Here is a 72,089-nt window from a genome sequence, read left to right on the forward strand (position 1 = left end):
GGGTTAAGCCTCTGCCTTCGGCTCAGGTCATGATCTCAGGGCCCTGGGATCGAGCCCCGCATCGGGCTCTCTGTTCAGCAGGGAGCCCACTTCCTCCTCTCTCTGTCTGCCTCTCTGCCTGCTTGTGATCTCTGTCTGTCAAATAAATAAATAAATCTTTTTAAAAAAAATAGCTAAATTTCAAAAGGAATTGAGCTTCCTAGCAGGCAAACAGTCAGTTTCATAATCCTTACTGTCAGAAATTGCAAAACTCACCAGGGAATACAGAGGGTTTTCTTAGTGATAAATTTTAAAATTAAGTCAATGTGAGGTTTTATATTAGAGAAGTGAGAGACAGAGACAAGAGGGAAATGTCTTTGGTGATATTACTTTATCAAATGTAGTGGTTTAATGTGGTTGAACTTTGTAGCTTCCAGTATTAAGTCAAGGATATAAATAAGGCTATTACTTTTCAAAGGCTGTTGTAATGTGCTTCTAGTTTGTAGTATTCTAATAGTCTAGTGTGGCCTAAAGATAACATTTGTGAACACGAATTTATTTATTTTTGTTAATGCATATGCTTCAGGCAGTTTTCTAAAACTAAGAGAGAAAAAGAAAAGAAAAAGAAAAAAAAAACTTCTCTGTGTTGTATATTCAAGGAATCTGGAAAGTAAATAGTTTGAGAGCCTATAAGTGCAAAAGTATTTTGAGCTTTTGGTTAAGGTAAATACATAATAATAAAAATAAAATCTATATATATGGTTGGATATTTCTCAAAATGTTTAGAGAAACTGCCTCCCAGTAGTACAAGCCAAAAATTCTGGAACACACACACCACACAATCATTTTTTCCTGCATGGATCTACAAAAGAAAGAGCAAGGTAAATCCTTGGAGACCAAAAAGAGTAAGTGCTGACCTAAACAAGGCTTGCAGTATATAAATTCTCTTTGGTACCTCCTTGCTCAACCATCTTTGCTTTAAAGTCTGCATTAAGGAAACTTTAACAGAAACAGGGGCTAAGCATGGGAAGGTTAGAAAGATATGTTTTACCACCAAAAGCCCAGGAACCCTGCAAGAGAATATGATCAATAGTGAGTAAGGGAGAAAATACAAAAATTATCTCCTGATAATTCTTTTTTTTTTTTAAGATTTTTTTTCTTTTCTTTCTTTCTTTCTTTTTTTTTTTTTTAACTTGAAGAGCCAGAGAGGGAACACAAGCAGAGGGAATGGGAGAGGGAGAAGCAGACTTCCCACTGAGCAGGGAGCCCAATGCAGGGCTCAATTCCAAGACCCTGGAATCATGACCTGAGCTGAAGGCAGCACTTAAGACTGAGCCACCCAGATGCCCCTTTCCTGGTAATTCCTAAAGATAAAACTACTACTCCTATAACATCCTATCTACCTAGGGGGTGGGAAATAGGGGAGATGTTGTTTAAAGATACAAACTTGCAACCAGTAGATAAAGAAGTTCTGGATAGCAAATACACAAGTTCTGGTAATGGTCAAAAATATCGCATTATACATATCAAAGTTTCTAAGAGACCAGAACTTAACTGCTCTTAACACAAAAAAAGATATTATGAGACATGACAAAGATGTTAGCTAATGCTCCTGTAATAATCATATTGTAATATATAAATGTATCAAACTAATGCACTGTCTCCCAAACTTACACAATATTACTATGTCAATTATATCTCAATGAAAAAAAAAAAAAGAAAAAGAAAAAGAAAAAGAAAAAAGCCCAGCAGAAAGTTTAGATTAATGTCATCTTGTTTTGACAGTGTCTATGGATATCTGGCAAAGGCAAATAAAAGCTGTTCTGTAAGCTTATACTATTAAAAAATGCTTTCTAATAACTTTTGCAGGAAAATGTAATCAAGAGTTCATAATTTTTAAAAAATCACAAAATATCAGGAAACATCAGTTATCATTTTCAGATAATCATGATCAGTACGAGCTGGCATGAACACTTAAGGTGGATAAACATGAAGAGGCTGTAAAATATTCAACTTGCCAGAAAGGATACCAGTTCTAAAGTTAATACCCCCCAATTATACAACTTCAAAATCCAAATTGATGAAGCTATAGAAGAAAGTTAGCTAGTCTCCCATCATAGTAGTATATTTTAAACATTTCTATTCATAATTCATATGTCAACAAATAAAAAAGTCAAGATGCATATTTAAGATGTGAATAACATATTGTAAAAATAACATAATAGATATACAGAGGGTACGGTCTATATATTAAAATATTGGAAAAATGACAACAATCAGCAATAAAGTAAATGTTTTATTTATATTTACATAAAATATTATGATGGAGTTCTCATGCTTTGTATAGAACACAAATCAGAAAACAGTATCAAAGGATATGAAAATATAATTTAAACATATTTCTCAATCTTTTATAAATGCCATGGAAAATACAATAGCAATATATAAGAGGCAGATAAAGTAGTATGTAAAGAGAAATGTACCCTTTCTTATGTTAGAAAAGTAGAAAGAATGAAGTAATTGAGCAGAATATCCAAATTTAGAATGCAATAAAAATACAAAAAAATGAGCATAGAAATTAAAAGAAAAAGTGGCAGAGTTGAGAATAAAATTAAACAAAACAGAAAAAAGTTAGACTAGAAAAATAAGAGCCCAGAATTTTCTTCTTAAATAGCTGAGAGAAAAATCATGAATTTAAAAAAAAAAAAAGTCTTGTACTGTTCTGTATATATCTTTAGAACAGTCAAGTGTTATGTTTAAAGTGATATAATATAGTAAACTCACTATTCATAGTGTAATGACTTACACTTTCCAAAATTTAATACAAAATTATAGTTACTTTGGGAGATCCTCAGAACTGAGTCTATATTATATTATACTGGATTCATAATTAAAAATTATGTCATTTACATATGCCATAAGAAACTAAAACTTGAATTTATTCTTAGTAATTTTTAGAATCTATATCAATGTCCTCTGTTTAACTGAAAAATTAAAACCAAACCACTTTGTATTTCTCTTTTCACGCATTTTTGTAACACACCATTGTACATTGTAACACACCAATGTACTTTCCCTATTATAAATGGGGAAAGTAGTAAAAACATTATTAACTCATTACAAGTCTTTATCTGCACACAGGTCATTAAGGAAAATATAGCTTTATGTCTTTGATATTTTATCTTTAATTCCATTTACTTTCTGGCACTTAAGATGCTAGGAGAAGCAGGTATTATGACCATTTCATTCTGCATTCCTCCTGTATTTATATTGAATGCTTTCATACTTTTTATAAAGTCTATTTTTTTTCTAATACTATATTATTTTTAAATGTCCGCCTTATATAAGGACAGTTATATTCCACCTTATCAGTAATATATGAGAAGATGCCATCAAAACAGAGTGAATGATGTGGAGGGAAAACCACCTAGAAGCTAAGTTTTTGGACAATGACAAAGCAATTCCTTTTCAGTAAATTTCATATTTTATAGTTAAAAGTTAATCAATATAAAGAGAGAATTAGGATAATTAGATTATTTATTTTATTTTTATCATTCAGGAAAAATATTACAGTTAACCTAACAAGGTTAACTGTATGAAATATCCAATCACATCAATAATTTTTATAGTATTAAATAAATAAATAATTATGGAGAGGAATCAACTTATAGTGAGCATATGTTTTCTTTCCTATATTAATATAAATTCCTATATAAAAACTAAAAGCTATTTAAAAATAGCTTTTTTCACTTATTCCTTTTTTTCACATACTTCCTTCATTTTCTGAGATTTATTATAACTCCTTAACAAAAAGATGCAGGTTTGCTTAAATCATCATTAAAATCTAGACAGTCTATACTCTCCAAAGAAAGAAAGCATTACAAAAATCTTTTGATTGATTAATTGATTACAAAATCTTTTTCCATCCCCAAAAAACTCAAGAGATGGCAGCCAGGAGACTTCCCCTGGTAAAAATGACTTGAAGAGAGGGGAGTTTTTAAAAGCCAGATAAAAAGCGGGCCTTAGGGCCAGCTACCTGGAGGGCAATCTATGTAAAGCACAGGGCCAAGTACTTGCAACTCTGCACTTCAGTTGGTGTTTTGCTATGACAGTCCTAAAATTGGGGAGGGTTTTTTTGTTTGTTTTTTGTTTTTTGTTTTTTTGAAAAAGAGGAGGATCTTTTTTTTTTTTTTTTAATTAACATTTAATGTATTATTAGCCCCAGGGGTACAGGTCTGTGAATCATCAGCTTACACACTTCACAGCACTCACCATAGCATATACCCTCCCCAATGTCCATAACCCAACTGTCCTCTCCCCCCTCCCTCCTCCTGGCAACCCTCAGTTTGTTTCATGAGATTAAGAGTCTCTTATGGTTTGTCTCCCTCCTGATCCCATCTTGTTTCCTTTTTCCCTTCCTGACCTCCCAAACCCCCATGTTGCCTCTCAAATTCCTCATATCAGGGAGATCATATGATAATTGTCTTTCTCTAATTGACTTATTTTGCTCAGCATAATACCATCTAGTTTCATCCACATCATTGCAAATGGGAAGATTTCATTTCTTTTGATGGCTGCATAGTATTCCTATATATATAGGAATACTATATATATAACAAGTCATATATATATATATATGACTTGTTAATTTAAGCCATTCTGACTGGTGTGAGGTGGTATCTCATTGTGCTTTTGATTTGTATTTCCCTGATGCCGAGTGATGTGGAGCACTTTTTCATGTATCTGTTGACCATCTGGATGTCTTCTTTGCAGAAATGTCGTTCATGTCCTCTCCCTGGTCAATCTATCTAAAATTTCACCTCTCTCACTTTTTTCTGATTCTTCTTTCCTTCTCTTTTTCTGAACACTTATAAATATCTAAGGTGTATTTCACTATCTTATTTTTCTATCTTTCTCAACCTCAAGAATTAAGTGCTGTGAGGGCACATATTTATATTCATTTTGTTAACCATTGTAAAGTAATAAAATAATCAAATTACAGTTAGAATTTTGTCAATGTTAAAACAGTTTTTCACGTTTATTTATGATTACTGCATATGTATTTATGGGTGCATATTAGATTATATTATGTATCCTCTCACAGAAAAGGAAATTCTATCTATGTGGGGTACCTGGGTGGCTCAGTGAGTTAAGCCTTTGACTTTGGTCAGGTCATGATCTCAGGGTCCTGGGATTGAGCCCCACTTCAGGCTCTCTGCTTAGCGGGGAGTCTGCTTCCCCCTCTCTGCCTGCCTCTCTGCCTACTTGTGAACTCTCTCTCTCTCTGTGTCAAATAAATAAAATCTTAAAAAAAAAAAAGAAATTCTATATATGTATTTACATGTGTGTATGTTTATTTATATGAGCCTATACACATATGTATAAAGCAGGAACAAAAATTTATTGCATTTCTACAATGCTAAACACAGAACCATCTATGATTTAATCTATGAACAGTCCAAGTACCAATTCAAGAGAAAGCAAAACCCGTATTAAACTTATCACAGAGCCTCCAAATTTCAAGCTTCTAATCTTTATTCTATCATTTGTTTCTTTTGTGTATCTATTTTGCCTACTAGGTTTTGAAGAAATCCCTAAGTGTTAATTCAAAACTAGTATCACCAGAATGAGGCATGATTTCTTTGAAGATGTATGATTACATTATCTTTAAAAAAAAAAAATTTAACTCCAAACTAATACAATAAAGTTAGAAATGTTATTGAAAAAAATGTAGTCATGTTTTCATCTTATCAGCAAGAATTATGAAAAGGAAAGAAGAAACAGTTGCAAAAGAGAGAATGTAATTACTGGGTTTTTCCCTCCCCATTCTAAAACAGCTTCTGAAAAACATGTGTCATATTTCAGACATCTACTTTATTGAAGACAAAGTTAGTGATGTGATAGTGGTTCATAAGATGCTTGGCAGCACAGAGGTACACGTTATATTGGTAATGATGACAGTCACTGTTGCAGGAAAATGACAGCATATGAAGAACCAGTACATACAGCTTTAAAAAAAAAAAAAAAAGTTATCCTATTTCTAAGATAATGTGTTTCCCAAAGAGCCTGACTCTGATTCTGAAAACACATGGCTAAAACAATTAATCTGATGAGTCAACAAAGATGAATTCTTTATTCCTACTAAAATAAAGCATAGAACTAGAAATTTAGAATCAGATGTTCATTTCATTCAAATACGTTAAATGATTTATAACAGGAAAACAGTTTAAATGATAAGAAACCACATATGTTTTAATATGTGTGTATCTATAAATATATATAAACAGTGTACCTCAGTATGTGCCATATATAAATGACATGTATATACATGTACATATAATATACATATATACATAATAATTAACTTTTTAAATACAACAAAAAATACTCAGTAAAAGACTCTACAAAATGTTACATTAAAAATTTTAAGTGGTTCTTTCCTCTCTCATTTTAAACTTTTAAAATTTATGATGAAAATTCTTTTTTTTTTAAGTTTTTATTTAAATTCCAGTTTGTTAACATACAGAGTAATAGTAGTTTCAGGTGTACAGTATAGTAATTCAGCACTTCCACAGAGTACCCAGTGCTCATCACAAGTGCCTTTCTTAATCCCCATTACCTATTTCACCCATCCCCCATCCACCTCCCTTCTGGTAACCATCAGTTTGTTCTCTGTAGTTAAGAGTCTGTTTCTAGGTTTGCCCATCGCACTCCTTTTTTCCCCTTGCTTGTTTGTTTTGTATCTTAAATTTCTATGAAATCATATAGTATTTGTCTTTCTCTGACTTATTTCACTTAGCACTATAATCTCTAGTTCCATCCACGTCATTACACATGGTAAGTTTCATTCTTTCTGATAGTTGTGTAATATTCCATCAGTACACAGTCACCTGGGCTATTTTCATAAATTGACTATTGTAGATAATGCTGCTATAAATATGGGAAACATGTATGCCTTCCAATTAGAATTTTTGTATTCTTTGCACAAATACCTTATAGTGCAACTGCTGAATCACATGGTAGTTCTACTTTTAATTTTTTCGGGAACTTCCATACTGTTTTCCACAGTGGCTGCACCAGTTTGTAATCCCACCAGCAGTGCAAGAGGGTCCCCCTTTCTCTACATCCCCACCAACACCTATTGTTCTTTGTTTTATTGATTTTAGCCATTCTGATAGGTGAGAAGTGATATTTCATTGTAATTTTAATTTGTATTTCCCTAATGATCAGTGATGCTGAACATCTTTTCAAATATCTATGGATGACCTATATGTTTTCTTTGGAAAAATGTCTATTCACTTCCTCGGCCCATGTTATAATTGGATTATTTACTTTGGAGATGTTCAGTTTTATAAATTCATTATATATTTTGAATAATAATCTTTTATCAGATGCATTATTTGCAAATATCTTCTACCATTCCAAAGGTTGCCTTATAGTTTCATTGACTGTATCCTTTACTGTGCAGAAGCTTTGTATTCTGATGCAGTCCCAATAGTTTGTTTTTGCTTTTGTTTCCCTTGCCTCTGGAACGTATCTGGAAAGAAACTGCTAGGTCAGTGTATGGTCAATGTGAAAGAAGATACTGCCTATGTTCTCCTCTAGGACATTTATGTCTCCAGGTCTCACATTTAGGTCTTTAATCCATTTTGAATTTATTTTTGTCTTTGGTATAAGAAAGTGGTCCGGTTTCATTCTTTAGCATGTTGCTGGCCGTTTTCCCAACATCATTAGTTGAAAAGACTGTCTTTTTCTCCTTCGATATTCTTTCCTGCTTTGTCAAAGATTAATTGACCATATAGCTGTGGGTTCTTTTCTGGGTTTCTATTCTGTTCTATTGATCTCTGTGCCTACTTTTGTGCCACTGCCATACTGTTGTAATTATTATAGTTTTGTAGTATATTTTTATATCTGGGATTATGATACTTCCAGTTTTGCTCTTCTTCCCAGGATTGTTTTGACTATTTGCGGTCTTTTGTGATTTCATGAAAATTTTAGAATTATGTGAATTTTAAATTAAATTTTAAAACTTTAGAAAAATGCTGTTGGTTTTTTGATAGGGATTGCATTACATCTGTTTTTTGCTGTGGTTAGTTAATATGGACATTTTAACAATATTTATTTTTCTAATTTGTCCAAGTTTTCTATTTCTTCCTGTTGTGGTAGCTTATATGCTTCTAGGAATTTAACAATTTCTTCTAGGCTGTCCAATTTGTTGGCATATAGTTTTTCATTATACAGTCTTATAATTATATTTCTGTGGTGTTGGTTATTATTTCTACTCTCTCACTTGTGCTTTTATTTATTTGGGTACTTTCTCTCTCTCTCTCTCTCTCTCTCTCTTTTTTAGTAAGTCTAATTAGATGTTTATCAATTACATTAATTTTTCAAAAAAAAACCAGCTTCTGCTTTAATCAATCTATTCTACTGGGTTTTTGTTTTGTTTTGTTAATTTCTATATCATTTAGTTCTGCTTTAATCTTTAGGTTTTCCTCCCTTCTCCTGGCTTTTTAGACATTGTTATTTTTCTTTTTCTAGTTCCTTTAAGTGTAAGGTTAGGTTGTTTGAGATTTTCTTGCTTCTTTAGTTAAGCCTGTATTGCTGTATACTTCCATTTTAGGACTGCTTTTTGGTATCCCAAAGGTGTTGAAATGTTGTGTTTTCATTTTCATTTGTTTCTGCATATTTTTTAATTTCTTCTTTTATTTCCTGGTTGACTAATTCATTGTTTAGTAGCATGTTGTTTAACCTACATTTATTTGTGGTTTTTCCAAACCATCCAACCTTTTGGGGCATGGTATGATTTCAATCTTTCCGTATTTGTTGAGGACTATTTTGTGACCTAATGTGTGCTCTATTCTTGAGAACGTTACATGTGCCCTTGAAGGAATGTGCATTCTGCTATTTTAGGGTGGAATGTTTTGAATATATCTGTTAAGTCCTCGTCCAGTGTGTCATCCAAAGCCATTCTTCCCTTGTTAATTTTTTATTTAGATTATCTCTCCAGTGATGTGAGTGGGCTGTTGAAGTTTCTTACTATTATTGTGTTATTATCCATTAGTTCTTTATGTTTTTTATTAACTGTTTTATATATTTGGGTGCTTCCAAGTTGAGTGCATAAATATTTACAACTGTTATATCTTCAGTTAGTTTGTCCCCTTTATGATTATATAATTCCTTTCTTTGTCTCTTTTTATACTTTTTGTTTTAAAGTCTAGTTTATGTAAGTATTACTATTCTGGCTACTTTTGGCAATCCATTTGCACAATAAATTTTTTTTAACCCCTCACTTTCAATCTGCAGGTGTCTTTAGGTCATTGACTCTCATATAGGCAGTATATAGATGAGTCTTGGTTTTATCCATCTGACACCATATGTCTCTTAACTGGACCATTTGGTCCATTTACATTCCAGCAATTATTGATAGATGTGCTTTTACTGTCACTTTATTACTTGTTTTGTTGTTTCTGGAGATTTTTCTCTGATCTTTTCTTGTCTTTTTCACTTTTGGTTTCTCCCCTGCACTGGGTTCCCTTTAATATTTCTTGCAGAATTGGCTCAGTGGTCATAAACTCCTTTAGTTTTTGTATAGAAAACTCTATTTCCTTCCATTCTGAATGACAGCTTTGGTAGATAGAGTATTCTTGGCTGCAGATTTTTCCCATTCATCACTTTGACTATTATCACCCTACTTCCTTTGGTTTGCCAAGTTTCTGTTGAGAAATCTTTAGCTAGTCTTATGTTAAGTTATGTTAAGTTAAGGACTTACTTTTAAGATGTTTCCTTTATCACTTTTTACAAATTTACTTAAAATATGTCTTGATGCTAGCCTACTTTTAATGATTTTGATGGCAGTTCTCTGTGGAACCTGGATCTGATGTCTGTATTCTTCCCCAGATTAAGGAAGTTTTCTGCTCTTATTTCCTGAAATAAGTTTTCTGCCTGCTTTTCTCTCTTCTTCTGGGACTCTCAAAATATGAATAGTATTACATTTGAGGGAGTCACTGAGTTCCCTAAATCTATTCTTGTGTTGCATAATTCTTTTCTCACTCTTTTGTTCACCATTATCTTCCATTATTTTGTCTTCTAGTTCACTAATTTGTTACCCCGCTTCTTCCAGCCTGCTTTTCCTTGCATTAGGTCTGTTTCCAATCTCGTTCATTGTATTCATCATCTCTGACAGATTCTTTTTTAACTCTTTCATCTCTGTGGTAAGGGTCTCCCTGATACCTTCTATTCTTTTCACAAGCCCAGTGAGTATCATTATGACTGTTGTTTTAAATTCTCCAGTGGCATTTCACTTATACCTCTTTTGCTTAGATCTCTGGCCATGGCCTTACTTTGTTCTTTCATTCAGGATAAATTCCTCCAACTCGGCATTTTGTCTAAGCTTCTGCCTTATTTTGTACTAGAAAAACCAATTATGTCTCCTGTTTCTGAAAGTAATGGTCTTATGAAGACGAGGTCATATAGTTTCCAAGGTCTGGTACCTCGGGAAGTGTCTCTGGTGTGTGCTCCTTGCACTCTGCTGTTATGTTCTGGCTGCTTTACCCTTCAGGCCAGCTGTCTGCAGAGGCTCTCCTTTCCTACTGTGGGCAGTGGTTGCACCTCGGCCTAAATGTGTTGAGTTTTAACTAGGTGTGCTCTGGTCTGCTTGTGAAATGAGACATGACACCAAATCCACCAGGACTGAGGCACTGCAGAACTCTGACTGGGAGACATGTGTGGACCAGGGTTTTTGTGTTGATCTTCTTGGGGAGGGTCTGCCACACTGGGTCTGAGGCAAGGGTGACTGAGAAGGGCAGTACCACCAGAGCCTGGGGGACGGGGCTAGGGGGGTGATGCTTGGTATAAGCAAGGTCAGCATCCAAGGTCAGTGCTACACTGCTTCTTCAAGGCGACTGTGTTTATGCTGCGGGGGCTGGGGATGGAAATGGCATCAGCCAGCTCCTTTGTTTTTAGAGTGGCATTTCCTTGAATTCTGCGATTAAGGAATGTTCTCCAAAAAAGAGCAAATAATCATCACCTGTGTGTCTCAGGTATTCTTCATATCCCTGTTGCCATGCTGTCTACCTCCAGGTTGTTTCTCTGCCTTCTCTTTAGGAACTGTGCAGTGCCCTCTGGCTCTATCCCAGCCAAGCCTGTAACCTTGAAAACTCTAGGCTTTAAGCCCTGCTGGATGCAAAACACAAATTTGAGGCCTCCTTAATTTTCCAAGCCAATGGTTTTGGGGAAACATTCCCCTCGTGCATTCTCCTCTGTATTCCTCTCTTTTGCCCTTTTCTATGACCATGGCTCCTTCCCCTCCATAGCATATGATCTGTTTCTCTCCTAAACAACATCTCTGCACTTCCTACCTTCTTCAATGTAGCCTCTTCACTCCCTTTTCTTTGGAGTTTGTTCTATCTTCAGGTCAATTTCTGGGGTATTTAGAATAATTTGATAGTTATATAATTGCGTTCGTGGGACGAGATGGGCCTAGAGTCCTCCTACTTCGCCACCATCTTCCTCTCCCTCCTCTTTCATTATAAAAAGGTTTTTCCTTGCCTTTAGAGCAACATACAGGTCACTGAAGCATAATATGACAGGGACAAGTTCTGACTGTATTAATGGAATAAACCTTAAGAAAAATGGACAGCCTAGTGCAATAAATATTTTATTCATACTCTTGGTATTAAAGAACAATTGTTTGAAGTATATGAAATCTTAACATAAGTACATATCAACTAAATTATGACATTAGAAAAGAGAGATTGAGAAAAATGTCCCTCATCTTATAATCATTCTAAAGCTAAAAGTGTGCATAGTAAAGGCTTTGTAGTCTTTGACCCTAAATATTTTCTCCTGCTCTACACTATTTTCATATAAGGGAATGGAAACAATACTGAAGAGATGGTAGAGTAGAAATATATATATTTACTCTATTTTCCTTTTTCTTCTAAAAGATCCTTCATATATAAAAATTCAGAACATGTACACTCTATAATGACTTAACAAAAAGTTGTTAATTGATATTTATGCGAAAAAGGAACAAATTTAAGACAATGTTTCATGAGAGAAAAGCAATGCAATGGTTGACCAAGAAAATATAACAATTATGTGCCTCCTACTCCGTCACCACAAACTGAGATATTTAAAAAAGAATAAAATAACATATTCACAGTACTGGTGAGAGATGTTAATATACATCTATCAGAAATTGAGAGATAAGGGATGCCTGGGTGGCTCAGTTAGCTGGGCATCTGCCTTTGGCTCACATCATGATCCCCAGGGTTCTAGGATCAAGTTCTACACTGGGCTCTCAACTCAGTGGGGAGCATGCTTCTCCCTCTCTCTCTGCCCCTTCCCCAATCATGCTCACGCACACGCTCTTGCTCTGTCAAATAAATCAATCTTTAAAAAAAAAAAAATGAGAGATTAAACACACAATGAGGGTATAGAAGATATGGACAATAATACAGTTATATATGTTTGATATATGTCTTAACTAATATTATTTTTTGCATGAAATAAACTAATTCACAATCAACAGTAAAAAATATAACAAAAAAACAGCAAATATGTTTGTTGTAAGCTAAAAAATAAACTGTCACCTGATGAAAAAGGGAAAAAAGGGAAAGGTGAATATTATAAATATTAACAAATACATGTTTATTCCTTACTTCACTCTTCCTATATACAGTTTTAATGACATACTTCTATTATATATCTTAAGTTTAAAAATATGATCTCATCATTTCTTAGATTAATAAGTAAAAATTTTAAAATATATTTTTTTAAATTTCTATATTTTTCCTTTGATGGTTTTGAAGCTATACTAGATGATATTTCCAAGTTTTCAGCAAATACATAGTAAATTCTGAAGCAACAGAACATGGTTCAAATTTGAGTCACGATAATTTTTTTTTTTTAAAGAATTTATTTATTTATTTGACAGCGATCACAAGTAGGCAGGGAGGCAGGCAGAGAGAGAGGGGGAAGCAGGCTCCCTGCTGAGCAGAGAGCCCGACGCGGGACTCGATCCCAGGACCCTGGGATCATGACCCGAGCCGAAGGCAGTGGCTTAACCCACTGAGCCACCCAGGCGCCCGAGTCACGATAATTTTTAGAATTAATTTTATAGAAAGTATTTGATTGCAACCTATCACATAAAACTGCTTGTAAAGGATATCATTCACATTAAGTCAATTCTCCTTAGATATGTAGTTTATAAACTATGCAATTTGGTCACTAGGCAAATCAAAGTTTTCAGGAAGAAACCTAAAATTTAAATTCTTATTATATGACTCATAAATCTCCCACTTGAAGCTCATTCTATCACATAGGTTCTTTGTAATACAAACCAATACCATAAGTCTAACTGTTCATGCACCAATACCACCAAATCAGCACCCATCTTCCAAAGTTTTATTTTAATCCAGTATCCCCAGTACATAAAATAGCCCATGCCAAATCAACATAATGCCGTTACTGGCCCACAAAGCCTTGGCTGACACACATGTATGAATGAGGTAAATGAACCTTTCAGTATTTACTCTATTCTTCAGTTTGTATGGTAATATTATAGACTGAACTATGTATCCTCAGAATTTGTGTGTTGAAGCTCTAACCCCCAGGGTGACTAACCTGGTGACAGGGCCTTAAAGGGGTAATTAAGGTTAAATAAAGTCATAAGAGTAAGGCCCTAATTCAATATGATTCATGGGTTTTTAAGGAGAGGAAGAGACACCAGGGCTGAGCATGCAGAGAGGCCATGTGAGGACAGAGAGAGTAACAATCTGCAAGCCAAGAAGAAAGGCCTCTAAAGAAATCAAGCCTGTAGGCAAAACACCTTGATTTTGAACTTCCAACTTTCAGAAAAGAAAATAAATTCGTGTTGTGTAATGCATATAGTCTTTTTGCTACAGCAAACAAAACATTGCTATTAAACCTGTCTTTCTGGTTGAAAAAAATGGTGCCTATTTAGCTTTTCATACATGTTTGCCTCCTTGATCAGCATCAAATGAAGAAAGTCTTATTTGACATCTCTTTGGATGAAAGATCTGTAGTGCCCAGAGGTTTATGCTCTGAAAGGCATTTTCTTTCATTTGTTAATACATTGATGTACACTCATTTAAGGAAAAAAAATAAACAAATGGAAGAAAACATGGACTAAATCTAGGCTGATGAGATCATCTAGGTCAAAATGGTAGAAAGAGAGTTCTACAAAAAAAAGGTGGCATATATATGTTTGTGTGTATATAGGGATAGTGAGAGGAGAGAACAAATACAAGAAGAAGCAAAACAGTGTAATCAACCAGAATACTAACATACAACTTCTTGCATATTTTGACTTATTTGTTCTTCCCCCCATACTGAAATTGATGCTTGATGATACCTTAAACCCTGGCTAATTATTTTAGAACACATGATAGTGAACTCAGAGTGAGGGAGTCAAAAACAAGTACAGTCCTGAAACAATCCTAATGATTTTATCTGCTGACATGATGTTCTAGATAGTGTTACTAGACTCCTTTTCCAGTCATCATTATGAAACCAGGAACTGAAGCCCAACATGTTCACGAATGCATCTCCATGACCTAGGACTTATGCTTATTTCAAGAATAAAGGTCATCAAATATTTGTTGAATTTGTTCAAATTCAATCAACAATGATATTTGCCTGTTAATAAAATGGATAAGTATGTTTTTCCTGTTCAATTCAACAACCCTATAAAAAGGGAACTTCACTTTTTTTTCCCATCATTTTTTTTTTAACAATTCTTTTCTATTTTCTCTTCATTCTTTTTGGATGACCCCTTCTATCTTTACTTCTTCAGTATTCCATTTTAATGTACATATGACATATTTTATAAGTACCAAATATCTCCATGTTCTTTTACTTCTGGGTCAATCTGTTATTAAATTCTACTTCCCACGAAATCTCTAGTATCATTAAAAAAAAAAAAAAACTAAAAAACTAAAATGTTTAGCTATCCGAGTACTGTTTTTTCTAGAATGTACTCTTCCACCACATAGTCTTTGGGATCTTTTCCTCAATAATCTAGATCTCTGACTCATTATTATGTTAATATTAATAACTTTATAGAACCATTGTACTAAATTTCATGACTGTTCTACTCTTAATACTATTAACATGAAATAGGACACTAAAATGGAGTAAGTGTGCACAAGAAAACCAAAAATTAAAATTAATCTCAAGCATAACTGTGATTCAAGTAAAACTTGTTAGCTCTTTTCTTTACAAGTATTGTCGCTCCTGATCTTGGCCTTAATGTCAGTAGAACCCCCGTATACTCTGGTTATTTGAGCAATAAATGAATCTAGGTTCTTTCTTCACTGTTCTCTCCCTCCTTTTAACTCCTTCTTACAATCTTAAAGCCCATCCTTGCTTGTAGCCCTCACTCTAATCAAGTAAAGATGGGATATTGCCAGTCTTGCTGAGAGCAGCATTGTCTCAATGTAGACTCTACCCTCAGTATCAATTTCATTACCCTTATTCATTCCTATCACAGTACAGCAGCTAAGAGAAAAAAAATTAATCAAAATGGATGTCTAATGTTCTATGGAAGAGACAGAAGAACAGTGAAAAAAAAAGGGTTAAAAATGGCCTCTACTTCTCTAAGCCCTCCGCATGATCAGGATGCTGATAAAGCTCAGCCACAGTTAGTAGCTACCAAAACCTGTCTGCTAAACCCCTCACACTTTCTCAGAGAAACAGTCAGCAGGGCCAAGGAAGACAATGAGATTTAGATGTAGATGGTTGAGCTTCTATTACTATTCACTGATAGAGTGATTCTGGTAAGTTACTTAATCTCTTTAAATGTGTATCTTCCTCTCTGTAATGGGGAAACACACACACACACACACACACACACACACACACGCAAGATTGTGGGCAAGACAAAGTATTCTCTGTAACAGTCCTTATTAACTATAACTCACTCTAAACTCTAACTGTACTTTTTTATACTCCAGTTGCAAGAAACTAAGTACTCTATTGTCCCTTATTCTGGCAATATAATTAATAGTCTAACAACGACCTCTTAGGGATCATACTTTAAAATGTATCCACAGATGTGATTCCCACCAATTGTACAAAGGTTTATAATTTAAGAAGTGTATTTACTATGTGTTTCTGATGTTTTAATATCTGAAGGCTTGCTGGCCCTAGAGAGACTGCCCTTCCTAAGGCTAGCCAATCCCTAGAGACAGTAAACAACACACGTGGTAGCATGCTTTTGCTATATAAACCAACTGAGCCAGAGCCCATCTCTCCAACAGATCCTTTGTCTGGCTACCACAGGGTCAGCACTCTACAACAATCTATCTGTCACTGTCTTCACAAAGACAAATATCAGCCAATAAGGGATGGCTCTTACTCTCCAGAGCCTGCTGAAATTATTCAAACTATACAGTCCTAAACCTGTTTAGCCAGCTTCCCTTGCCTTACCCATTCCTTCCCATGTTAACAACAATATAGGCTCTTACCCATGTTTTCCCTCATTGTCTGCCTCCTGACTGACCCTGGTGCTTCTCTGCATGGCCTAGCATGGCATATCTTTTTTTTTTTTTTTTTTAATTTATTTGACAGAGAGAGAAATCACAAGTAGGCAGAGAGGAGGCAGACAGAGAGAGGGGAGAAGCAGGCTCCTTGCCGAGCAGAGAGCCCGATGTGGGGCTCGATCCCAGGACCCTGAGATCATGACCTGAGCTGAAGGCAGAGGCTTTAACCCACTGAGCCACCCAGGCGTGCCCTAGTATGGCATATCTTGACCCTATTTCTGTATTTCTGTGAAAAGAAAATCTTCTTTATTCATGACAGTTATTTCCATGCCTTCATGGTTTACCATATCTGTTTTCAAACAATTGTGGGTACTCTTAAAATAAGAAAATAATCTACTAATATTAATTTTAGATGAGTAATTATCCTCTGATCATTTTCTGGTGAATATTTTGTTTTATTGGATTTTAATTCTTAAAATATGCAATATTGATCACTTCCTCTGTAATTACAACTTGTTTAGAAAAAAATCTTAAAAACATTTATACATATGCAGATATGCTAACATGAGGGAAAGATGGAGAATTTAAAAAATAATCATACCTTTAAAATGCTTCTATAAGAAGCCAAAGACCTTACGGTTAATATTAACTTAGTTTTAACAACTTGCCACAAAGTGGAACGAATTAAAAGCAATTTCAAAGCTTTGGAATCAAATTTGTTAATCATAAACCCATGAATTTCATATTTTTCTCCTCTTTCACTAGAGACTTGTTTGGAGAGAGTGAATCAAAACAGAGAATAAACCTGCCATGAAAAGATTTTTTTATCCTCTCCTATCTTCAGTCCATAAATCAGTTAATGGAGAAGCTGAACTAGTTTTCTAAACCATTGTATTTAGCATTTATGTACCTTGAAAGGGCTTTGACATAATAACAGAAGCAGCAATCATGGAAGCTGTTACAGATCAAGAAGTCAGAGCAGAGTATTGCAGAGCGCTGACATAAATTTATGGAGTAAAACAGCAAAAGTCAAAATGCACTGTGACTGTGGTATTGGCTAAACAAAGGGTATGGCAAGGTTATGTTGTGATACCTAAGATTGAATTCCTAAGATTGGGAGTTAAGGCAGAAAATGAGAGGAACAAAGATAAGGCATCTGTAAAAGTAAAATAACAGGAATCAACCACTGAATAATAAATGGTTAAAAAAAAAATCTCCAGGAACAAGAAATCAGAGTATTTGAATTTCTAAATTTAAATGCAGTACAAACAAATGCAATAATAAGAGAAGATACATTTCATTTACCCTGAAACTTTTACACAAAATGTAACTTTTTATATGTTCAAAAAGGCATAATAAGAACCCAACAGTCTCAAAAACATAGTGTTGTCATATTCCGTAATTATTTACCCAATGTATCTTTTTTTAAGTACCTCATGTACAGACAGGATATTGAAAGAACAATAATCACATCCACTCACACTGATATATGAAATAAAGAGACAGTTGAAGTGTGTTTTGTCTACATCACCACTTTCTCCAAACATCTTCCTGCACAACATAAAATGTTTAGGAATTTAGAATATTTAATAAGAAAAACATTTATTATTCTATTCAATGGTAATAAATAATTCTGTTCGAAGTACAGTAATTTTTCAACATTCACTGTTATATCAAAAATTATGTGCATTTTACCATATCTATACATTTGAAAACATTAAATAAAATATATAAAATAAAGTTACTTTCATCTTGTTTAACTTGGGATGAAATGGAAGTTCTAATTCATCAAATAATATCCTTATGAATATGGTAAATAGAGTTTGAATTTTAGAACAGTAAGCCTACAAAAAACAAACTTGGTTTATCCTACTAATCATTAGGCATAGGAGATATAAAGACTGACAGCAAGGATATAAAGTTCCTACCATGAAGGAGTTCACAAAAAGATGATGAGATGAAATGAAGGTGAAACACTGATTCTGATTCTTTCCCAGCAACAGAACTAGTGCCTGCACAGTACCTAGCCTGAAGTAGATGACCCAAAATTCTTTCTGAATTATTAAATGATGTTAATATAAATATAACAGTAGAACATGTTATGGATACACAAATGGTGGGAAATTTTCGTGCTCTTAAAGAGGCCTGACAAACTGATGACAACCAACCTGCATATGAGTAGGGAATTATCAGGGGTGGAGGCAGGAAGAATGGATGAAACCATTCCAGATTGAGCGAACAGCATGAGCAGAAGCACCAAGGCATGCATGAAAAGTCCATTTTATATTCTGGAACTTCTGATAAATGTGGACAAATAAGGAGTTTGAAAGCTGAGAGATTAGAAGTACATCCCATCTCAAGATGCAATTTTTACTCTGCTTTTAAGCCTTCATATACACATTTCAAGATCCTAAACTATAATTCTAAGTGCCTTTAGCTGATTTGTTTCCAAACCATGCTCCTCTGGTTGAACCCACCACACACCAATAATGTGACAATATGATGGGCCATGTTATGTGGGAATTCGAGTAAACAACTGCTTATTCTTCTGGCTTGAAGTTCTTCTAAGTCTCAGTTTCAATATAGTGCAAATTTATTAATTGGATTATCACTAAAATAACTAAAACATAAATTCCCTGTAAATAGTGTGTTACATTTTTCTTAGTCTTTATTTGCTGTATTCCACACTAACTTAAACAAAGTAACTTGCCTCAAAACATCTCAAAGGCAAAGTAGCTATAAAAGCAAAATGTATAGATGGTAGCTATTTTTCTTTCACAGGAGAAGGCTATAGAATCCTATACTGTTGTTCAGTAGAAATACAGAGTAATGTTAATTTGTAAAAAGTTATTACTAAAAGATCTTACAAAGTCCAAAACTTCAGAATTATAGACAGTCAACTGGAAGCGAGTGAATGTGGCTCCTTTTGATAAAGCCCAGTTGAAAGTAACTTAGTGAAGCTGTCCATTTCCACTGTCAATGAGAATCCAAATTCCCTAACTCCAAATAGTCCTCTCCCAATACCTAACTTCCATTTTGTGCTTACAGATTCAGGTACTGCATTAATTTGCTCAGGATGCCAAAAAAAAAAAAAAAAAAAAAATTACCACAATAAAGGAAATTTACTTTCACAATTCTGGAGACTGGAAGTCCAAGATTAAGGTGTCAGCAGAGTCAGTTTGTTTTGAAGCCTCTACCTGGCTAACAAAGGACTCTCTTCTCCCTGTGTTATACACAGTTTTCCCTCTGAATCTGTGTCTAAATTTCCTTTTTTTTTTTTTTTAAAGATTTTATTTATTTATTTGACAGAGACACAGTGAGAGAGTGAACACAAGCAGGGGGAGTGGGAGAGGGAGGAGCAAGCTTCCCACTGAGCCGGAAGTGAGGGTCCATCCCGGGACCCTGGGATCATGACCTAAGCTGAAGGCAGACGCTTAATGATGGAGCCACCCATGAATTTCCTCTTCATAAGGACATCAGGCATACTGGATTATAGCCCATACTGATGAACTCATTTAAACTTAATTACCTCTTTAAAGACCCTATCACCCAACAGTCATGTTCTGAGGTACTGTAAGGACTCTATCATATGAAGTTTGGGAAAATACAATTCAGTCCATAACAAATATCTATATGAATACTTTGTATATATTAATTTTCTATCTTAAGAACCAAACTGAGAGAGCATTTTATACACATTTCACAGATGAAGAAATTAAGCAAAAGAATCATTAATAACTAGCCCTAGTTCACACAGGTGGTAAATGAAAAAGCTCTCATATAAATTCTGGCACCCTCACCCCATTTCCATGCCACTAGCAACTCCCCAAAATTCTACTGAAACTAGCTCAACCTTCTAAATGAAAGCTCTCCTACATGAATTTCTTCAGGATCTCTCCTTCATAAGTCAAACATTCTCTGTATCTTTAGCATTTTTTTAATCACCTGCTGCCTTTCCATGGTGAAAGGATCTCACTTTACTGGTGAGATTTTAACCTTGTGCTACAATTTCCCTTTTATATAGCTTCAGTATTTTTCTTTTCACCAGATTTTCATGGTCTCTTTTTCCCCTCATTGCGCATTATCTAAACCACTTCCAAACATTTTCTTTCCCATTTCCATTTACTACCAAACTCCTTCAAAAAAGGAAAAATAATGCCAACTATGCCTGAACTAAACTTCTTCTTTTCCTTTACCAGTGAGACTGAAATCATTTAATTAATAGTCCTTTTCTCAGTTCTCACTAGGAGCAGTGTACCTTATTCATAAAGTTTCTTTCCCACTTACTACTCTGATACACTACTCTTTATTTTCCTCTGACACCTCTGATGGTTCACAGAGAGTTTGTGTGATTTCTAAAGCCCATTTAGGTTAGTAGACTGAAGATATTTCATTCATTAGGATTCCATCCATTAGTGGAGAACCAAAATGGAGAGGACTAAATGTATCTGTAGACATTAACCAACAGAAGTTAATTGTCAAACTGCTTTCTAATGAAGATGGCTGTATAAACTAAAACAAAACAAACTCTTTTATTCAAAGTGAGTTTGAAAATGGAAGTGGGAGTTAGTAGGTTAGGTTAGGCTGAATGGTTTTGATTATGCACATATATTTCACTAGGTAGGTTGTCTCTGGGAGGAAGAACCTAGAGATGTAAATACCAACAACTAATACAACCACTGGCATTGATGGCTAAAGGGTTAACAAAGGACCCTGGAGGGGTGCCTGGGTGGCTCAGTGGGTTAAAGCTTCTGCCTTCAGCTCAGGTCATGATCCCAGGGTCCTGGGACCAAGCCCCACATCAGGCTCTCTGCTCAGCAGGGAGCCTGCTTCCCTTCCTCTCTCTCTGCCTGTTTCTCTACCTACTTGTAATCTCTGTCTGTCAAATAAATAAAATTTAAAAAAAATAAATAAAAATAAAGGACCCTGGAGAATACACAAGCATTGTGAGGGTTTTTGCATTTGTTAACTGTGAATTACAGAATGTATCTCACTTTAAAGTTTCCCTGAAAAATCTTCAGTATCCTCATAGAAAGTTATAGAGTGAAAAAGAAAAATGAACACATAAAAACAAATGATTTCTAGTATAATAGCCAATGGTGATCAATTTAATTAGTAATTGCACTCATTCACATTAAGTCTGCCTAATAGGAAAATAAAATTTGAGTTCATGAACAATCCAGTGATTTTATATGATTTAAAAGCACCTTTATATTATACATGTACACATCCATACATAAATGCAAACAAATTGGAAAATTAATTGTCCAGGACCATTTAGAAACACACAGACTACATATTTCTGTTCTCTCTTTTAGTGAATTAAAAAATTATCCAACAGCTAGCTACTAAACACCAAAGAACTGTAAAACTATTTGTTCACTAAAACTGAGCATTCATATTCATTTTTAATATAAGTGCTCTTTCTTATATTAGTTTTCCTTTTAGAGAACTGTTCCGCTTCTGTACAACAATGCATATCATGAGTAAAAAAATCATCAAGTATGATAGTGATATTACTCACAATTAATCTTCTTACTAAGAAAGGGTCTCAACATAAAAAGAGAAGAGGAAAGGACACTGTGATGTGATCTCTATGCAGATTCCAGAGGGAATGCTTATCATCCTGTCTTAAAGCCTTTCATTTTCATCCAGTAAAAGTACTCTCACAATTTCACATTTAATTTTGCTACCTTGTAACATTTCTATACCACAGAAAAGAAGAGGCATACCTAAGTTCTCATGTAATAAGCAGCATCTGCATATGGAAATGGTCTCTCTGGCTCCTCTTACAGTTTAGGGTCCACGGCAACGTAATCTTTCCTAGATTGTTGGTGGGGTTAAAATGGGCACTTAAAAAATATCTGAAGAGCATGTAAGAAGTGATTGCAGCTACGAGACATTACACAACTTCTCCAAGTTACTTTCATCCTCCTCATCTTTGATTCTAAAGTCACAGACTTCAAAATATCTCCCGAAAGGCACTAAGATAATTTGGCTATATTAAAATGCTTACCTTTTAAACAAGAGAGTTGGAATTCTTCAAATTGCTAATTCCAGAGAAAGATTTTTAAGTGACTTAGCACCGCCTTGCCTGCACTTCCCCATGTCAGGCTTACGAGCACACACAGATCCATCAATGGGTAGGTATGTGTGGTTTTTCCCTCCCCTCGCGTTCATAACCTCATCGTTGTGCCCCAAGTTTTACATCACAGACTACCAAAGGAGCTAAGAAATTGCTTTCTTCTTTAGTGGGACCCTGTGGATGGCTCATAAACAGACATTTGGTAGGCTGGCAAAATATTGTACTATGAATGTCCACTAATGATGTCCCATTGTTTTTAAATCTCCTTCTCAGTGTGGAGCTGCACTAATTGAGAGCCGACGTAGGCACAACTCAGGTTCCTGGGGTGCTACACAGTTAGTATCAGTCAACTCTGTGCTTTCTCAGTCATTCTTGGGTTACTGGAGCGCTTACACCATACTTTGGATCACATGGGGGGAATAAAATTGTATATTTCACTTGAGCATTATTATCACCTCCTTCCCCCTGAGTTGATCTGAGGTCTTTCTCAACAGAATTTTTTTTTAATCCTCTTTGCAAAAATAACAGGTAAATGAAAGGGTATGCAATGAGTCAGGGATCCATTCACTTCCTAAATATATAGTTTCTTTTGACAGTAATCAGATGACATGGATAACTCAGGGTGAAGCATGGGAACTATGAATGCTATAACATAACATCCATCAGTAAAATCTGCCGTTAAAAATAATTGGGACATTTAATTGTATACTTATTATTTTGTCTTTAAATATTTGACCTTAAATGCAGGGAGGTAACATAAGTTTTCTTGGTAACTTTCCATAACCAGAAAAATGGAAATTAAAACCCAGTTCTATGTGAGTCTAAAGCTTGTGTTAATCAGCACTGGCTCATAATTATTTTCCTGTGTTCCAGGGAGAAGTAAGAATATACTTATTCTCTGTCCCACCTTCCTTTGACTCACACTGTATTTTGAGAAATAACCACTGTTACATAACTGACATCTACTAAAAATTATGCCCAGCCTATGGACAATATTAACCAAGAAATAAGGAACTGATTTAACTAAAAGTTTCTGCATTTATAGTAGTTCCTTACAAGGGAAGTTTTAAAAGCCCCTCGTATATATTCTATCACTCCATCCTATTCTATGTCTCCTCTAAATATATGATACCATTATAATTTCATATTTTATAATGAATAAGCATTTTAAATTGCCCAAATATTTTTTAACATTTTAACTTCTCCATGGTATAACATTTTATGGGAAATAACTAACAAACATTTCCATGAAAAACATTAACTTGCTATTATTTCACAGATCTGCTAAATGTATCATCTGAGAAAATTATATTAACTTAAATAAGTGCTTTTTATAATATTGCTAGAATTGGTTGGCAATAAACTATGCTAAAACCATTTGTGTGAAGACATAAAATATATTTTTCCTAAATTGCTTTTTCCAAAAGCATGTGTAAAAGGAAAATTAAATGTGGACTTAGAACAACATGAATTATTAAATAAAAAGCACTGTAAAAAATACAGAAATATTTAACCACATTGGCAAAGCTTAATTAAATGATCTCTTAGATGTAGAATATCAATATCAACTTCCCTTTTAACCACTCAATTTTTTAAAAAATTGTTTTTCTAAGCTGTTCCAAATCCTATATACACTTGTTTCAAAATTTAAGCTAGTTAAATATTCCCATCTGCTTAGTCTTACATACACAGAATATATAAAGCATAACTATTTATTGATCTCTGATTGCAACAGTATTAAAATGATAACTGGAGTACTGCATTTAGAGGGAAGAACTAGATTTAACTTTATAAATATTCATATATTCTAGAGAAGAAACACAGGCCTACAGTTTATACTGCTCACTAACAATCTAAGCATGTAATTCAAATAAACCATCTGTAGTCTTCCTGATAATCCATCTGTGGGGATATTTAAACACTGACAGCACAGGTGAACAGTCACAATAAATCTCTTGAATTAAAATACACAAGCACATCACACACATGCACACGCACACACACACACACATGCACAACCAGTAATGACATTAGTTTTGCGAAACTACCCAACTTTAAAACTCAAGGATTTGGTGTAATTGTGCATGTTGCCCTTTCTGAGACTCACCTATATGGATTAAGAAGGAAATTTAAGCAGCTATAACATCCATTTATAGAACAAGAACAAGAACAATCTGTAAAAAATCAAGTCATAGGCCCCGTTTGCGATATACAAAATGAAAGGGGATGAAGGGGTAAGCAAGCTAAATCATCTATTCAGTTAATCTCAATTTTAATAACAGTTTGCCATACACACAGATATGCTAGATACTTTGATTCATCCTCTGCAAAAGATATACTCTATGAACATCAAGTTAGTAATGAGGAGTAGAGATGTTTTCTGACACTAAGACTCCTAAGAATTCAAAGCACTAGAGTAAGGCATTATCTCTAGTTTAGAAAGATAAGGAAGAAGGTTAGAATGCATTTACATTTCACTTACCAAATAATCTAAGATAAATGTTATTTAAGCTTCTGTCAGTCTGCTTATTAATAAGGATAAATATTTAAAGCCTATTTGCCAAGGACCAATAGCCTAAAATCTTGAGATCATGCTTGCTTTTAACAGGAAACTGCATTTGCTAGAATGCCATAAGAGCCTAATTTTGTTCACTAATCCATTATGACCTCATTGATCTGCTGAATTATTATAAAAAAAATCGCTTGGATTTTCTTTTTTTTTCTCTTTTTAAGATTTTATTTATTTATTTGACAGAGAGAAATCACAAGTAGGCAGAGAGGCAGGCGGGGGCGGGGAGCAGGCTTCCTGCTGAGCAGACAGCCTAATACAGAGCTCCATCCCAGGACCCTGGGATTATGACCTAAACCAAAGGCAGAGGCTTTAACCTCTGCCACTCTGGAGTCCCTTGAATTTTCTTGAAGTTAGAAAAAATTAAGATATCAGCACTGTCTTACTTTAAGAATATTTTTTCTAAATAATACAGGTTAGTGACTATTAATACATTCATTTTAATAACTCCAAAATCTCATTCTTCTATGCTCTATAAAAGAATGCTTATTTTTTTTTTTCTAAGATTTTATTTATTTATTTATTTGACAGAGATCACAAGTAGGCAGAGAGGTAGGCAGAGAGGAGGAGGAAGCAGGCTCCCCGCCGAGCAGAGAGCCCAATGTAGGGCTCCATTCCAGGACCCTGGGATCATGACCTGAGCCAAAGGCAGAGGCTTTAACCCACTGAGCCACCTAGGCTCCCCAAAGAATGCTTATTTTACAGACAGTATCAAATTATCATTTGAAATAGTCCCAGTAAACATAATTTCCCAGTAATTTACTATTGAACTAAACATAAAAGACATAATTACTTCTAAGTTTTACTTATATACCTTAAGTGTTCTCATAAATTTATAGTTTTATCACTTTAAATATTAAATATTTATTGTAATATTACTTTGTTATGAAACAACTTTTTATATTTTGTGCCCCATACAAAAAATTTGTAAAAAAATCAGGTTCATTTTGTCTGTTCATGACTAGATAATATGGAGCAAGGTTTTGCTTTTTATTTTGTGAAACTGTTGAGTATTACAAAGAATAAAATTTAAAACTTCACTTCAGAATCTATAAATAAAGGTATGCACAGTCTGATGCAATACAATTAACAAAGTTTTAGGAGAAGAAGGAAGACTCCCTTGAATTTATCCCATTCTCCCCACACACCCACCAAGTTTATGCAGCCATACCTTGGGAATCTCTTATTTTTCTTTTTTCCTTCTTGCAAATAACAAAGCTAAAGAAGAAGGGTCCTTGAGAGAGGAAAAAGAGTATCCAAAGTTATCTTGCTCCAGTTTAAAAGTGAGAACTATGAGGATAGGAAATAATTATACAGTGAAATTCAATGACGGATTAAATCGAGCAGAGAATCCCCTATGTACTGTGTATAGGGGATCAGGAAGGACAGCTTTCCTTTGCCTGTTGTTTCATAATCTTTCCTCCAGCAAATTTTACCTCTTGAAGTCTCTCCTACAGGTTTTGCTTGCCTAGAAAAGAGGCTGAGCCCACAGTCACAGGCTGTTGAATAGCCACAGGCTTAGATATTGGCAAGGGGTTCATCCTTTTTAGTCTCCTCAAAAAGAAAATAAAAACAATTCACAAAAACCACCAAAGGGATAATAAGAAAATGGAAAGGAGCTCAGATAAAGTCAGAGAGGCACTGCTCTCCTGCAGACTACACACACAGAGCTATGTGCACTACAAACTTTTTCTGCACTGTTTTTGTTGAAAATGCCAAATATGCCCATATTACTCTCAAGATATAGCTGGTCTGTTTGGGCCAAAAGGTCTATAGACCCAAACATATTGCAAAGTTTTTTCCCTAAGGCTATCTGCTCAAACCCAGATGCCATCTTGTATTGGTAGGTCTTTGTCATCATGACTGTCATGCAGGGGAATTCATTCCTACTAAATTTTACCCTGGACCCCTCTCCAACTCCCTTCTCTGGAGTAGTAATTGGATTTATTTAGGAATAAAACTGGTATCCTTTCTGTAAACCCTACCAGCTAGAGAAAATGAGAAGAACTCCAAATCTCCTCTAGACAGAAAAAAAAAAAATTTAATTTGGAGCTAGTTGTTCAGGTAAAGATTAATAATAATATCTGAAGAGTGACTGAATAAAGGGAAATAGATTTTCCTTCTTCAATAAAGAATGTCTGGCATTTCTTTTACTATAGCATTTATTATACCATATTAAGAAATTATGTTCATAACTGTCACCTACACTAAAATCTCCTTAAAGGCAATGTTTTCCTGTGTTAGCAGTGTGACCTAACACTTATTCTAAAATATGATTTTCAAGACTAGAGGCTTACTCTGTGAACAGATGATTTTATCAACAGATGATTTTATCATCCTGTCTTTCCCATGATTCCCTGATCATAGCACAGGCTTCAGTTTCATTGCACTATTTTTATTTAATCAGGAAACACATAAATTAGCGCCCTCATTCTCACCCACACAGTAAGATGTGTCCAAGATGCAAAATATATGGCAGACACCAATCACGACTTGGTAGGTTGATTTGGAAGTTTTAGAAAGTTACCTATACAGAGTATATACTGAGCCTAGTGCCAAGAGCCTTCAGTGGGTTCCATGGAGATGATGTAACATTAAATTATTTTCCTTTGTGTGACACAAGCGAAAGAGTAGACAAGAAATCAAAGATCAAAATTTGACCAGAGGAATATAAGTAATAACCCAGAGGATTAGTGATATTATCTTTTCATGTACCTGTTGGCAATTTGTATGTCTTCTTAGGAAAAATGTCTATTTAGTTTCTATACCCATTTTTAATTGGATTATCTGTGGGCTTTGTTGTTGTTGTTGAACTCTTTATATATTTTGTATAATAACCCTTTATCAGACATATGGTTTGTAAATATTTTCTCCATTCTATAGGTTGCCTTTTCATTTTGTTAAGTATTCTTTTACTGTGCAGAATCAAAACTACAATGAGATATCACCCCACACCTATTAGAATGGCTATCATCAAAAAGGTAAGAGCTAGGGGCATCTGGGTGGCTCAGTGGTTTAAAGCCTCTGCCTTTGGCTCTGGTCATGATCCCAGGATCCTGGAATTGATCTTCACATAGGGCTCTCTGCCCAGCAGGGAGCCTGCTTCCCCCTTTCTCTGTCTCTGCCTGCCTCTCTGCCTACTTGTGATCTTTCTCTCTGCCAAATAAATAAATAAAATCTTTAAAAATAAAAAAAAGGCAAGAGCTAGACAACAAGTATTGGTGAGTGTATAGAGATAAAGGAATGCTTGTGTATGGTTGGTGGAAATGTAAACTAGTACAGCTGCTACAAAAAAACAGTATGTAGTTTCCTCAAAAAAAAAAAAAAAAAAAATAGAACTATCATATGATCCAGCAAAGCAAGAGGGTATACAGCCACTTCTGGGTACAAATCCAAAGGAAGTGAAAACAGGATTTCAAAGAGACACCTGAACTCCTGTATTTATTACAGTATTATTTACAATAACCAAGATATGGAAAAACCTAAAAGTCTTTAGCAATGGATGAAAGAATAAAGATGTGACATTACGTATAATGGAATATTTTCACCCATGAGAAAGAAGAAAATCCTGTCATTTGTGACAACATGGAAGGACCCTGAGGGCATTTTACTAAGTGAAATAAGTCAGACAAGGAAAGACAACCACTTTATCATTTCATAAGTGGAATCTAAAAAAACTGGACTTCCAGAAAGAGAGTAGAATGGGGGTTACCAGGAGCCAATGTGTAGGGTAAATGAGGAAATATTTGTCCAAGAGTATAAATTTCCAGTGAAAATTCAGGAAAGCTAATGTACAACATAGTGATTATAATTAATAATACTGTATTATATGCTTGAAAGTTGCTGAGACAGTAGACTTTAAACATTCTCAACACAAAAATTAAATGGCAATTATGTGATATGCTACCAATGTTAGCTTAGCAACAGTGGTAATCATTTTACATTAAGTGTATCCAATCAACACACTCACTGTATACCTTAAAATTTATAGTTATAGGGCAATTGTACACCAAAGCTGGAAAAAAGAAGTGACTGCCCCCAGAAGAGTGAGCTGGGAGAATAAAAATCTGTTTCTATTACAGTTTTCCTAGACATTGATAATCTCAAATAGGGAATTTAGTGTCTCTCTCTCTCTCTTTTTAATAATAAGCATTAGTTTTCCAAACATTAAAAAATCTAAAAACCTCAGGAAATAATATAATCTGATTTTTTAAATGATTCTAAGCTTAGAATTTTTATTTGATGATTTTTCAGTTACTTTCTACAGTCCTAATTCGTATATAAGCCTAGTAGCAATTACTCCCTTCTTATATAAAAACAATAGAAGAAATTATACTGTAAAACCTTATCGTATATTTAGAAATTACTTAGGTCTGAATTTGTAATAATTTTCTGTAATATTTTTCCAAGTTTATTTGTATAATAGCAATTTTCAAAATGTCATCAACATCATAGACATTAAATGTAATGAGGCACTGAAATTTAAAGATTTGGAATTCGACAGAAGATAATGGGGTAGGAGGATCCTGGGCTCATCTTGTCACAAGAATACAACTAGATAATATCCACATTTGTGTAAATAACCCAGAAAATGACCCTAAGACTGGCAGAATAGACTCTCACAGGTAAAAGTACAAGAGGCCATATCAAATAGGGTAGGAAGAGTAAAGATGCAGTTGGAAGCTGACTGGGCCTGTAGAACTAAGGTGAAAGCGAGGGACATATGTACATGGAGACAGAAAAGAGGAACAGATCCACACATTAGGCAGCCCAGTGTGGGGGACTGACACTGGGAAGACCAATCCCCATAATGTTTGGCTTTGAAAATCAGGACCTAACTCTATGAATTCTTATAATCAGTGGAGCTTAAAAACTGTTACTTTAAAAATCAGTTGAGTTGACTCTGGGAGATGGGGGGAAAGCTCTAGGAAATGGAGTCTTGCCCTTGAAGACATAACACAACAAACAGCTATGCTGATATACAGTACAGAAGCAGCAGTTTGAAAAATACCTGTGGTCTGACTACAAGTCCCATGTATCACCAAAAGCTTCTCAAAGGACAACACAAGGAAAGCCCCTTATATTTCAGTACTACTGCATCCCTAGCAAACGCCTGATCTGACCCAACTCAAGCCCAAGGTGGCCCCAGACTGGTCGACTAACAACACAGGGACCTGTCCACAACAGGCAAAGAGAGCAACTGTAGATGACTATAGTGAACACAGCAGCTCAGCCACAACAATAGGGCACACACAACAAACATATGAGACACTTCTGAAGTGACAGGTTCTGGTGAACAGGGGACACTGTACTGCAGGACATGACAGAACCTCTTCTTCATAAGGCCACTATTTTTAAGAGCAGGAGACATAGCTGATTTTTCTAACATAGAGAAACAGAGAGACAAAATGAGAAGGTAAAGGAATATATCCCAAATGAAAAAAGAGTATGAAATCACAGCAAGAAAGCCAAACTAAATGGAGATAAGTAATATCCCTGAGAGAAAATTCAAAGTAATGATCACTAAGCTATTCATTGGATTTGAGAAAAGAGTGGAGAACATCAGTGGGATCCTTAACAAAAAGACAGAAAATAAGAAAAAGAACCACTCAGAGATTAAGAACTCAGTAATGGAAATTAAAAATATACTAGATAGATTAAATAGTAGACCAGATAAAGCAGAAGAATGGATCTGCAACCTAGACGACAGAGTAACGGAAAGTAATCAAGCTGAATAGAAGAAATAAATGAATAATAAAAAAATCGGAATAAGATTAAGAGAACTCAGCAATACCATCAAGCATAATAACATCTGCATTATAAGTATCTCAGAAAAAGAAGAGGGAAAAAAAGGGACCAAAGAAAATATTTAAAGAAATAGTAGCCGAAAACTTCCTGAATCTGGTGATGAAAACAGAAATCCAGATCCAGGAGAAACAGAACCCACAACAAAATCAACCCAAGGTTGTCCACGTCAAGATATGTAGTAATTAAAATGGCAAAAAGTAGTGATAAAGAGAGAATTTTAAAAACAGCAAGAGAAAAGGAAATAGTTACATACCAGAAAAATCCCATAAGGCTATCAGCTGATGATTCAGCAGAAACTTTGCAGGCAAGAAGTGAGTGGCAGGATATATCCGAAGTACTGAAAGAAAAAACCCTACAACCAAAAACACTCTATGCAGCAGGGCTATCATTCAGAATAGAAGAAGAGATCAAGAATTTCCCAGATGAATGCAAGTTAAAGGCATCCATCATCACTAAAACAGTCTTACAATGTTAAAGGGGACTCATTGAGTGGAAATGAAAGAACATAAGCAGGAGTAAAAAAAAAAAAAGTAGAAAGCACAAAAGCAGTGAAACTAAGTATATCTATAAAATATCAATCAGAGCATTCACAAAATAAAAAGATGTAAACTATGATACCATATACCTAAAACATAGGGGAGTCAGGTTAGAGGAGTAAAAATGGGTTCAAACCTAAGTGATGATTAATTTAATATAGGTGGCCATATACAGAAGATGTTACAAAGAAACCAAATGGTAACCACAAATCAAATCCATAATAGATATGCAAAAACATAAAGAGAAAGGAATCAAAGCTTCTCACTAAAGAAAGCCAGCAAACTACAAGAGAAGAGACAAGAGAAGAAACAGAGAAGTACAAAAATAACCATAAAACAAGTAAAAAAGAAAAAAAAAGAAATACCTATCAATAATTATGTTGAATGTAAATAAAATGACTACTCCAATCAAAAAACATAGTGATGGAATAGATTAAGAAAAAAAAAAAAGCAAGTCTCATCCATCAGCCTACAAAAGAAAGCAGAAGCTTTGAATGACACACTGAATAAGATGGAGCTACCAGATATACTCAGAACACTCTATCCTAAAACAGCAGAATACACATTCTTGTCAAGTATACAGCAAACATGTTAGGTCACAAAATAAATCTCAACAAATTAGAAAAGACCAAATTTATACCATGCATCTTTTCCAACCACAACTCTACGAGACTAGGAATCAATCACCAAAAAAATCTGGAAAAACAAAAATACACAGAAGTTAAATAACATACTACTGAACAATGAATTGATCAATCAAAAAAAAAAAAACAAAGAAGAAATAAAAAATACATGGAGACAATGAAAATGGAAACAGGGGTACAAAATCTTTGGGATGCAGCAAAAGCTGTGCTAAAAGGTAAGTTTATACAAACACAGGTCTGCCTCAAGAAGCAAAAAAAAAAAAACCTCAAATACACAATCTGACCATATACCTAAAGGAGCTAGGAAAAACAAAACCCAAGAAACTAAACCCAACACCAGTAGAAGGAAGGAAATAATAAAGATCAGAGCAGAAATAAATAAAATAGAAACTAAAAACAAACAACAAAACATATCAGTGAAACCATGAACCAATTCTTTGAAAAGATCAAAAAAAGCGATAAAATCTTTAGACTAACTCATAAAAACAACAACAAAAACAACAAAAGAGAGAGAGATAAAGATGGGGAGGATTCATATAAACAAAATGAGAAATGAAAGAGGAGAAATAACAACTTACACGACAGACATACAATTACAAAAGAACATGATGAAAAACTATATCCCAACAAACTGAAAAACTAGAAGAAATGGATAAATTCTTAGAAGCATATAACTTCCCAAAACGGAATCAGGAAAAAATAGGAAATTTGAACAGACGAATTCCTAGCAATGAAATTGAATCATTAATCAGAAAAACTCCCTAAAACCTAAAGCTCAGGACCAGACAGCTTCAAAGGTTAATTCTACCAACCATTTGAAGAAAGGAACACCTACTCTCAAACATTCCAAAAAGTAGAAGATGAAGGAAAGCTCACAAATTCCTTCTATGAGGCCAACATTACCCTGATAGCAAAACCATATAAAGTCACTAAAGAAAAAGAGAACTACAGGCCAGTATCTCTGAAGAACATAGATGCAAAGGTCCTCAACAGAGTATTAGTAAACAGAACCAATAATACATTAAAAAAATCATTTGCCACTACCAAATGGGATTTATTAATGGGATACAAGGGTAATTCAATATTCACAAATCAATCAACATGATATCTTAGGTCAACAAGAAAAAGGATAAAAACCATATGATCATTTCAATAGATGCAGAAAAACATTTGACAAAATTCAACACCCATTCAAGATAAAAACCCTCACTAATGTAGGTTAGAGGGAATATACCTCAAAATAAAAAAGGTCATACATGATAAATCCACAGCTAACATATTCAGTGATGAATAACTGAAAGCACGTCTCTTAAGATTAGAAACAAAACAAGGATATACTCATCACTTTTATTCACTACAGTATTATAAGTGTTAGTTATAGCAATCAGACAAGAAAATGAAATAAAAGGCATCCAAATTGGAAAGGAAGAAGGAAAATTTTCACTATTACCAGAAGACATGATCGTATATAGAGAAAACTCTAAAGATTCCACCAAAAAGCTACTAGAATAAATGAATTCAGTAAAGTTGCAGGATACAAAATGAATAAACAGAAATCTTTTGTATAACTATCCCCGAGAACAATGTACTGCTTGAAATATAACCCACAAGAAATTATACTAGTCACCAGGCATGCTTAAATATAGCCTTAAGAAAAACATGTACTAGCAACAGGCCTCTGGGGGAGAGGATGATGTATGTCCTTGAAGCCAAGCAGCTGGGAACACAGGACTGTCTCAGGGTGGAACGCCACCTGCTGTTTTCTGTTATCTCCCCTTCTCCAGAGATCACCTGTAGTTAATTAGATGATCCCTTTAAATGTGTTTACTCAACTACAAATTCTATACTACTTGATCAGGCATATCTTGCTTTTAACTCAAATTCCTTCTTGCTTATCTACAAGGCATTTGATTAATCTTCTTTCACTCCTTTGTTGATTGTTATCTTGTAGCTAATAAATACAGGACTGAGGAGTTGTTAGGGTTGCAGTCTTTCAGCTGTGGGCCCCTACTCCCCTTCTCTCACAGCTGACTTGTTTGTGCCTCATTCTTCTCTCCTGCACTGTCTGGAAGTGGCACCTTTGCCTTTCTATACTCTAATAACAAAGTAGCACTAAGAGAAATTAAGAAAACAATCCCAGGGGCTCCTGGGTAGCTCCATTGCTTAAGCGTCCCACTCTTGGTTTTGGCTCAGGTCATTATCTCATGGGGCATGAGATAGAGCCCCAAGTTAGGCTCCGCACTTAGCAGGGAGTCTGCTTGAAGACTCTCTCCCTCTGCCCCTCCCCTTGCTCATTCTCTCTCTCTCTCTCTCTCTCCCTCTCAAACAAATAAATAAATAAATCTTAAGGGGGGGGGGGAGAAAAGAAAAGAAAACAATCCCGCTTACAACTACATCAAAAAGAATAACATACTTAGGAATAAGCCTCACCAAAAAGGTGAAAGATTGGTACTCTGAAAACTATAAAACACTAATGAAAGACACTGAAGATGACACAAAGGGAAAAACATTCAATGCTCATGACTAGAAGAACAAATGTTTTTAAACTATCCATACTACCCAAAACAATCTACAGACTTAATGTAATCTCTATTAAAATACCAACAGCATTTCCACTTAGCTAGAACACATATCTAAAAATTTGTATGGAACCACAAAAGACCCCAAACAGTTGAAGCACACCTGAGAAAGAAGAACAAAACTTGAAGTGTCATCATCCCAGATATAAAGGTATATTACAAAGCTATAGTAATTAAAATGGTATGGTACTGGCATAAAAATATACACATAGGTCAATGAAACACAATAGAATGCCCAGAAATAAACCCACAATTATACAGTCAATTAATTTTCAACAAATGAGACAAGAATATGTAATGGGGAGACAGCATCTTCAACAAATGGTGTTGGGAAAACTGGAAAGCTACATGCAAAAGAATAAAACTGGATCACTTTCACATACCATATACAAAAATAAACTCAAAATGGATTAAAGACCTAAATGTCAGACATGAAACCATAAAAACCCTAGAAGTGAACATAAGTAGTTTCTCTGACACTGGCTGCAGCAAAAATTTTTCTAGTTATTTTTCCTGAGGCAAGGAAACAAAAACAAAAATAATCTATTAGGACTAAGTCATAAGAAAACGCTTCAGGCACAACAAAGGAAATAATCAAGAAAACAAAAAGAGACCTACTGAATGAGAAAAGGTATTTGCAAAGGACATTTCAGTAAAGGATTATTATCCAGAATATATAAAGAACTGATACAACTCAATACAAAATAATAATAATAATAATAATAATAATAATCCAATTAAAAAATGAGAAGATATGAGATAATATTTCTCTAAAAAACACATTCAGATAGCCAAGAGCTGCATGAAAAGATGCTCAAGATCACTGGACATCAGGGAAATGCAAACTGAAACCACAATGAGATATCACTTCATACCTGTCTGGATGGCTAAAACTAAAATCACAAGACATAGTACGTGTTGACAAGTGTATGCATTGTTGGTGGGAATGCAAACTGGCACAACCACTGTGGGAAACAGAACGGAGGTTCCACAAAATATTAAAAATAGAATTACTGCATGATCCAGTAATTCCACTACTGGGTATTGACCCAGAATTTGAAAAGATACATGCACCCCTACATTTATTGCAATATTATATAAAATAGCCAAATTATGGAAGAAGCCCAAATGTCCATCAACAGATGAATGGATAAAGAATATTGTATGTGTATGTATATATATATGTATATGTATGTGTGTGTACATATATATGTATATGTATGTGTATATATATGTGTAAGTATATGTATATATACTTCTTCTTCATACATATATATATATGTACACACACACATATACATAATGGAATATAATGTGTCCACACACACACTCACACACCTATATATAGCCTCTCCCCTTCCCCAACTAGGTGTTCTGTCCTAGCCTCCTCTTTCATCGCCCCATGGATTTTGTGACCTGGGCTCCATCTCCACTCCTAGCCCTGCTAGCATTAGACATGCCTTGTTGTCAGTACTTGATGCCCTGAGCCTTGTCTCTCCAGGAGAGCAGGCTGAAATAGGAAGCACACCTTACCCACCTACACCTCCTATGCTGTGACCCTCCATGAGCATCCTCATAAGACCCCAAAAAGGAAATAAGTGAAAAAAGTGAAATAAGTCAGAGAAAGACAAATACCATGTGATTTAGATCACATGTGGAGAACAAAGGGAAAAAAAAAGACAAACTATAAAACAGACTCTTAAATATGGAGAAAAAATTGGTGGTTACCAGAGGGGGAAGGTGGGAGATGGGTGAAATAGGTGAAGGGGATTAAGAGTACACTAATCATGATGAGCACTGAGTAATGCACAGAATTGCTAAATCACTATACTATATACCTGAAACTAATATAACACTATACGTTAACGGTGAAATTAGAATAGACGTTTTTGAAAAAAGTTTTTAAAGTCATGGAAATTTAGTTTCAGTGGAATTTTAAACTTTTTATTCTCATCTTTGATTCTTCAGAAATTTTATATATACCTTTAATCTATCATAATTTATTTTAATAGAAAAATGTAAATAGATAAATTCTGTATTGTGACAGACATGTAGAAATGCCTATCTAAATCAATGATTTAATTTTTATGAGGTGAATACTGAAGCATTATTTTATGGCAATAGGCAGGTGACCAGAAAAAGCTTCTCATTAACTATAGTGTTGGAAGTCCTTAACACCCAACCCTCCCCACATCCCCAAACCTACATTTCATCTGTATTTGATAGACATAGATAAGTTTGAAGTATCACAAAGCATAAGTAGATTTCCCACATTTCCTTAAAACTGTCTTTTACTTATGCCTAACTTTCATAATATAAACAAAATTTTATATTAGCTGAATAAGTTTAACCAATGATAAAAGACAAACCTAGTATTGTATTAGTTGTAAATAACAATATATTGTTCAGTACTAAAGTTACTTAGTACTTTCAGTAAGCAGTGAGACAAAATCATACATCCATATTCTCTTGTTCTCTCTCCCTCCTCCGTCCCTCTCTCTTATTCATATTCTTCCTATTTAATTATAAACAAGATAAATAAGCACACCTTTGAAAGTGAGAATATTAAGTATAGAAATGCCTTCTACCATAAAGGACAACTTATTACACGGTAAAGGAAATGGCTATTACATGTAGCAAACAAACACAGTCTCAATTATCATAAAGGTTATCACCATTATACAGTGAATTCTAACTCTCCACACATAAACAATTTAAACTCAAAATAGTACTTAGCATTTTTGTACATATCAAAGAGTACAGTTTTTAAAAGATAGGCCACCTTTTGTGAAATGAAGATAGATGTATCCAGACATAATTTTCTCAATATAAGTGTCCTTCAACTGGACATCCTATACTCTTGAATCAAGTTTTCATCTCTGATTTTGTTATAGAAATCGTCATGGAATGAATTTTTTAAAAACTGAGCGATTCATACCTCACAGAATTTACTCTCTACCAGGCCATGAAGTTTTCCTGAAAACAAGTTATGCACTGAATTTGACTGATGCTCATTTGTACTTTTTATATGTTTCTTTCATGATTGTTATTTCAGTAACGCTAAGACCATATATTTGGTTGTGTGTGTGTGTGCGTGTGTTTATAGTTTGGAGTAATTTCTATTCAATGGAAGATGATTCCAGCTAGGAACCTACTCTTTCTATCAAAATGTAACAGATACCATGTTAGGCCTTGTACCTCTGACTATACCTACAGTTGCTTAGTCCCCTGGTAAACACCTGTCTCCTGTCCCCAGGATGTTAGAATCAGCAACCCAGGGAGCACATCTAGACAGCCTCAGTACAGCTAAAACTTTAAGATTTAAAACTTGAGCTGCTGGTAGCCTTGATCATATTTTCTTCCACGGGAGCCTACAACAATACAGGCGACAAAAACACTACAGGTGACAAAACCACCCCCCCCACACACACAATTCTAACAATCTATCTATATCCCTTCGCACATCATTATACTATTTTTCTAATGTGTGTAGATTTGTAACAAGAAAAATCTAATTTTGAAGTATTTCTTAATATATTTGTTACACATTTTCTCAATTTGAAGACATTAAAAGTTTACAGCCATACCACCCTGAACGCTCCCGATCTTGTCTGATCTCGGAAGCTAAGCAGGGTCGGACCTGGCTAGTACTTGGAAAGGAGAAGACATTAAAATTGTATCCTTTGCAGTATTCTTCATGGGGCGGTGGTACCTAGCACTTTCTCATGTTCACATAGTCTAGTCATGTTTGGAAAAATACAAACCCACGGCAAGCACTTCTCTAGAACTCTGGACTCCAAACAACACCAGCACAGAAGATTAAATTAATTTCTCAAGTATTTCTCATATGCCTAAGCTTTATGAATAATAAGTCATATATATTAAGTTCTTCTTATATATCACTATGCTAATGTCTATATATATTGCTTTATTTTTTTCCTATAGTAACTTTTTGAAATAATAATAATTACCTTCATCTTATAGTTGAGGAATTTGAATTTGAAATATAAGATTCAGAGGCAAACTCAAGCTCACATCTAACTGAAGTAACTGCCCAAGTTTTTAAATATTATATTATACAAACTCATAATTCATTATTCAATAAGGCGGTATGGTGGTTTGGACTGGCAAGCAAAGAGATGAAGAGTCTCATGTTGACCCCTCTCCTTTAGGTTATGAGAAGTTAGATAAAGAAGTATAAATATTAGAGCAAGAATTTCAGTACAGATATGCCCCAGGCTTATTCCTTGTGATACCATAGGATTCTTTAAGAAGTTATCATATGGCTTTTCCGATGCACCCCCAGAAATACATTAGAATGACTCAGATATGTTTCTCAATAAAGAAATATACAGAAGAGACTTCTAAGAGATTTTTAGCAAAAGCTAAAAGTAGGCAAGGGAGGGACACCTGGGTGGCTCAGTGGGTTAAGCTCTGCTCAGCAGGGAGCCTGCTTCCCTTCCTCACTCTCTACTTGCCTCTCTGCCTACTTGTGATCTCTGTCAAATAAATAAATAAAATCTCAAAAAAAAAAAAAGTAGGCAAGGGATGCTTATTTCAGAGAAGGAATCACTGATGAATAAGAAATCTAAGCAAAATGAAATAACTATACTTCAAAACTGTGTATGTTTAACCCCACAAATAGACTATAATATCTATTATTTATTCTATTAGCTATTGAGCATTTATGATGTATACAGTACTGTTATGATCCTAACATGCTTTATTTTATGTCCTCTTCACAGCAGTTTACACATGAAGTTGGTAGTGTTTTCTCATTTTACAAATGATTTAACAGAAGATGGGGCAAGTTAAATAATTATCCTAAGTTCCAGGAAACAAATTATATACACCTATTATATTTTACATATAAAAGTGAAAAAATTTTAGTAGAATTTAATACACAAGAACTAGGTTGACTTACTTTCATCTAATTTCCATGCAATCTATTATTTTACCTCATTAAATGAATTAATCTTGTATTTATAAGACTAAATTATATTCGTCAATAAAGCTACACTCTATAAAACCTAGATTATATTTATAATTACAAAAATAGCAAGCTAAACTTGCCTGATTTATTATTATTATGTGATTTACTTTATCACCCAACTAATGATATTAAAATCAAAATGAGCCAAGCTGCAGTCAGGTTACAACGGTCACAACTTTCTCTGCAGTTTCCTTGGCAGTGAATAGTCATATGATAAAAATCTTACAATGGTCCTATACATTCCTCACCCTAATTTTGTTCTCATTGAGAGCAGAAAGTTTCATCAAGTAAATAAATGTTTTATTCTGATGTAAATTTTAAAAAACCATAACATTATGTTACTTTTGCTACTATAACTTCCAATATACTGCTACACAGCAAGATAAGTCACTTTTTAAATTACAAATGCAAATAATTCCAAATTCACTATCACAGGGCTCTAGGATAAGCATTCCACTGATAATTTACATGTGTACATGTGTGTGCACGCACCCATGTGTGGCTTTTTGTCAAAACACACCATGTAATATAACAAATTTAGGATTCCTATCAGAGGAACGATCATGGTAGAAATGTTTCATCTGGAATTCAGTTTGGTGTTACCACAGTGCATATATATATATATATGCATATATGTGTGTGTATATATACACACATATATGTGTGTGTGTGTATAAAAAAAAATATATATATATATAAAATTTTGTACATGGTGATGGTCTATTATAGTACAATTTTAAAAGCAATTTGTCCATGTGCAAATAATTTACTGGGTAAATAACTCACCCACACTTAGAGGAACTGTTACCCTAACAAAGAAATAAACAGAAATAATTACTGAAACAAAACAAGTGTATTTTTTAAAAATCAGAGCCAAGATTTAGAACAAAAAAAAACACAATATTTTCAGTTTCTTGCCTTAAGTCTTTGGTTCTGCCTCTACTGGAATAAAGAATTATTTAAATATTACCATACACAATTTTGTATAGTTGAAACCTAACATAAGTAATATGACTTAAATCCAGTATAGCAAACTGAATGAAGAACGTAAGGTATAAAAATCCAAAGATACGCACTATATTATCATATCATTATATTTGTGAAATTTAAATGGGGTAAATAATATTATTAAAGTTTATCATTCTACTATCTGTTAGAAAGGAGTAATCATATGAAGACAGGGAACTTTAAGATTGATTCTTAGTCTCATAGTTGAAATTATTTATCTGAGTAAGTTAAAATGAGTTAATTTAGTAATTGAGTAAAGTGAATTGATAAGTATGTCTTTTGAAGTATGATTGAACAAGGATACTTTATCTCTGGGAGAAAGAAGGTAAAGCAGAAGTAAAATAATAAAATGATTAAATAAGATTAAATAATTATACAAGATTAAAAGATTAAATAAAATAAACTAAAAAAACTGTTTTCCTGTTTCTTGTCTCTCAGACTCAGGGCTCAAGGAGTACTGCTTCTAGGTCCAAGCGAAAAAGTGATTTTTAGTATCATGATATCATGTAAAAGTTTATGCAGATTAAAAGTCCACAGAATTATTATCTTTAATGTACAGAAAATACATGGAAATACCACTTAGAATCTCTTGAGTAGAACTGAGTAAGTTTTACTTTGCTGGATCATTCAGAGAAACACCATTCTTCCTACTTCTGCCTCAAAAGGTAAGAAAGGTAAGAGTTTCCTAAGGCATAGAGAAAAAACTGTCTTTATTTATCACTCTCGTTATCATGGAAGATCTCAGATATTCATTTTCTTACCATCATAGGATACTTCTAAACATGCAGCTTTCAAGAAACTTACGTTGTTTTTGTTTAATAAAAAGCCTTTAAAATACACTAAACATGAAAGAAGACAGACAATTCAGTGGTGCTGTGATGCAACATGAGTAACAGGTCATCTGATTGTAAACTAGAATATTTAAAGCACTGTGAAAGGTATCTCCAGACACACACCTTTAATCAAGTTAGGTACATTTATTTAAATCTTGAGAAATCACTTCCATAGAAAGCAAAACAATTCTGCAAAATGTGTACCACTATAAGTGCCTCTTCAAGTTTGTGATTTGGTAACTGAATTCTCCTTTTCTCTTTTCCCTCCCCTTTGCCTGACTAGAAGAGATTATGTCTAATTGACAGCTGCAGTCAGAAAACAATCAGGCTGACATGGTTAATAATAGGCATTTCTAACTGAGGTGTCCTTGAGAACTAAATTAATATTGTATTTCCTTGCTAAATATGAAATCTGCTGTTGTTACCAATTGTGTAATTCTTTTTAAATTGGATGTAAAATTAGAAAAATCACAGATTTTAAGACATCTTTCTTAGTGTAAGCCATCTTTAAGTAAATATATTTTCAATTTATTGTTCTTAATATCTTTTTATATCTTGTTTTGAATCATGAACATAAAGTTGGAATAGACTGGTGACAGAAAGTGACATTCTTTTTCTCTCTAGGCAATTTAGTGGATTAACAAATGACATATTTTACAGAAGAAAAGTTAAGAGCTATTCTAAGGAAGGCACAATGCACTTAAAAGAATGCAATCAGTGTAGAATTCATTAGGGGGAAAAAAAACAAAACAAACGTTTATTAACTATTTGATGTAGGAAAGATGATAGGGTTTGAAGCTGATGGTCAAGAAAGAATTCTTGAGGAGTCTTCAAAAAAAAAAAAAAAAAAAAAAAAGAAAGAATTCTTGAGATGTCTTTGGTACAAAAAGGTGGTTTTATTAAAGCATGGGGACAGGACCTGTGGGCAGAAAGAGTAGCACTGGGGTCATGAGGAGTGGTGAATCGCATACTTTCAGGTTGGGATGGGGTTAGGGGTAGTGTAAGCCTCCCAGAAAGTTTGGAAACAAGGATTCTTAGGGTGCTAACTATTGTTAGGAAAAGGTCATTTATTACTGTTTAATAAAAACTTAGTCATGATAATAATAATAAATAATTGTATGTATTATCAATGGGTCAGTGGTTGGGGGATGATTGCTAACATGTATCTTGGTAGGGGAAGTTTCAAAGGAATTTTCATATGTTAAAGTAGACTTACAGGATTCTGGGAGTTAGGCTAAGATTGCCTCCTGCCCTTAACAAAGTTATTGACACAGAGGCAGCTGAGTTCCTAGAGGAATATCACTCTACCTATTTCAAGGACTTGTCAATGGACTGTAAGTAGTAAGGATATTTAATAATTTTTCTTCTGTCTTTGTTTCCCACATAATGACTACTGGGGTCTAGAGTTTTTTTCTTGTATGACAACTACATTCTGGTAAAAAAAAAAAAAATATAGAGACAGTTATTTAATATACATTGAACATAATGGTGATAATATCATAAAGACAACAATAAGCATTCTAATCTAATAGATATAAAGAATCTATATAACATTTACACAACACATATGTTAGGATCTAGACTACTCTGTTTCCCCTAATTAGAGCTGTACAATGTGGTTGACAATTAGCCATTCCCCAATGTCCTTCCTTCCCTTCCCCATTTAATAGTAGCTGTGCAGTTTGAGGTCTGAATGACCTAAGGCATTCAGGGTGTGGGACTGCCTGACTGGTTCTTAGGTGCGCCAAGAATTTAAGATCTTAGGTGATTTTAGGACAAGATGGAACTATCTCCCAAGATTTGCTACAATGAGAGGAGCCAAAGTGAGGAGAAATCCAAATACAAAGGAGGGCAAAGATGAAAGGACAGAAGCAAAATTTTGAATGACAACAAAAAAAAACAAAGTATCTTTCTTCCAGAGTTTTCTGTCATATGTACCAGTATATCTAATTTATATTTAAATAGTTGGCTGGGTTTTTGCCTTTTTGCACTGAAGGTTTCCTGTGTTATGCTGGTCATTCAAATGCATTAACTGAGTGTTACGTCCACCAACTAATTTGTATGTTCTAAATGCAACTGGTAACATGACTCAACATACTTGATCAAATCTCTTTTAAAGTCAGCCTTACACTTGAAAAATATTCTTTTATTTTTGCTTAGGCCAATCTGAGTTAAATTTACTCCCCAATATTGTGTTTTCTTCTTTAAATCACTATTATCATTTGAATTTAGTCCAATAATCAATTTAATAATTGTCTACCCTATTAGACTAAAAGCTCCATGAGATCAGGGACTCTACCATTATATTGCCTGCAACTAAAATACTGCCTGGCATATAGAAGGCACTCAACATACATACATATGTACATACATACATACATGAATGTTTGTGGAATGAATGAATTAGGGAAGTAAATCAAAACTATAGAAAATGTGCCAGAAGGCAAAATGAATTATAGAAAATGTATAGGAATTTGGAAAGAAAGCAAGAAAAAGGCACCTGAGTTGCTCAGTTAGTTAAGTATCTACCTTTGGTTGAAGTCATGATCCCAGGGTCCTGGGATCAAACCCTACACAGGGAACCTGCCTCTCCCTTTCCCTCTGCCAATCCCCTGCTTTTGCTCTCTCTGTGTCAGATAAATACACAAAATCTTAAAAAAAAAAAAAAAAAAAAGCAAGCAAGCAAGAAAATATATTACTGAGGGGTGAGCCTCAAATTTAGTTTAGCTGAGCCTCAAATAAGTTAAATTTCACTAGGGTGATGAGGATGTAGGTCTAGTTGTAAACATATTTTGTGGCCAAATTAAAAAAAAAATAAAGTCTATTTTACATTTAAGGAAAATGATAGCCTGGGGTGACCTAATGTAAGAGATAAGTCTGAAATGATACTAAGGCATGTATTATTATTTCTTATAATAGCTGCACCTGTCAGCAGTTGGCCCATTTTTATTTTATGGAAACCCTCAGTTATATAATCAGTTTCCCTTTCCACACAAACTATGATCAATCTTGGTGGCAAATCTGTGGGCTACTTTGGTGTGCATTTATTTGGTAATGGATTATATCCTTCACCTTGCTCTTGAACTGCTTTCTCTCATGCCCTTCTTTCCTCTATCTTATTTAAGGGGCCTGAACTAGTTCTCTTCTTAAAATTCTAGACTCATGAGTTTCTCCGTTACTAATAAGGTGCTTCAAGGGATCTCCCATCATCATCCTTGCCCCATACATCGAAACTTACATGTCACATAATAGCTTTATATGAAGATATACATATTTTTATAACAATGTATTTTCCTTTGGTCAGTTTTTATTAACAACAGACTAACAAGAGATAAAGAACTTTATTGTACATTATCTGTGAGAAAAGTGTTGCAACAATATTTAAGAAGAAATGTTTTCAAATGTGCAAATACTATATACATTGCTGATACCTGCTCACTTCTGAAGAGTCTCAAGCCTCTCAAGCCCTCTCTCCTTACCATCCACCTTACCATCCACCTTGAAGAGTCTCAAGCCCTCTCTCCTTACCATCCACCTTAAAAATAAGTCAGATTCCTAGATATGACACTCTGCTCTCTTCTTCCACAGTCTGCTCTGGGCTGGTATGACTAAGTATCAGACTGAGTCACAGTCCTAACTGATGGAGCACTGGAACGAGTGCACCATGTCTGCGATTTCCTTCCTCTCATGATCCAAAGTGATGAAGTAAAGAGGACTCATGCTCTCAATCATCTCTCTTTCTCTCTCATGCCCCTTTGTGACAGCTAAATCTGTATCTATTGTTCTGGGTGGGCAGGCTCAAAGTGAACAACTTTTACCAGCTGTATGGGACAATCAGTTGTCCCAGCTCCTGTGCTGCTCAGGCACCAGAAGGCATTTACAAGACTGGGCTGCCCTTCCATACAAATGGGCAGCTCTAAGATTCTAGTTTAGTCTTCAGAATAGAAATGGATGAAACATACTTTATCTACTGTTTTTGTCCATCATGGCCTAACATAGGAAAAGTGTTTTTTTGAGATCGGCCTTTATCAGTAGATTCTGCATTGAATTCTGGAGCCAAAGTTCTAGCTGATCTGACTGACATTTTGTCCTTAGTTATGTCTTGGGGAGTTGATAAAGGAAAAGGGAATAGTTGAGGCCAATGACTAAGTTTAAATATTTTTATATCCCATAAAATATATTACTTTGAGATCACCATCATATATTTCTAATACTTGAAACAGTATGTCTCAGTAAACTTACAGGATTATCCCACTTAGAACTGCAATCTCCCCCTTCTTACCCCTGTCATTCCTGATCCCTTTAGCCTACTTTACATTTTTTTTCTTTTTTTTTAATAACAGATACCATATTTTAACAGGTTATATCATGCATATATGTGTATACATAATATCTATTATATGCTATATATTATCTATTGCTTATTTTCTATTCATTTCTCACCCCATTCAATCTAAGCTCTATGAGGGGAAGTGTTTTTGTATAATGTTTTATAGATGTATTCCAGGAGTCTAGAATATTATCCGGCACAATATAGCTGTCCAGTAAATATCTGTAGAAAGAATTATTGAATAGTTTTCGAGCTCCATTCCTACAACTGTAGAATAAGGTTATATTTAAGAAATCTGGATTTTATAAGCCTTAATATTTTGTTGGATTTCACAATGAGTTTTAATGTGTCAATGCTTTATGCACACTGTTTATTCAAAATACATTTGTGAATATATTTATTTCCTATACAATTTTTTTGCCTTGTCTCACTTATACTAACTATTGACTCATTCTTTTTAATCTTTCTTAGGATGGGTTCACTAAAATAGAATTCAAACTGTTGTTCAAACTGATTTACAAAAAAAAAATGCTGGTTTCTTATTTGTCGGTGCCTATGGTTTTGTTGATCTCTGCTGAGTATTGATTTTCACATTAAACTACACTTTCTATTTGTTGTTATCGAAAATGTTAGCAAACAAACTGACTTAGAGAGACATAAATCCAAATTAACAATTAAGTAGCTCTATTACTAATTGGCTTTTTTAAACATCAGCTGCTTTTTTCATAAAACTCCAGGGAAGGCTTACTTGTCTCTACAAGCAGGAAGCGCAAAAACAGTATTTTATAACTGCCTATGATAGTCTTCTTCTCATAAGTTCTTAACAACAATTTTTAAGCCCTCAATTCCTTTGAATGAGAACTCTTGATAAGCCTTTATTTATAAGTAACTGATATGATCATACAGAAAAATATATACAAAAAGATAATTTGGTATAGAATGGGATTCATATAAACTCCTGTATCTGGTCTTTGATCTGTATTGGTAAAATTCACCCTTAATAAAGCTCTGCCTAGCACCCTGATTACTCTTAACTGGGATGAATGCTTTACAAATGAAATTGTAGGAACAGCCCAAACCCTCTAGACATGTTAAGCAGGTACTATAATGTATAGAATATGAATAAGAGAGAAGCAAGGAAATGAAAAACACATTTGGGGCAAGTTCTGAATAACTCCACTTCAGCTCATTAAGACCAGGCTCAAGATAAATAAACGCAGAGTTGAAAGGAAATTATCACATAAATTCTAAGATATTTTAAGAAGAACAGCTAAGCTTTGATCTAACTACTCATCACAGAGTTTCTCTCAGTCCGATTTCAGTAACTATTTAACAGTGAAGGCCAGCAACCACTTTTAGAGACATGAAGGCTGGACTAAGTTTATGACAGATATGTAGGAATCTATGAGAAATTATTTCAGTAGAAATATGAGAAATAGTTCGGTAGGAATAATGAGAAATTATTTCAAAAGAACCCACTTCTTCTTCGGAAGAACCCACTTTTAGAGGCTCTCTCCTTCCTCTTCCCACAATATTCTACCTATTGCCCATACTCTAGTATTTTTCCAACAGTTGTAACTGTATGCTTACATTTCTGTCTCCTACATTAGAACGTAAGATTGTCATGGTAAAGGTCTTGTATCGAATACATTTTCTTTATTCTCAGAGCGTACCTCTTTGTCTACATATACTACGTGATCATTAATAATAATGAAAAGAAATATCCTTTATATTAAAAATAATAAACCTATTGACTCAAATACATAAAGACATAACTTGGACACTGTGTCAAACATTCAGGAGATGTATCTGGAATTGTTCTGATGTTAATAACCATTTCATGAAATCTCACAAGTTGTGAAAAGCCAAGAATAAATAGTATCACACTGAAAAGGACAACACTCCAACAAAATGTCACTATTATAAACTTGTAAAATTGCAGAACATTTACTTTATTAGATTGAGATAACATTAGAATTACTTCTGGAAACATTCACATGTCCCAAGAATATCTAAGTCTTTGTCTCTTCCTGTGCTTACTTCACCATCTGATTGACTGTGCCATCTGGCTTTTCAGCTATATCTCTTTCTAGACAAGTGCCACCATCTTTATGGGCTCCTGCCAGGGCTGCCTGGCTTTCCAAAGCAGATGTATGGATGGAACCAAAACTGACATCCCTACTTCCATTAGACTTTAGGTTTCATATACTATAAACAAACAGAGCAGTCTGCACTCTTGCAATATAAATCTTTAAAACCAAACAATTGTTGCCTTTTACATAAAAAGTTGGCAGGAATAACTTTCCAGATCAACCTCAGTTTTGAGTCAGGGTAATACAAGAGACAGAATGAAGACCTCTTTCAGGTCCATAATAATACTTGCAGCAACATCACAAAGAATTGTCCAACAAAATGTAATCAGAACTTAATAATACATGTCAGTTTTTTTAAAGAATGTATTTATTTATTTGACAGACAGATGTCACAAGTAGGCAAGAGGCAGACAGAGAGAGAGGAGGAAGCAGGCTCCCTGCTGAGCAGAGAGCCCAATGTGGGGCTAGATCCCAGGACCCTGGGACCATGACCTGAGCCAAAGGCAGCTTTATTAAGCCACCGAGTCACCCAGGTACCCAATAAAGGTCATTTTTTAAATAAACCTTAAGCCTTCTAAAAAGTGGCTCTAGGCTTGATTTTATTATTGTTTTATGAAAATATGTGCCAATGTTTTTATGATGTATCAACTGAGTGATAACTGTAAGATGAAATCCACAAAAGTAAGTAACTACAATTTTAACTCTCTATACTAATTGTTTGAAATGTGTTAAATATGGATTAATTATGCTGAAAATGTTTTTAAATTGTTCAATTCTCCTAGTAACGCTAGGAGAGATGTACACATATATCATGCCCATCAGTACCCTTTTTGTTATTTTCACACATCTTTTCATATATTGTTATAAATTCTTCAATCTGTTACAGTACAGGTAATCTAAATTGAATTGTTTTAAAGCATTGTTTTAAACATATTGAATATGAACATATGAATATTAAACATATTGAATGAACATATTCAATGCCTGGATGATTTTCTACATTGAGAGTAAGAAGAAACTAATGGGATTCTTGGCTGTGATAAATTACAATGATAAAGAATCTCTTTCCCTATGGACACAGCCATATTCAGATATGCTAGCTGTCCAGAAAGATAGTCATTCACCTGGGTTACAAAAGTTTGTGTGTAGAATATGTATCAGTGTCTTATAATAAATTCCTCCTGGATGGTGTGTAAGAGCAAAACCCATGGTGCTTAATCTCGGGAATTCTTTGGCAGTCCTCAAAGCTTCTCGCTGCACACTGGGATTGCAGACTCAATTCAATTGTTAATGCTGAAATTCTTGTTTCAGTCAAGTCCTCTTCTTGTCTCATCAAACTATAATTTCATCATTTTCCCATCTTCCAATAATTTCCTAAGGAAAGACAATTACTACTAAGGATAGAACCACAGAAAAGTATTCTCAAGTGATGTCCAATGAGAAGGTTAATCATTCCTGAGAAATCTAGGACACCAAAGTATGAAATTTCATATTAAAAATTCAGTGCCTTGAATACTGCGCAATGCTAAAGGTGTTAAGCTCTGCATTACAATTAAAATACTTAATAGGTGCAGAGGCAAAAAATATTTCAAATAACTAACCTTGAAATTAAGTTATTTCTCATTTTCTTATTAGAAAATTTTTATAACTGAAATGCAATTAATATTTAAACAAATTAAAGTGTAACTTTAAGGAACATTGTTTAACTGTTACAATGCAATATATTTATATATACAGACAACTGAAATGCTTTGGAAGAAAAGTACACTATAATCTCATTCATATAAAAATATATAAATATAAATATATAAATATATAGATATAGATATATAACTGTATTTGTAAATGAATAGCAAACGTTCTGGAAAGCTTTCATAACAAAGAAACCAAGTTATCCCTGGGGGGATAAAGAAAACTGGAGAGAAGGGAAAAATAAACTTTTGCTTTTCAGTCAACTTTTTTTGTGGTTACATTTAAACCATTACCAAAAATTGTAAAAAAGAAATTCAGGAAAAAAATGTATTTTACTTTTATTTTTTAGTTTGAGTTGTTTTTCCAAGCTTAGCTTCTTAAAGCTTCATTTCCCTTTGTAGTTAGTCTCAAAAGAACCACAACATATTTGACATTTAGTACAGTTTTGGAAAGGAAGTTTATCCCCAAAATATCAAATGATCTTTAACTAAAAGTCCAGACTATGTTCTTCCATATGACATCAAGTAAACAGCCTCTAATGATTTCTTGCTTAGGTAAGCTATTAACATTCATGGAGAGTCTATTACTGGACTTGATTACCTTGTGTATCAAAGTGACAGATCTATAGCCGCTATGACACTATTTCAGCTCACAAGCACCCATGGCCAATTAATCCCTTATGAATCGGACCAGAGTTAGCCAGTTGTGACAGCTTTGGAAGTGTGTCAGCTCTCCTTGATAAAGGACACCACAGCACTTAAACTTGCATTAGTGAGTATCTGCAAAGGGGCCTTAATATAACTGCTTCGGGGCTATTTTAGGAAAGGTTAGAACTCCTCAATGTGGCTTGGCCCAGTTGTCTGGGTCAAAAGAGCAAAGCAGTCTTTAAGAGCTGACTCTGAGACAGATCTCCTTTTTATTTAAGAAATTGTCATTATAAACATTTTTCTAAGGAAATCATTAGCTGTGGAGGAGTGTTAAAAGGTAACGATAAAGTCTTATATTCTGATTGCAAAGCGCATTTAAGGTAACTTCTGTTTTTCTGGATGACAAGAAAAACTGCTCTTAAATGGGGAGCATTCCAGCCCTGTTATGCAAATGAACTATTCTTATGCCCCGAATAGTGATAATACTTGTTGCCTTTTGACTTCCACCAAATAACCAAAGCACAGTAGGAATAAGGCCATCCATGCATAGTCATGTATCCCAGGAGATAAGTAATTACACACAATTATTTGATAAATAATTCATGGACACTGTCAATTAACAGTATAATGGAAAAGAAGTGCTGTTTGATGAAGGCCTGTGGGAATTTAAATTGTTGTTAATCAATAAAAATGTCCTTTTTTAAAAACTAGCTTGGGGAAATATGTATCTTTAAACTCATTTGCCTGTCTTAATGAGAGACACCCTAGAATAAGCATAATTTAACAAAAAATTATGTATTTATTTTATAAACAAAGAATGGCATGTACCCCTCACTGCATCTTTGTGATGTGCAGTTGGCAACTTCCTTTTACAGTTTAAACTTAAATGTTAAAAATCTACCTCTGGGACTAATTCAAACTTCAATAAAATCCTTACAACTCTTCCTATATTTTGTGGGAGTAACAGAATATTGGATCTATACCCTCTTAAAAAATATATCTAACTAACAGTTACGGAGTATACTGCTTTACAGAAATCATCTCTAATGTTGCAATATTTGGGACTTACACTAAAAAAATGTATTCACTGGTCATTTGAAATTCAAATTTACTGAGGGCCATGTATTCTTTTCAGCTAAACCTGACACTCCAAATCATCTTAGTTAATTCAGGAAAACATAGAAACTCAAGGTATATATGAGGGAATCAGTGTTCAAAATTGTTCTTAAACTTTTAGATGTCAAATGTAGGTCAGAAAAGGTAGGGAAGATGGTGGGATGGTGAAGATAAGTTGCAAGAAGATCCAATCGTTAATAAAAAGCTATTATTTTCACAGAGTAATGCCCTAATCATCAATTTTTAGCCATTTATGTAATTAGTATAATTAAAGATAATTATTCTGTCATAGTGCTTTCACGGTCTTCATTAATTCAAATACATAATTGCATGAATTTTGGTCAGTTGGAAAAGGGGGGTTTAAGAATTCACTCACACACACACACACACGCACGCATGCACTCCAATAAAGCAAATTTCTCAAAGGTATGTATGTGAGAGACATATATTAAAATGTTCCCAGATAATAAATCATATTGATATTTAAAATAATGCTGACCTGCTTACTAAAGACACTTAGATATTTACTAAACTCTAGAAAACAAACTTTAGTTTGGTGGGGGGTGGGGAGAAACAGTTCTTTCAAAACCAGAGGATACTATTACGTCCCTATTACATCCTGCTTTGATCTTGCTATAAAATGCAACTCGTGAATGAATTGTAGATGTTTCTAATCTAGACACATTCAGAACTCACTAAGGCTAGAATATCCATCAGCAGGCCCTGAAGAAAGCACCTTTCCAGCTACATAGAGCAAGAAGTGCACCAACTTCTCTCACCTGTGAGAGGAGGTTCATGCCAGCACATTTTTCAGTAGACTGAACTACATAATGGAAAGTGTTTTTCAGGTGAAAGCTGATAATGTGGGTGAATGCCAAATAGATATGGATGTCACACTAACATGAAATTCTGAAAGTCGTTTTTCAGCATGGAAGAGTTCTATTTATGCTAGAAACTGCATAGATATATTTACATACTGAATATTGGTTTCTTTTGATTATTAAAAACATCTGGTATTAAATCCTGAGACTGAAATGTGTTAGCTATAGAACACTGAGTCATAAATATAACTCCATGCATCTCATTTTCCTCATATATAAGTTAGACACATATGACCAACCCCATCATGTATGTAATCTAAATAGGTCATTCTCTCCTATATGAAATACATTCAAGTAAATATTATAGTGATAATTCATCTTCAAGCCATGGAAAACTGGTAGTATAGAGTGAAGGAGACTAAAAGATAATTCTCTATGGATGGCTCACATTTCTGTTCACTTTGAAAGGAGAGATATTGATGTCCTCTGTTCAGTATTAAGTATTCAAGGACATATGTATTACTAACAGCCTTGGAAGATAGAGAGTGTCACCCTCCAGGGCAGGATTTTTTGCTGTCTAGTATAATAATGAAAATATTTCCCTCTGGGGCAAAGGTGGCTTGCAATCTTTCATAAAAGACTGCAATCTCTTATAAAAGATCCTAAGCTCCAGATTGCTCAGCTGCGATGAAAATCCATGGTATATGCAGAGTTCTCCAGAACCACCTCCCATACTGCCCCTGCAGGACTTCAGGGGCACAAAGAGCAGATACGAACATGAAGGTTACATGAAAGTCATGCTTCTTGTGTGTGAGTAATAAAGCACCTTATCTCTAATCCACAAGTCTTGATCTTCTGCCACCATGTATTAAACTAGGGCAGGCTCACATATTAGCTTGCAAGAAGGAAAAATCTCGGACTTTTCACAAATTTTGGCAGGGCACTAAACTTAACACCTTGAATATAGTTACAGGAAACACTGTCAAGAACTTATCCATGTATTCTAAGGAGTGCTAAATCCTTACAAAAATAGTATGTTCCTAATCAGTATAAATAATTTAAAACAGAGTCTTCTTTAGAGTTGTATTTTTTTTTTCCTTTGGGTCAATACTACATAACCCAAAAAGCTCCACTCCCACATCCACCTAAGGTCTAAATCATATCTACTGAATGTCCAAGAATCTTATTTATCAGTGTTATTCAACATACTAGAGACTAAGCTCCATGATTGAAGATGTTTTATATGCTTTCTTCCTCCTTCTATGCTCAAGGCTTAGAGCAGGGCCAAGAACAAAGTAGACACATTAAGAATTTCTGTTGACAGACAGACAGCTATGAGTCAGTCTAGTAACATATCACAAAACAATCTCTGATTAAAACAATTGTCCAGAAACAAAAGAAAATATTTTGCCTCTTTTTCTTTCCAAACTGATCATAATAATATTTTGATTCAGATTATACTTAAGAGTGCATATTCAAATATAAGCATTTTGAACTAATTATCCAATTATAAAGTGAACATTCACATTTTAAAAAAGAACAGAAGATTTTAAAATTTATATTAACCAAAAAATAGTAAAATCTCTGAGGAAGGTTGTATAAAATGAGATGTAAAGAGTATAGGATCAGATGTCTATGTTGCAAACTTGACAGAAATGTGCTTTTAGCAAGTGATTGAACTTCAGGTAGCCTCAGTTTCCTCCTATGTAAAATAAAATAATTATTCCCAACTTAGCACAGTGCCTGGTACAAAGTGCTGAATGGATAAGGAAGTACATTACACCAAGTCTTTGAGATTTATCTTCATTTAATACAACTAGAATCTGGTTCCATAGCTAATTGTTAATAAATATAAAGGCAAATTGAAAACATAAAAAAAATATATGCAGGGCTTTCCTATGCTTTCACTTATTGAATTCCGTGTTCTCTCGCCTTCTAAAGTTCATTATGCTTATTTTCTTGATAGATGGATATTCAGTTTACTTTGATCCTTTTATGAATAACAAACTATATGAACAAGTTATCACTGGGCAAGTAAACACTAAAAAGCTTTTTCCACAGAGATATCCCTGTCTTCAAAACATCAGGTAGAAATGTCATGGGGTTAGGAGTTAGATAATTTTAAATTTAAATTTCATCTGCCCTTATTAGCTATTTGACCTGATAAAATTTGTACAACCTCTCTGATCATCAGTATCCTCACTTATAATATAGGATTAATAACACCTAATTTGCAGTATATGTATTAAATAAGATCATATATCTTGTTAAAAATAATTGTTTTTAATTGTATTTAATTGTTAAAAATAATAACAATCATTAAATTTTTAAAAATTATTTAAGTTAGTTACTGATATTTCCTAAGTTCTTCAAAATGTGATTTATAGATGTGGTTTCCCTCTAGAGTCAGATAACAGTAGTCTCTGAGTTTACTCTATCAAGTTCTTAGGAGAACCCTGGATTTCAGCCTTCAAGTAGCATCTTATGCTACACTGAATGTGCAGTACTATTCACTGCAGCCAAACTTTGAACCCAAAACAGCTCAATGTCCTTCCAAACTACTAGTGTCAACAAAGACCATTCTCCAGCATTACTGAAACCAGACATGGGGCCCCCAAATTCCTCACATCTGTTCACTTACAGGCGTTAATGAATCCATTGTCTCTTTCTTCTTCATAAACTATAGCTCTACACCCTGTACTTCTCTTATCTCAGAAGTTCTCTTTCATCCGGATACTAAGCATTTGATGTTCTTAGCTCTTTAGATATCTGCAGAGGAAACACTGTGCTTCAGGCCAGAGATCTTTGAAGATTAATCCCCAACTCTACTTAATATCTGCTCATCCGATACGTAAAAAGAAACACTGGTGAGTACCTGTAGATGTACTAATACCACAAAGCAGGTGTAAGAAAATCCAGTGATGGCTTAATACCTACCCACAATGGGTAAGAATCAAACTACAAAAGGAAAGAATTGCCTATTAGTTCATATAATTTTAGTTCTCTGTACCCACTGCAGAGAAATCTTTACATTGCAACTATTTTGTGAATTGTAAATGGGTGAATACGGAGAGAGTTGGGAATTATGGGTTTCACTATGAGAAACTCACGCATGCATGCTCACACTATCCATACACACACCATGGAAAGATGAAGAAGAACTCTGATGAAGAAGAACTCTGGAGTTGCAGTAATCAGCATAATACACAATCATTTATGAACAGCTCAAATGTTCTTTGAAATTATTTTTCTGCCCTTAGAATATATACATCCTAGACTCATTCATTAAAAAGCCATGAAGAAATGACATCCAAGTAGCAATGAGTGTATCTAGTGTTCAGATACTAGTTTCTAAACACTATTTCCTATCAGATCACCTTGCAAAATAGTTCATTCCAGGTCAGTAGAGGGGAAGTATAAGAACAACAGTTTGTTCTGCCAGAAAGCAAACAAATGTTTAAATACTAAAGGGAACATATCAAAACGCACATTGGATCCACTTTGAAGGAGTATCCTTAGCAAAACTTGAGATTTAGAGGGGAAAAAACACTTCTTCACAGAAAAAAGGTCAGATACTAAACAGAGATGTAACAACTGGAACTCAAAAAGCAAAAAAAACACAAAAAACAAAACAAACCTATAGCCTACTGGAAAACAAGATCACTACACAACCCCAAAGTTTACCCAATAAATTACTTCCTTATTACAGATGAAAATGCATATTCTTTTTTTTAAAAGATTTTATTTGACAGATCACAAGTAGGCAGAGAGGCAGGTGGGGAGTGGGGGGTGGGGGGGCGGGGGAGAAGCTGGCTCCCTGCTGAGCAGAGAGTGGGATGTGGGGGGCTCCATCCCAGGACTCTGGGACTATGATCGGAGCCAAAGGCAGAGATTTAACCCACTGATCCACGCAAGTGCCCCCCAAAATGCATATTTTTAACATGAAGAAATCTAATGGTGCCACATTAACCAAATGATCACACCAGTCTCCCCAGTAATGGAATAAATAAACATAATACCTCCTGATATGGTGCAAAAGCAAGTGTAAACCAGCATCAAAGCAGTATTCTTGCCAAAAATGAATCTAAAGTAAACCTATACATGAAGAAACCATAAGCCTGATCCAAACATGAGAGAGTTTACAAAACAACTAGCTTGGACTCCAAAAATGTCAATGTTAAGAAAGACAACCATGATGGAGCTTGTGTCGGGGGTGGGTCACTCACTGCTTAGATTAAAGGAGACTAGAGATGCATAAACAAATGAATGCTTGTCCCTCAATCAGTTCCTGGAGCAAATCAAGAAAGATTAAAAACAATTAGAAAAAAATATAAGTATGGACTAAAAATTAGATAATATTGGGAATGATAATCATGTTGCTGATGTATAGGAGCATATCCATTTTTAAAGAAATATATATTAAAATATTAAGGGAGGAAGAATCATGATGTATATAATTTACTTTCAAATGGCTCAAAAATAGAGAATGTGCCAAAATGTTGACAATTGGCCTTTTGCCAATTTGTAATATACTTTTTTATTAAGATTTTATTTATTTGACAGAGTGAGAGAGTGCAAACAGGGAGAGTGCAGGCAGAGGCAGAGGGAGAGAGTGCAACTGGTGAACTTCTTTGAGAAGAGGGTGGACATTGGACTCAAGATCAAGGACCAAAAGAAGGTGGAGAGACAGTTCAGCACGTCCAGTGACCTCGAACAGTCTGGAGTTTCAGGCTGACACGGACCTGGCCTGTCTCTCCTCCCCACCCCCTCCTCCCTCCTGTTCTGTTTGCTCTCTCAGGACACACCTCTCCTGTTCTCCCTGGATGCAGTGAGCTGTAAATGGAAAAAAAGGCAGAGTAGCCACAGTAGGGCCCAGACAGAGGCTCCCAGCCTCTTCTTCCTGCCTGCCTGGCGGGACCTGCCTTGGTCCCTGTGTCGTCGTGTCAGAGGCCGCCCATCCTGGCCTGCTTGCCCAGTGCCTCTGTGCCCCGTTCTGTGGCCAGGCCATACTGCACCTTCCACACTTGGGGTGAGGGGGCTGGGGTCCTGGTGCTCTCTAGGAGCCTGGAGCCTGAGCCCCTGGCTCAGCCCCTGGGGTGCACCAGAGCGGACCATGAGAGCATTACTCTTATATCCTCTCTCAGCTCATCAGCCTTACCCTTTACCTTACAAGCACATCCCTCAGGTCCTGCTAGATTTCCTTGTATTCATTTCGGTTGGCAGAAAATCACACTGTGCGCAATGCCTTAATAAACCCCCAAAAGAACTAAAAAAAAAAAAAAAAAAAAAAGGCAGAGGCAGAGGCAGAGGGAGAAGCAGGCTCCCTGCTGAGCAATGAACCCAACCAGGGGCTTAATCCTTGGACCCTGGGATCATGACCTGAGCCAAAGACAGACACTTAACTGATTGAGGCCATCCAGGCACCCCTTTGTACTATTCTTTTAACTCTTTTAGAGATTTAAATTATTTTCCAAAAGGCAGAAATGAAAATAATATGTAAAATGCCTAGCAAAGTGCTAAGTACTAAGAGTTCACCTCTGGTACGATGCTCTGGATCTCACAATATCTGACAAGTTCCTATGACTCAGCCTTCCCTAAAACCCCAGTAAATGACACCCCTAACTAATTATAGAAACCCAGAGTTGATTTCTCTATACTCCACAGAATTGTAAAAAAGATTAAAATATTTGTAAAACTGTTTTTATGATAAGAATATAAAATAAATAGAATATTTTTTTGCATCAAAGTGATTACATTTTAAAATGGTTTGAAAGAATAAACCTCTGTTATATCATATATATGGAAGATTTTCTCATACACTATAGAAACAAGGCCTACGCAAACTCATAACTGGAGGCCTGAAATATAATTTAATTTTACGGCTATGAAACTAAACAAGTTCCTTCTTTTATCCATTCATAGACAAGTGTACACCATCTTCTGGCAAAGATTCCCACAGAATGGGAAAGCAGATAAGTAGACAGGATGAATATATTACACCCCCCCCCCCAAATATCCTACAGGGAAGAATGTTGTGCAACAATAAAGTACCAGTTACACATAAAACTATTAAGCCGGAGACATAAAATTACAATTATCTAAAAGCCTCAGTAAACAAGTGCATTTTATGGCATAACAATAGCTAATAGAAATGACAAGAGAAAGTATGAGGAGAAAGCCATGCTAAAGATTAGTCACCAGAATTCCTTTGCTCAGAAATGGTAAAAATTCTGTCCCTAATTTTGCCTACAAAAAAGTAAAAACAAAGTGAAAAACAAAAGAGACATTTAAAGGAGCCACTTAATCTTAGAGGAGATAGGATGTCAAGTACTTCATCATCACTATCATATTTACCAATTATTTATTTTAGTATATGTGCTGCCGAAGCGAGCACTACCAATTATTTATTAACCAATTCTTGTGCATTCATATTTTTAAAGAAGTCCCATTATATATAGAAAAATAAAAATTATTATATGACTTACTCATGGCATAGTTTAAAGGGATTATATGTAATTCCAGAAAAATGTTATAATTCACAAGAATGCATTTATTTTTTCAGATACTAGATCTTTTTCTGAATGATGAATTTATGGTTGGGACTGTATCTTCAAAATACTAGCCCAACCTATAACAAAATTCCTGGCTTATATCAACTCAATAGAAGTTGTTTAATTAGGAAAATAATACTAGTTAATCCATTTTTAATAAAGAAATTTCTTTATCACTACAGCTTTAATTGACTTAATATAAAAAGCAGTTTCAGAGAGAAGCACAACAGAAAATTTGGAGAACGTGTATTTACAGAGGCTGAATTTGAAACTCCCATATGTTTAATAACAGAAAAATTCAGAATTATATAAATTCTATCATATGGTATTTTATTTCTAAATACGTCTCTTAATCTTTTTTTTATAACACTTGGAAGCTCCTCCTGTCAATATGCTGAAGCCTCTCTCCTGCCCTTATATCTGGGCTAGACTTGAACTTACTCTGTCCCTGAGATGATGGAGCTACTACAGTCACACAGAGGAAAAGGGATGTCAACAAGTATTCTCTGCATAACTTACAGCCACAGGCTGGTTCTGAGACAACTCTGGAGTCCTTCTAAATTCTGTGCAAAGCACCATGAGAAGCACTAAAAACTCTTCAAAAGAGCAGAGACTGTACCCAATTCATATTTAGGTTTGTCGTCACTAGCAGAACAGTACTATATACAACAAGGACCCTTGACTGCTTTTGACAAATGAATAAACAAAGAGAAAAGAGCTAAACAACATAACAGTAACCAAGTCCAAATGTGGAATCCCAATTCTATATACTATATGTAGAGTAGATTTTTGTTTTGTTTGCTTTTATTTTCATATGACTCTAGACAGTAAGATTTGAGTCCAGTAGACGTAGTACTTTATGAAGCACTACAACCTATAAAACAAAAGAGAATAGGCAGAGAAAGAGCATACATATGATTTTTAACTATGTGTGCCTATGTATTATAAGGATTTATGCCATGTGTGTGACATTTGTTATTTTATGAAATCTTTTGACCTATGATCTAATGTTCTATAAAGGAGAACACTGAATAAAACAAAAGGCTGTGTTCTTCCAATGTCTGAGTCAGTCAAAATAATTTATTTAGAGACCTTATGAAAGGCAGTAACTTTTCCTACTGACCGAGCTTCCATGTAGTGACTTACAGTGATAATGAACTGAAATAGTATTTCAGTAATAGTTACTATTACTATTCATTGCTTACCGTAACACCAAGGAATGACTTGAGCATTCTGGGGAGCAGAAAGAAAAACAGTATTTTATCTGTTTAAAAAGATTTCTTCAAATTAAAATTTTATTTTGATTATTTAAGGGAACTTCTGTACAAGAACGGTAATCCAACTTGCAGGGACAATTCTGTAGTTTCTTGGCTGTGCCCCGTATCACCCAGTATTCCTTCCCCCTCAGGATCCAGAACCAAGCTGCTGGTAGTCACCATTTCCTACCATATACTCATCCTCCTAATATCAAGAAATTCCTGGGACATCTGGGTGGCTCAGTCAGTTAAGCATCTGCCTTCTTCAGTTCAGGTCATGATCCCGGGGTCCTGGGACGGAGTCCCACATCAGGCTCCCTGCTTCTCTCTCTTCCCCTGTCCTTCCACCCAACCTGTACTCACTTGCTCACTCATTCTCCCTCAAATAAATAAAATCTTTAAAAAGAGAAAAGAAATTCCTGCATATGACCTACTGTTTCTGTAGTATGTCATTACAGAATACCTGGTGGGGGAAGAAGGGAACAGAACTGTGCTGATAATTTACAGAATTCTCCTTTGAAATGAGTCTCTGCTTGTCACATTCTGGCCACTGCCATGGTGCCAGGGAGTCAATCACTGACAGTGTTCACATAATGGACAAAAACAAAGCCAAAATATTCCTCATAAATCAGATGAGTATCTAGAAACTTAACTGGCAGCATGACGGATCTTAAGTCCCGACCACTATTTCATTTACAGTTGTAGACACCAGTTAATTTTTTTTTTAACACAGTTGGACCTTCTCTGTTTCATATACATGCATGTGCAAACACACACCAGTCACCTGGTAGGTGGAAATAAGACAGTAAGAAAATAATGAAGATAAACCTACCAAATAAAACAAATTACTAACAAGAAATGAAATATAGCAGAAAAACCTTAGGGAGGCAAGGGGAAGCAGATGGAGAAAGACCAATGAAGATAATAATAATAATGACAATGATGTGAATGGAAATAATAATGAATGTTTCTTTATAGAGTATATCTCATCTAAGGAACTCACAAGAGGCTAGTCCTATAAAAAATGGGTTGCAGATAAACATTTCCTCATGTAGGCAACTGTGTGAATAATGGTAAGAAGCAGCATGGCTTACTGGACAGGAAGATGAGAAGAAAAGAACTTTTTTTTTTTTTTTTTTTTAAAGTTAGAAAACTGGCATGGGTTGTTAAGTTTGAAAGCAAAATCAACATTTATTCATCAGTGCTTAGAAAAAGAAGGAATGGCCTATTAAAACAGCTCAATAGTTCCCACTTCTTGCTGAAAAAAAAAAAAAAGAAAAAAAGATTATCACATTTCTTTCCATGAACTGCAACTCAATTGGCAGACAGACATTAGCCCTACTCAACATTCTGTGATTTCCTACACACACCATGTTCCTTTACATCTTCATGACCTTGTGCTCACTCATGCTCTTCCTCACAAACTTCCCTTGGTGAAAAAACTGTGTAGACCAGGATTAACACAACTTTTCTGTAAAGCACCAGAGAGTAAATATTTTAGGCATTACAGGCCATGTGCCTTCCAATAACTAATTATTAAACTCTGTTGTACCACGGAGGCAGTTTTTAAAAGAGAGAGAAGCAGGGAGCCCGATGTGGGACTCCGTCCCAGGGACACCTGGGTGGCTTCACCTGAAGCCTCTGCCTTCGGCTCAGGTCATGGTCTCAGGGTCCGGCTTGGCAGGGAGCCTGCCTCTCTGCCTACTTGTGATGTCTGTCTGTCAAATAAATAAGTAAAATATTTTTTAAAAAATAAATAAAAACACACATTAATTAGTGTGTCTGTGTTCCAATAAAACTATATTTATGGACAACAAAGTTTAAATTTCATATAATTCTATATGTCAAAAATAATTTATTTTCTTCTAATAATCATTTGAAAAATGTGGGGGGATAAAACAACATTTTGAGATAGTAGGCTGTACAAAAACAGATTGTAGGCCACTTTTGGTCAGTGGGCTGCGTTTGCTAATCTGTAATCTAAATAAATATCATTGGCTTTGGGCGCCTGGGTGGCTCAGTGGGTTAAGCCGCTGCCTTCGGCTCAGGTCATGATCTCAGGGTCCTGGGATCGAGTCCCGCATCGGGCTCTCTGCTCAGCAGGAGCCTGCTTCCTCCTCTCTCTCTCTCTGCCTGCCTCTCTGCCTACTTGTGATCTCTCTCTGTAAAATAAATAAATAAAATCTTTAAAAAAAAAAATAAAAAAAAAAAATTTAAAAAAAAAAAAAAAATATCATTGGCTTTGTGAAATTATTTTTAATATATTCAAAGGCCAGTCACTCCTTTGCTTTCTTTCATAGTACTCTGCTTATATTACATCATTGCTTATACTACTCATCTCTAAATCTACGATTTCTTTCAAACTATGAACTCCTTGGAAACATCAAATACTGTAAACATAGTGGTTAAGAACACAGATTCTGGGGCCAGACTTAACTAGGTTTGAATCCAAGTTCCAAAACTGTATTAATAAGCTTTAAAAGCATTTATGATCCCTGTGCCTCACAGCTTTTTTATTTATTAAAAAACTGAGAATTATGATTGTCCATATAACACAAATATTTTGAAGAATGCTTAAAACATGCTATCCTAAATTTGAAGAGTTCACAAATTTGTAGCGGCAAGTGAGAACCTTTTGAAAAATTATAGTATGCAAACTTTTATCTTCAGTTTATCTAATGCAGAACCCAATACACAACAGGTGTTCAATAAGTACTTTTTTATGTTAAATGACTGTTTTTTAAATTTAACTATTTTCTATTCTTTTCCCCAATGGATAGTATAGTTGTGTATACGGGGGAGGGAGAATAAAAGATTAAACTCATGTATACATAATAAAAATTAAGTATCATAAAGTTCTTTTCAACACATGGATGGTATTTTAATGTTCTCACAATTTATTTATAATGAGTACAGATGTCCACTATGAGCCCAGATGTCATTGTTTATTTACTCATTCAGGAAATTTCCACTGAATCTGTATTCTCTGCCAGGATTTGGTGCTAGAATGAATGAATTCAATGAATTATAGTATCAGCCACCAAAAAGTTTGTTGTTCTGTTGTTGAGACAGACTCATAAACTAACAGTATCAATAAAATGCAAAAGGTACTTATTAAAGGCAAAAAGAAATGAGCATGTGAGTGATATACCCAGGAATTTTTTTTAAAACAAATGAGTTGATAATTAAATGAAATACTGCAGATTAATAGAATTTGTCAGACTGATAGATGAGTTTTCCAAGAAGAAAAACAGCTTTTACAGGAACACACAAATGCATTCAGTAACTTGGCTGTTTCAGACAAAACAAAAAACAAAACAAACAAACAAACAAAAACGCCAAGTTTTCGGGAGAGGTCAAGATACAGCTGAAAGGTGGTCTCGTTATGGAAAGTACGAAAGTACGATATGGCATGATAAGGACTTTGAGCTGTATTCTGTTGGAGAATAGAAATTCTAAGGATTTTAACAAGGGTAATAGATGTAAGTACCCAAGGAAGAGAACTCAGTGCAAGAGGAGAAGAGGCAGGTACGTCTAAATCACAAACAGATGGTGAATGTGCAAAGAAGGAGCAACTTCTTTCCTTGTGAATGTATTCCCTTATGAGGTAAGAAGATAGTTAATGAATGGGAAAAGGGGGAGGTATTAGGACATCCCCAAAACATATACTTGGAGAGTCATTGAGATATAACATCTCATACATATGACAGCCTAGATGTAATCTGCTTATTTATGTTAATTTAATAATTACTCTTAAATTAAGCTGGATCACAAATTAATTGTAGTATGAATGAAAAAGGAGCACACACTTTGAAGCCAGGGAGACCAGGCCTTATGTCTGTGGCTTGAACAAGGTATGATCCTCCCTGGGGCTGTTTCTTAACAAAGCAGGTCTTATGTTTAATTTTCTCATCTGCAAAATAAAAAAATTCTACCTGCCTTACCGAACCATCACAAATTAAGTGAAATACTATCTACAAAATGTCGGGTGTAGTACCTTTCAAAGAATAAATTCTCAATTCCTAACATTCTTTTTGTCCATCTCTGTGCTGTGGGAGTCACAAAAACAAAGACAAGGTATGTCACGTACCTACAAAGAGTTCATAGTCATGCTGGGACAAGAAACATTATAATGTAAAACTAATTCCATAGAGTATCTACACAGTTTGAGAATTTATAAAATAGACTGAGCATTGAAATGGGAAGTAATCAGGATAGAACAATATAAGCAAAAATACTGTAGATACAAAAGTCTATAACATTTATGTGTACTTTCATACACAGAGACTGAAAAAAATGGACTAACTAGTAATAATTGTCATAGGTCCTTCATAGGATTACAGAATACTTTAAATTTCCCTCTTTACACAGTTTCTGCATTTTCTAATATAATATCAAAACTGTAGCAAATTTACAATAAAAAAATGCCTTTAAAAACGTTAGCTGAATTTTTCTCAACAAAAAGAGAAAAAAGATGTAAATTTAACTATCTATTGATAATATCACCAATGTAATATATATAATTTAATAAATATTTAGCAATATATACCATATAACATATAGTAAATAACAAATGTTATATTATATTTATAATTCTACATTATTAACTATGCAATGTATCAAATATAATATTTTATGTAACATATAATATAAATGTAAATATAAATGTATAATTTATATGTATAATATAAATACACATATATATTTATATTATATTATATTATATATAAAATTTATATATAGTATAAATATATACTACAATACATAATTAGTAATTATATATATTAAATATACATATATGGATGGGTAGAATTGAGATATTTCTTCTAAAACTTAGAAAAATGGGTCCAATATGAAAAAGTTAAATAATCTGAAAATTAAGATAGACAAGTTTCTGTACATGGAGTCAACTTTATCTGATGGAAAGAAACTCTCACCTGCACATCTAATTAATTAAGGTAAAAATCTGACTTTTGCTTTTCTAGAATTGTCACCTCAATGTTTTAATTTTTCATATCATGTTGAATGTGTTAGCTCAATCTAAATATCTGAGTTAAATCTAATTTTTATTTACTTCTATAGACCATAATGGAAAATTGATTGGCATACATGATTAAAATGATGCATTGTAAAATATAATTAATAATTTTTATTAAATAATTAAAGTTTCATTCATCAAGTTGTCTAAATATGAAGCAGTGACATCTTTTGGCAGTAATAATCTCAAGAAAAACACAAGCTTCATATTCCATTACTTAGATAGATACAGACTCTATTTCAACTGAAGATATATTCATAGTGAATTATTTGTATCAGGACACTAATTTTTTATATCAACTTCTTTTTATATTCTAGTTTATTAACATAGAGTATAATATTGGTTTCAGGAGTAGAATTTAGATTCATCACTTACATATTAATACCCAGTGCTCACCATAACAAGTGCCCTCCTTTTATTAACACTTTTTTCTAGGGAAATTTTCATGCAAGTGGTTTCAGCTTGAATTAACATATTACTAACATAACGGGAATATTTTAACAACTCATATATATCAGAGTTTGATTTCATATGATGTACTATACAATGTTTGAAAGTTTTAAGAAACCTAAGTACTTGTGTGTTATCTTCTATTCTTACTAAAAACAATATTAGTAACACATATGATTCCTAATATTTCAAACATGATGGACTTTTCGACAGCCTAAATTTTTAGGACCCTAACTTCTGGCACATTTTTTCTTGCAAGTTTTCAATTTTCATACTTACCCTCTATACCCAGTATGAACACAAAACAAATGAAGGAAAACAATAAATCCCTTTATTCCTGCTCTTGGGTTTTCTATCAAGATTAATGACACCATAATATATCCAGATGGGAGAAGCTAGGCCATATGATCAACATTTCAAGCTCCCTGGCTGCATACTTCCTTTTACTGGGGGGACAGATTACACATTATTTTCACAAAGGGCCATACCCCTCCACTACAAACAAGCACTTTTTTAGAAAAGACAAAATGACTAAAATCAAATTACTTCTAATATTTTTATATTGCCAACACTACAAACCATCCTTTCAGCCCCTGAGCAAAGGGAGAAAAGCAACATATACATACAAACCTGTAAGACTGAGATGGCACACATTAGGGTCTCTAAGTCTAGATCAGCAGATCCCCTTAAACAAGAAAGGAAAACACTCCGCACCCTCAAATGCCTCAATTTCTTTAAGTATCAGAAAAATGCAAGAAGGGGATGTAGGGGTTATGTTTGGAGAAAGGTGGGATTTAACATTAATTTTAAATAACTGACAGTATTCATTCAAACAGGCAACTGAAGGCTGATCTCATGCTCTCCTTGATGACTGCCTAACTATAGCCAAGGCTAAAATCGCATGGCCCTAGTGATTCTATGATCTTCACAGAAGTGATAAGAATATTTCTACCAACCAGTCTCCAGAAATATTTACATTTCATAGGTTAAATAAAAAGCCAGCTCAGCACTTTTACACTTTTCTTGTAGTTGTTTTTGTTTAGTTTTCATTTCAGTATATTTTATATAAATTAAGTGGAAGAAATGATTGACAATTACTTATTATTTTCAATCAGGATATAGAATCCTGGCATAAAATTTTCCTTTAGCACAACTTTCACAGATCCCTGTAATTAGGCTGTTAAGATGGCCCTAGGTCTATTTCCTAAAGCATTTCTTTCCAAACTTCCTCTGGTCAGCTCACAATCTATCATTCTACATTGCTTTTATTGATCAGGCAATATCTTGAGAGAGAATCCTGTCCAAAGACAGAACGTCTTAACCTCTAAATCCATGCAATGGTTAATATTATGTGTCAACCAGGCGGGCCATGATGTTTGATGTGCATTCAAACATTATTCTGGATGTTTCTGTGAGGGTATTTTTGGATAAGATTAACATTAAATCAGTGAACAATATGTAAGCAGGTTGCCTTCTATACTGTGGGTGGGCCTTGTCCAATTAGTTGAAGGCCTTAATAAAGGCCTTCTAAGCAAGACTGAATGCTACAGCATGACAGCCACCAAACTTGAATGCCAGCACTGGCTCTTCGCTGGGTTTCCAGCCTGCCAGGTGAACCTACAGATTTAGGATTTGCCAGCCTCTGTAATTATGTGAGCAAATACATGAGCCAATTTCTTAAAATAATTATCCTTATGTCCATATATACACCTACATCTTATTGGTTTCTTCCTCCCCCATGCAGAATCATAAGATGCCCCACAACATCCTATTGCCATCTAAAAGTTAGCTTACACTTTCTTTAGTTAAAGTTAAGAGTATCCATGCCTCCCTGTCCTACTGGAAGATAAATCCGGTGAAATTGAAACCACATTTTACTATCTTTATGGACACCACCACAAAATTGTCTAACACATGGGAGAAGCTCAGTAAGTAATTAACTGAATCAATCCACATGGACTTTGAATATAACTTTAAAAAAGCACTTTTATTAAAATGAATAATATATAATTATTCTCTCTGTCTTAGGAATCCTCAGCAGCTCCATGTGCTTTGGATCACTCTATGACTTTGCACAAACTATTAAAGAATCACTAGCTTGAAATGTCAGTAATTGAACCAACGATCCCCATTAGCACAAAGGAAATATATGTAAGTCAACAGGAACAATATTACTATCCTTTAAAAAGGATTCCTCATCTTATATTATCCTCGCTGTTTTGTTCACTAATTAGTTCTTTAATCAACTGATTATCTATTAAGTAGTCATTTAATTACCTTACATGTAGATACTGGTTATACTAAGGGCTTTTGAACATTTTACTCTAACACCCTAAGAAAATTATCCTGTAGTGCCTTTGACTCAAATATCACATGAAGAAAAAATATGCATACAAGGAATATTCAAATATACAAACATTCACAGTTATAATGTACTAAATTGTGAAGACAAATGCTTTACACAGATGGGCAAGAACAGTAATGAACCTCATCTTGTTACAACTCCAGTAGGGTACAGTGCTTCTCCCAACAGACTGTATATGAATAATCTGGGGATCTCTTTAAAATGCAGATTCTGATGGAGTTGACTTAGGGTGCTATCTGAGATTTGAACTTTTTCTAACAAGCTCCCTGGTAGTCCCTTGAAGTGTTCCCAGATCATACTTGGAGTAACAAAAGTTGAGACTATAGAATCCAAAAAAAAAAAATCAGTATTTCACCTTCTGCTTCTATGTAATAATGTCAAGCAACTGGGAGATTTATGGCTCTCCACATTTTTATTAATAGAAAAAAATCCTACTACTTGTTATGCAGAATTATTCACTTATCCAGTTATTTTCCTATGTCCCTCCTCTGTATGTGACAGCATACTAGGTACCAGGTATAATGTGTGTGTGAGCGCTTGTGTATGTGTGTGTAGCAGAGTGAAGAATAAAAATCATGAGGTAAGGCATACAGTAGATTCTGACTCTGCCTTCATTCTGATTATAATCAATCTAAAGTGTTACCAAACAACTTATCCATATAATGAAGTACATAGAAAACATGAGCACCTAGAGATGCATTAAGTATAGGAATATGTGTGGGATGCGTTAAATTATATACAAAGCTCCAGGTGAGCAAGACTTTAAGTCATTTTTTAAAGAGATAGAAGACAGACTGTCAAACAGACAATCAGAAGGGGTTACTGAGTATTAATGGAAGTAAAAATTAGCAGATATAAAAATTGAAGAATAAAAAGAAAACAAAGAATGCAAGTGAGCACAGATTATCTTCGTTGTGATGTAGAAGAAAATAAGAGCAAATAACCACTACGTGAAAAAGATAGATGGGACAAGGCAGTTAGGGAAAGAAGAAGATGGATTCTCTTATATATGGGCTTTTCCCAGATAAATAAATTATCAAGTTGGAGAGTAACTAGTAGATTAACCTCAGAGGAGCTGATAACAGTCATCTGATATGTACTCTGGAGAAAAGATAGTAGAATGAAATACAATTTTCACCTTACTAAATGGTACCCAAGTGTTTTGGGAGATAGCCAGATGCAGTCCAGCATATATTAGTTCTGTGAGGTGGGAGCTATGGGTCCCAAGGGTGGTGAAACTCTGCAGTGAACATATCACTATGACTTGAATATAGCAAATTCTTAAGGGTACAGCATTTGAAATAAATGGAAGCTTATCTACAATTAATCCACCCTAAGAGAATCTAGAGCATTTCACTAAAACTTTCATTACTTAAAACATGAGATATATTGGGGGCGCCTGGGTGGCTCAGTGGGTTAAGCCACAGCCTTCGGCTCAGGTCATGATCTCAGGGTCCTGGGATCGAGTCCCGCATCGGGCTCTCTGCTTGGCAGGGAGCCTGCTTCCCTCTCTCTCTCTCTGCTTGCCTCTCCATCTACTTGTGATTTCTCTCTGTCAAATAAATAAATAAAAATCTTAAAAAAAAAACAAACAAAAAAAAAAAAACATGAGATATAATAGTATAAGAAATATGACCTAAATTATTTCAGAAGCCATAATATATGGCAATGTTATAGATATGATAAGCTGATAATATCAATGATCTATATTTAATTTTTACAAGAGACACTGGGATAACAAAGAATGTGTCATTTTCTACACAGTTCAGGGAGAAAAAGTGCTTTTAAGTGCAAACAATTTGACAAATTACCACAGCTTAATTTAAAAATAAAATTCTTTCATTAATATTTTTAATATTTTTCCTCTTCTAGTTGAAGATCCAATCGAAGATTGTGTACTGCATTTAGTCTTTATGTATCTTTAATCATATATTCTGAAACGCTTCATTAGCCTTTTCATAATTGCAAAGTGGTACCTAAGACACTTGCATATTCATAATCACAGAACTAAACTATTTGGAAGCCATAGAACAACTACACTATTTGGAAGGCATGATATCTGAAAATTATTCTCAAATGGAAAAAAAAAATGTGTGTGTGTGTTTGAGAAAGAGAGAGAAAATAAACCAAAGTGGCAAAAATGTTGACTGAGTATGAATAAATTATACACAGAAATTCTTTTTCTTCATCTTATAACTTCTCTTTTGCTGAAATTATTTCAAAATAAATTTTTTTTTAAGATTTTATTTATTTATTTGACAGACAGAGATCACAAGTAGGCAGAGAGGCAGGCAGAGAGAGAGAGAGAGAGAGAGAGAGAGAGGGAAGCAGGCTTCCCGCGGAGCAGGGAGCCCGATGCGGGGCTCGATCCCAGGACCCTGAGATCATGACCCGAGCCGAAGGCAGCAGCCCAAACCACTGAGCCACCCAGGCGCCCCCAAAATAAAATTTTTTAAAAAGAAGAACATTACTTATAAATCTTTATAAATCTTATCAGATGGGCTCTTTCTTATGGACTTTGGGAGAACATAATTAAAGTTGAGAAGTTGTCTAGAATGTCCAAGCAAGATTTCTCAAGGGTAGATGGCCATTTAAGGGCCTGAATGAATTTGATTGAGTCCGGGGACTCCTTAAAATTGTACACAGACATTTGTGAATGAGTTTTGTTTTTTTTTTTTTTTCTGGAAGGACAGGCCATAGTCTTCATCAGATGTTCAAAGAGATGTGTAGCCCTCAAAAGCGTGGGAGTTACTGCATTAATTTCTGTTCATCAAAAGATATCGTAAAGAAACTGAAAGCCAGAGTAAAAACTAGAAGTTATTAAAGTTAATGTATGTAAATAACAAAACACTAAAAACATATAGAACATACAAAACACACCCATAAATCACTAGGAAATCAATAATCTAATTCAAAATATGGGTAGAGGACATTAACCTAAATTTCAAAATAGAGGAAACACATGACAATACACATTCAAAGAGCTGTTTCAGCTCATCAATAAATCAGAAAAGCTCAGATCAAGATCATTATGAGATATCATTTATACAAATTAGATAAGAATAAAGAAAAAACCAATAATACCAAGCATTTAAAAGGATATGGATTAACAATATTCTATAGAATGTTGGGAGTATAAAGTTGTATAACCATTTTTGAAAACAGATTAGCATTATCTAATAAAATTAAAGAGTCACACACTTCATGATCCAGCAACTCCTAGACATATATCTAAGAGGAATCTTTATATGCATACACAAGGAAACATTTATTAGACTGTCCGTATCAAGACTGTCAACAACAACAAAACTAACAGAACTCAAGTGCCATGTGAAATAATAAAAAATATATTTACTGATCTCTGCCCCCAGTCCCCTGCACAGAGCTCCTAAGACTTGTAATTTCTTAAGTGATAAGTCCACCAACAGCATTCTGTTCTATTATTTGGTCTTTGACTCTGGTTCTTGACTCGGAGCTCCTAAATCTCTCAGAATTTCCTGAATGAGAGGACTATCTCCTACTCTAATAAGGCAGCTCTTCTTAGGCTCCTGGAAAACTTCAGATTGGATGCTGGTCACCATAAAGACCAAGCCATGTTTAAAAGCTTGGAACTTTCAACTCCATCCCCCTCTAGGTAAAGTGGCAGAACTGTGGGAGACTGAGTTAATGATTAACCATGCCTACCTGATGAAGCCTCCATAAACACCCAAAAGTATGGGATTCTGAGAGTTTCTAGGTTGGTGAACACACAGAAGTGCTAAGAGAGCTGAAGGCTTAGAAGGGTATGGATGCTCTACACCCCTTCCAACATGCTCTGCTCTATGAATCTCTTCCATCTGACTGTTCATAAATTATATCTTTTTTAAAAGATTTATTCATTTATTTTATTTTTTTTTAAGATTTTATTTATTTTTATTGACAGAGATCACAAGTAGGCAGAGGGGCAGGCAGAGAGGAAGAGGAGGAAGCAGGCTCCCTGCGGAGCAGAGAGCTCAATGCGGGGCTCGATCCCAGGACACTGGGATCATGACCTGAGCTGAAGGCAGAGGCTTTAACCTGCTGAGCCACCCAGGCGCCCCTATTCATTTATTTTAGAGAGAGCAAGAGAGCATGTGAATGGGAGACGGGGACTCAGGGAGAATGGGAGAGGGAATCTCAAGCAGACTCCCTGCTGAACGTGGAGCCCAAAGC

Source organism: Mustela nigripes, chromosome 18 (assembly GCF_022355385.1).
Source record: "Mustela nigripes isolate SB6536 chromosome 18, MUSNIG.SB6536, whole genome shotgun sequence".
Lineage (NCBI taxonomy): Eukaryota > Metazoa > Chordata > Mammalia > Carnivora > Mustelidae > Mustela > Mustela nigripes.